Here is a 72,089-nt window from a genome sequence, read left to right on the forward strand (position 1 = left end):
CCCGTGGGACCCAATTAGTGAGTCACACATGAGAGACCCACAATCGGCTACTACGTGGAGCCAAGGGTAATCACCCAACGCAGGGGGCCAAGGAACCCACCATCATCGCTCAGGCCAAGAAGACCCACCCATCACATGGCAACACAAGGCCGTTCTCTGGCTCTGATATCATTGTCAAATTATTAGAGAGATGAGCCAAAGGCTCACTTCCAACAACACCGATATTGTCCCTAATTTCTTAATTACCATCTGCACAGTCCAACAAGTGTGAGGTTTATCACAAGAGGCCTCAGTGATTTTAGGGACAGGAAACTGCCATAAATAATTGTGTATTATTTTGTTATATGACCGATGTGAGATTCTATTCTCAACATTGGCCACTAAGTCAATTGAGAAGAAACTACTTAATCTTGAGGAGCCAAGTATTTTAATTTAATTCATAGCTTAGATCACATTCAATCACTAAAAAACTTATTGTGTCATAGATTTTACAATTCAATACTAAGGTTAAACCACACACCCAGAACCAGCATATGTAGATGGTGCTACCACACAGAATTCCGAAAATTCATTTGGTGCATGTATATATTATATCAGTAGTATACTACTTATCCAATTAGCGGGTACAAAATAACAACTTGATAGTTTCCTTTTTTCTCTCAGAAACTTATTTTGTTGTCAGTGAATATTATGCACTAATAGAAGAGAATTTAGTATAACAAGTAGCTGGTTTGATTGGTTTAGTTGTTTTAATTTGCACCACAGCCATATTATTTTGTATGCTTGTTTTCTTTCATTATTTGTTTTCCAAAACATCAAAAAAATTTCAAATGTCATGTTGAACTATACTTTATATGTAAAGATAATAAACTTCTAATTTGTTAACTGATTAAAGTTTGATTTTTATGTTTTCATATTTATGACCATGTCTTCCAATGATTGACAAAACTAAATTTTTTTTTCATTTCATGCTTATATGTAGCCATTTTTTATCTTCACACACATCTAAAACTCAGGACCGGTCCTGCATGCACATATATTGTTCTCAAATTAACCGTAAACCTCATATGTGAGGTTTTATCTTAAAACACTTATGGAAAATTAGTGAATAATTAAAATTGTGAATTATTGTTGTGCAAATTGGATTTTGGATCATGCGCAATATTCCTTATGGATTGCATTGAGCCAAACTTCACCAGCAAAGGTTGCATCAAATTCAAAACAGTTCCGAAAACAAAAGGAAAAAGAAAAAGGAATCAAGAACTCATAATGTCATTAGCTATTTCTTTAATCCCAATAATATCACCAAACTTATCCAAAGCATCGAATTATATCAGCAAACTTAGAATGTATACGTGAAAAAGATAATACCAAAACCCCCACTTGATAGCCTTGTAATTATAAACAAGAAAATCGTGCAGAAAAAGGTCAAGTTAATTGGGCAATATATATACATCAACCTTTCATTGCTGAGGCATTGAAGGAGAAAGAAAAGAAGACATGGATTTCTTAGGCAGCAAAAGGGTTTTGATCGTTCTTGTAATCCTTGTATCTGCTGCTGTTCTGGTACAGAGTATGCAACCTCCAAACGGTAAGCAACCTCCGAAACCTCCAAACGGTCAGCAACCTCCGAAACCTCCAAACGGTAAGCAACCTTTGAAACCTCCACACGGTGAGCATCCTCTGAAACCTCCATATGGTGAGCATCCTCCGCAACCACCAAACAGTAAGCAACCTCTGAAACCTCCAAACGGTGAGCATCCTACGAAACCTCCAAATGGTGAGCATCCTCCGCAACCACCAAACAGTAAGCAACCTCTGAAACCTCCAGGCGGCAACCAACCTCCAAAACCTCCAAATGGTAAGCAACCTCTGGAACCTCCAAACGGTAAGCAACCTCCAAAGCCTCCAAATGGCAAGCAACCTCCAAATATTAAAGTTTGCTATTCCAAGAAAAGCCCGTGCTTTGGGAAGCAGGTACAATGCCCACAGGAATGTCCATCCGCTTCACCGACAGACAAAATGTTTAAAATGTGCTATCTCAACTGTGACTCTCCTATATGCAAAGCTGAGTGCAAAAGTAAGGCTACTAGACTTTGTTTTTACAATGTTTTCACTCTTTGTTTTCTTTTTATTTCAAACGTACCTAGGTAACTAAAAATCCTTGCTGACAATGTTCTTTTATTGTTGATGGTAATCGTAGGCCCCAAGCCTAATTGTAATGGCCCTGGATCAGCATGCCAGGACCCTCGTTTCATTGGTGGAGACGGCATTGTCTTTTACTTCCACGGCAAGAAAAATGAGTACTTCAGCTTAGTTTCTGATCCCAACCTCCAAATCAATGCCCGCTTCATTGGTGTCCGCCCTGAAGGCCGAACCAAGGACAACACTTGGATTCAGGCCCTTGGACTCCTCTTTGACTCCAAAAGCTTTTCACTTGAGGCCAGCAAAGCATCAACATGGGTTGATGAAATCAACCACTTGAAATTCACTTACAACGGAGAGGAGCTAATCATCCCTGAATCTCATCTCTCCACATGGGAATCTCCGGACAATGCCATTATAGTGGAAAGAACATCGAACAAGAACAGTGTCTTGGTAACTCTACTGGGAGTTGTTGAAATTTCAGTAAATGTGGTGCCTGTGACAAAGGAAGATGATAGGATCCACAATTATCAGTTGCCATCAGATGACTGTTTTGCTCACCTGGAAGTACAGTTCAGATTCTTCGACTTATCCTCAAACGTTGAAGGAGTGCTCGGAAGGACTTACCAGCCAGATTTCAAGAACCCGGCAAAGCCAGGAATAGCTATGCCAGTGTTGGGAGGTGAACACAAGTACAGAACAACATCACTCTTCTCTGCGGATTGCACTGCTTGTGTGTTCACTCAACCCAGTAAGCTGGATCAGACAGATTCAAGCGTGATGGATTACGGAATGCTTGACTGCACTGGTCATTCCTTCGGAGGGAATGGAATAGTTTGCAGGAAATAACTGATAAGTCACAAGCTCATGGAATAAGTGAAGGTTTTAAACTTCTCAGATGATAATTTAAAGTTGTGTGGTAAAGAGGTTTGGGACATAATCCACCTCTTAGTGTTTTTCGTTTTCGTTTGTATGAATTGTGAATTTCCAGAATTTCTTTCTTCAGACAATTTGGCTTAAATGTAGCCGTTTATTTTAAATTTTGTACTCATGTAAAAAATAAAAGTACGCAGTTTATTGAAAAGTACGCAGTTTATTTAAATTTTGTATTCATGCCTATCACTAGGAACTACCTGCAGAAAGCAAAAAACTCACTTGCAATCTCATATCATGTATGCTAACTCAGATGCAGCAATGCAGATAACTCTAATTGTTTGGTTTAGAGTTATCAAGGCCTAAAAACTAAATAAACAAAGTCCTGCATGTCAAGGCCTAAAACAAAATTGTTTGATTTGTTTTCTTCCCCTTTTTAGATCTGCTCAGCAAACCCAACAAACAAATTCTTGTCCATTATTACATAACTAGAAGAATTTAACCAAATTTCCCAAAAGTTTTATGAGAGTATTCCAGATCGTTTTGTAGCCATTTCATAGATAATCTTTGAGGATGGTTTCAGTGTTTTCTCCAGGAACAAAACTCCGATAACAATGTGGAAATAAGCAACTGTATCAGAAATATTAATCGAAGGAAAGGAAATATTTACGAGGTTAAATAGCCAAAATGGTCCTTGAGATTTGCATAACTCATCACTTTGGTCATTGAGATTGAAAATCAATAGAAATGGTCGCTGAGATTGTCCACCATCCATCATTTTGGTCCTTTTGTTAAAAAACTCTTTGGGCAATTTTCAAAGCTTCGTAACTCAATCGTTTCTTAACCAAATTCGACCCATAATATATTAAAATGAAGATAGGAAAGTGTAGAACAAGATTATACCATTTGGAAGCCCAATGGTTTCCGGAGATGGCCGGAAAATAGCCTCAAAGGTGACTGGTCCATGAGAAAACTGAAAAACTCACCGGAAACTGGGTAAACTTTAAACGTTCATAACTTCTTCAATACTCAACAAAATCGAGCGATTCCAAAATGAAAATCATACTTCTCAACGAGATGAAGAGAATGGTACCTTTCTTGACTGCTAATTCACTGTGGTTTGTCCGGAAAACGGCTCGAAAGTGGCTAACCATTTTCGAATTAGCCACTTTCAAGCCGTTGTCCGGCCAAACCACGGCAAGTTAGCAGTCGAGAAAGATATCATTCTCTTTGTCTCATCGAGAAGTATAATTTTGTTGATTATTGAAGAAGTTATGAACGTTTAAAGTTTACCCAGTTTCCGGAGTGTTTTTAAGTTTCCCCGCGGATCAGTCACCTTTGAGGCTATTTTCCGGCCATCTCCAGAAACCATTGGGCTTCATATAATATTGTTCTAAACTTTCCTATCTTCATTTTGATATATTATAGGTTGAATTTGGTTAAGAAATGATTGAGCTACGAAGCTTTGAAAATTGTCCAAAGAGTTTTTAACGGAATGACCAAAATGATGGATGGTGGACAATCTCAGGGAGTATTTCTATTGATTTTCAATCTCAATGACAAAGTGATGAGTTATGCAAATCACAGGGACCATTTTGGCTATTTAGCCTATTTTCGAGGGTTGTAACTTGTAACTTGCAAGTAAGAAATACGCAACAGATGTCACAAACTCTGCTTATTTTTCCATTTCTTATGAACAATGAGATTATATGTAAATACAATGACATCAATTATACTTTAGAAGCATGGGAAACTCTGAAACCCAGATGCATTTATATATCAAGACAACAACCAAATCCTTTGGCACCTTACCTGCAACTTTGACGGATTTTGATTGGCACCCACCATAACTATATTACAAATAAATCGTGATACGAAAAATTGAGGTAATAAACTAGAATAATGAACTATGAAAAACCTTTTCTCTCGCTGCGGCCAGGATGACCAATATCTTTTAAGGGGGCATTAGGGAACAAGATTCAGATAGGCAAAGCCTCAAAAGGATCTGTCACCTCATCTTCCGCGAGGATTAACAAGCTGAGAAAACACAGCACTTGTGGCAGCATCTTCTGCGTCATCATCTGTGCCGGAGCGTCCCCCATCGATCATGCTCACACTGTTATCAAATGGCTCTCCTTGGGTTAATTGGATACCTGGTATGTGGTTTGTGCTGTTATCGTCGGGTTCCATGAGTGCAGATGATGTCTCCTCGAGCTGAAAAGCATATTCAAGATTCCACAAGACATCTCCCATTGATGGCCTGTCAACACCATACTCCGCGAGGCACTTCTCAGCTGTCTCCCCGAACTTCTTAAGAGAAGCTGGATTTACCTTCCCCACCAGATTTGGGTCCATGATTTGGTCTAGCATGCCCTTCTTCTGCCATGTCATTGCCCATTCTGCTATGTTGACCTGTTCCCTTGGAAGAACAGGATTTAAAGCAGGTCTTGTGCACAGAACTTCCATTAGAACTACCCCGAACGAATACACATCAGATTTCTCGGTGAGTTGTTGCCTTCGGAAGTATTCAGGATCAAGGTAACCGAAACTACCCTTAACAGCTGTACTCACATGGGTCTGATCAAGAGCTGGTCCTGCTTTTGAGAGGCCAAAATCAGCAACTTTGGCTACAAAGTTCTCATCCAAGAGAATGTTGGTTGTCTTCACATCTCGGTGAATTATGCTTTGAGCTGCACCAGTGTGGAGATAATGGAGCCCTCTTGCAGCCCCAATGCAAATTTCAAGGCGTAGCTTCCACGAGAGCGTTGGCAGGTCTGTTCCATACAAATGGCTCCTGAGGGGTCCGTTGGCCATGTACTCATAGACAAGAATCATTTCTGATCTTTCATCACAGTAGCCAATAAGAGACACAAGGTGGCGGTGGCGAAGCTTGGATAACATTTCAATCTCAGTTCGGAATTCAGCCAGACCTTGTTCGGATCTGGGATTTCCCCTTTTGACAGCTACTTTAGTCCCATCTTCAAGTGTTCCCTTGTAAACCCTGCCAAAACCACCGACGCCAAGAAGTAGGCTCTCATCAAACTTGTTGGTTGCATCCAGGATTTCCTGGAACATGAAGAATTTGCCAAGATTGGAGGAAGCTAATGAAATGCAGCTAGCTGTTCCACTTTTTTGTGAAGTTGTCGACATTTTTGTCATGGTCTGAGAATTTCCATACAAGGGCAAGGGCAGCCATGTCGCTTGGTTAGTTGTCTTCGACTTGTGGGATGCCAAGCAGCAATAAAGGAAACCAATAATTGCCACAACAGCAACAGATCCCACAACAGAGCCAACTATGATTCCTATATTATTCTTCTTTGAGGATGAACTAGGAAGAAAATTCCCCACGGATAGAGACCCGTCCAAACTCCCCAACTCATTGCTGATCTTCATAATCTCCAACCCATTCAGAATTGCATTGGTGATATCAGCCATTGAATCTGGACCAACACTGACAGTCAAAGTATCCACACCTTCTGTGGAGTTGGAAACAAAGTCCTTGTAATAAGGCACACCCAAGTCACCAGTAATGGAAGAGAGGTCGAGACTCCCAAGCACATTGTCAGAATTTATGAAAACATTGAAAACGAGACTATTCAGAGCTTTGCTGACAATATCACAGAAATGTACCCGAACAAGATACATGAAATTTGGATCTACTGTAAAGACCCAAGTTATGTTGAAGTTCACATTGGGCACGTTTGCATTTCCCATGGCTTCAGCAGTGGCATAGACCCAGTTTGGGGCAATTTCGGGTGTGACGGCCTGTGGATATTTTATGTTTGCAGGGTTCACCGATACATTCACTGCAGAACTGTCCACATGGAGGTACTTCATGTCATTCTCCCAAGTTCTTCCAAGGGTATCATTTTGAGATGTGAGCAAAGGACCCCCCATGTTTAACCTGTAAACTGTTTGAAGGGCAAGCTCAGAAAGTCCACTAAAAGGAGCAGATGGATGCACAGCATATGCCTGGTCAGGAAGCAGTGCATCCGGGATAGAAACTACTTCAATTGCATTAACAAAAGCAACTGAATTGTTTGAAGGAATGAAGTTAAGAGTCAAGGTATCCGAAGTTACATTAATTGCATACTCCTTGAACAGATAAGAACCATTATAGTTCTTGAAGGTGAAGTTGTTCAAGAGTACAAAATTATCAGTAACTACAGTTATTTGAGCAGACTCCAAGTTTTGGCCAGGGCTTGTAAGAGGGAAAAAATAAAGGCGGACCCAATGCCGGCCTTCTTGCTGGATTTTGAATTTGTAAGAAGCTGCTGCCTTGAAAACTCGAGCAGATTGGTAAAGTGGAGAAGGGGCATTAGCATTGGGACTAGCAACTAAGGAATTTGCACTTTTTAGTACAAGGGAAGATTGTTGTGTATCAGGAACAAAGGTTCGACCTTGGAATGTGACATTTTTCGAAGAACCGCAGACAATTAGGTAATTATCGACAGCCGTGAATGAAGCAGATGACCTATAACTCAGGAACACAACAACAGCAAGAATCAAAGCTACCCAATTTACTAGTTTCATCTTCACCATACCTAACAAACCAGATCTTCAATGCCAAGTAAGACTAAAACAATCAACTCAAGATTTTAAAACACCAATCCCACAAAACCAAATTCACCAAAAACAAGTTCTTGTCAAAACCCAAAACCCCAATCCTCTAACGAAACAAAACCCACAACCCAAAATTTCAACTACCCCAGATCTATCCAACTCAATAAACAAAAACCCAATTGAAAACCAAGTAGTACAATCCCAGCATTATCAAACTAGGCAAAAACATAAACATTGCTCATATCATATGCAGAACAAAGTACCACTTTCCCCACCAACTTCACCAACACAAAAATACACAAAGATTTGAGCTTTTACCTCAATGGAAGTGAAAAATGGGAACAATATGCAGCAGAGTGAATTGGGTCAGCGCCAAAGAGAAAACCCAGTTGAGAGAGATACTACGTGAACCCCACCATGAAAACCCATCAAGCTTCTGCCCTTTTAGTGCGGTTGTAACCATTAACCACCCTTTCCAGGCTGTTGATTAGGCTGTCAAATGCAGTACCCAAATACAAAGAGGAAAAAGAATTGGATGTGAAAACTTGAAATTTTCAAAACTTTATGTCCGAAACCAGCTGTTTTAATAGATATTGTGGTTTGATATGATGCTCAGAACCCTAGGAAAGTTTGGAATATAATGTAATAGAAAAAGCCATGGAAGTTCTGTAACTGAGGGTGAGAGGAGGCTTGTTATTATTATTATTGTTCTTTTTTTGTTTTTGTAGGGTTCATGAATATGGAAGGGATTTCATACCTATTTTCTATTTTGTTTTTTTATTAACATAATATTCAATAAGATTTGAACAGAATGGTTGATGTGCTGGGACCAACAGGCTCTGGGACCACCATTCTACGCGGCTTTGAGATGGAAGAGGTAGCGGTGTGTACTGTGTAGTGTTGATACAAGTCCACTCGACTGTTTGGAAAGCCTGCTTTTAAGGTATTTTTTACAACGATTTGAGTTTCGATTTAGTAGAGAGATTGGTAGTTTCGATTTAATTGAGCTATCGACGGTTCAAATTCAGTGAAATATTTGGTGAAAGTTTTGAGTGCAAAGTATAAAATGATTGTGGTAATTTTTATCACTAATGGTATAAAGACACATTTGTTTGGAGAAGTCATTTTTGACGGACTTAATGTATGAATCTTCAAACAAAAATATGCGTGGTTTAGTCCACATGAAGCCTCGATGTAATAGGGTGGAAGCCTCATCTATCAAGCTTTCATATCATTCACGCCAAGCATGGCTAAAAAACTATTAACCCCTGTTTGAGATTGCTTGAAATGGCTAAAGGTATTTTCAAACCACATTTGACAGAAAAATTTAGAAATATATTTGAGATTGCTTATCAAATGCTTTTTTAAGAAGTACTTTTAAGTATTTTTTACGAAGCACATAGATCCCAAAGAAGTGAATAGCCTAACCATGCCAATTAAGGTTTAGGCTTGGCAATTTCTTGTGTGATTCGTAAACCGGACACAAAATGACACAAAAATAACAGATTTTGGGTCAACCCGTTAACGAATTGGGTTGTCATTGGGTGACCTGTTAACGAGTATAGTCTTTATCGGGCCACCCATTAAGAAAACGAGTATGACACGAAAAACAACTTGTTTGCAAGGGTTTTTGCATGACTCGTTAATCCGATAGAAAACAACACGAAAATAACAGGTTCTGAATCAACATATTAACGAATCGGACCGTTATCAAGCCACCTGTTAAGATAACAGGTTTGACATGACACAATCTGTTAAGATAACTGGTACAACAAGAAAACAACACGAATACAACAAACACAACTTATTTGCCAGATGTAGGTTAAATTATGCAGATAGCTAAATAATCCATGTTTCATGGTCCATGGCTTGATCATGATACACAATCTAGTTACGGACCCAAAACAATGACTTTTAATTACCTCAATAACCACGTCTTCCGAAATCAAACGACTGATGTGATCAGTCGAAATATTTATAGTTAATATTAGAATCCTAACTTCTGATTGATAATGGTTAACAACTCAATAAACTATCATCCTGGTTATTGCTGCCATGATAAAAGGAGATTACCTTCTACCATGGGAAGTAATTCTTCCTCTACCAGAAAACTTTAGCTATTGAATTCTCATTTTACTTGTCTTTTTTTCTTGATTGCAGATTACAAGACATTCTAAAGCTTTTGTGAAATTCATTAATTCTCCACAATGACGAAAATTATATATAAAAGGTAACAGATTCAGGAGATTTTAATTACCACAAATACTTCAACAGTTGGAGAAATTTTTCAGTGTGCTGTGAACATAACATCAAGTATAATAATACAATGGTTTGAAACTTAAAAATAAAAAAATAAAAAAAATTCTAGCTAATTGTATTTTGACATTTGGTGTATCAGGCCGTGTTGCCGGCCCACTGAAAAAGTTCTCTAACAGTTCAACTCAATGCCCCTTTAAACCAAACTCAACATACCACCCAAGAATTAGCCCAGAAAGGCGTGGACTTGCCCAAACCCAACCCACTCTCGACCCAATCACGCGCCCAACTCGCCCCACTCAGGCTGCGGCCTTCGACGCTCGACAGGATGGGACCCACTGTCAGGGCTGCTGTCGGCCACCATCATGAGCCCAACAACTCTTTTTATCATCCGACGGCTGAGATTTTTGGACAGTTGGTTGATCCAACGGTCCAAATTCAAATTTTGTTTTTAAAAAATATGTAATTTTAAAATACATTAAATCCAACGGCAAAGATCGAATATAATCAAATCTAACGGTTAAAAAAAGATCTAATGGCCCAAATTTAAATCCAACGGCTAAAATAATTTTAAAAAAAATATTTAACTCAAAATTCATCCAAAAACTCTATAAATACCTATGTATTTGTTCAAACATCCACACAAAACTCACTTTTCTCCTACAATTCTTCCAATTTTTCTTTCTACCATTTCTTCCCATTTCCAAATTTTTCAAGATGGCAAGAGAGCATATTAAAGGTCGTAAATGGACCTGTGAGGAAGATGTTGCTTTATGCTTGGCATAGGTTTCTGTTAGCGAAGATGGTGTAGTTGGCACGAATCAAAATAAAAAGGTGTTGTGGGATAAAATCATTGAAAAGTTCCATGAAAATTGTAATGGCGGCGGGAGGGAAGGTGGTGGTGTTTACGATCGGTGGAAGACTATCAACAAAGCATGCATTTTATGGAAGGGAAGCTTGGAGAGAGCCGTGGTTAGCATGGCTAGTGGAAAGAGCTCCGCAGAAATTGTGAGTTTTATTGTTGATATTTTATTTGTCATGTACATAATATTATTTTGCAACTAATTATTTTTATGTATTTTTTGCATAAGGTGACAAAGCAATGAAATTTACAAGACAAGAGTAACACCAAAAAATCAACCTTTTAAGTTGCATCATGCTTGAGATGTTCTCAAGGATTGTCCGAGGTAGGGAACCAATGCGGACTAACAATGGGGAAGATTATTTCAACGTGAAGCTGCATCGACAACTAATGGAGATAAAGGTGTCAATGAAGGTGTCGATGAAATGACCCTAACTCCTTCTTTTGCAAGGCCCCCAAGAAGAGATAAGTAAAAGGCAAAGAGAAAAGGGAAGTCCCAAGATCCGATAAGTGCACACATTGCTATCAAATTTGCAAGATTGAGTGAAATCCATAGTGTTCACCAAGAAAAAGCGGCCTGAATGCGTTTGCAAACGAAGGAAAAAGGGGATAGGTAGCAAGATAGGTTCGAAATTAATTTCATGATGGAGGACCTCAACAAATACACAGGTAGAACTTCTTACATGGTAAGCCAAAGGAAATTTTACGAAAGTATGCCACAAGGAGAATATTTTACACAAAAGCCTCTTTAAGTCTTCACGATTTGGCTTGCAGAGGTATGTGGCTCCATATATGGCTTCAATTGCCTTACAGAAGCGCTTCAGTTTCTCAATAGCAGTAGTCTCTGCAAGTCGGCAAAACTCGTCAGTTGAGTCTGTAGAGCACTCATTAGCTAGAATCCAAAATGCAGATGTGAGCTTCTGATGAGGTGATAGACTTTGTCGGCCTACGGTATCTATCTTCCTTGTAAAGTAGTGGTCATGATTGACAATTGTGTTCAAGATGCTTTCAAAAAGCTATCTCCTCATCCGAAATCGCCTTCGAAAATCATGAGTAGGACGCTCGATGAAATAATCTTTTATCATTTGGTTATGATAGTTTTCTCTATCATGCTGTACAAATGAACGCCCTGTGATAAAACCACAATAGCTAGATTAGGCATGGTGCTCATATTGCATAAGCGAGTTTGCAAATTCAACTTCTACGTTGATCATTTTTGCATCCTCAATATTAAGTCTTGCTTGGTATTGTGCCATCTGCATTGTCCTGCTACGCCTTCTTTTATCACTCATTGATGAGATATTGAGGATTTTTAGGAAACAGAAACACTTTGAAAGTTGAAAGATTGGTGAATATGTTGTGTGATGGTTTGATATTCAACCTGTGTTTATATAGAGGATGATTGAAGGTTTCAGTTTCATGTGTGTAGGTTTGTGTTTCATGTGTTTTGTATGTATTTTGTATGTGTTTCATGTGTGTCATGTGTTTCACATGCGTTCTGTGTGTGCTTCATATCTATCATGTGTTTTGTATGTCTTTTGTATGTGTTTCATGTGTGTCATGTGTTTCACATGTGTTCTGTGTGTGCTTCATCTCTGTCATATGTTTTGTATGTCCTTCACATGTGTTTTGTATGTGCTTCATATGTGTTATGTGTGTCTTATGTGTTTTATGTATTTTGTGTTTATACATCTCTATCATGATTTTCATATTCTTCCATAGTGTTTCATGAGTTTTATGTATTGATTTAGTGATTTTTCAATATTTATCGGAATTTCAATATTTTTAGATTAAAATGTTCATAAAATTAATTTACGATAGTCTACATAATTTTTTTAAAAGTAAATTTAAGAAAAAAATTAGCCTAAATTCATTCTTTAATAATCTGGAGATAAAATTTTAGGCCAAAAGGGTTGAAGCAGAAAAGCTATTTATGGGCTTAAAAAATTGGCTTTTAGCCCAAGGGTTGGAGATGGTCTTAACCACCATGGGATAGCCCAATGGTTAGAAACGAATTTTAGGCCTATATTTCACACACTACGTCATAAGTTCGATTCTTGGTGCTAGCGAATAACATGATGATGGCCGGAGAAAGGCTGAAATACCTTGTGAGTCTTTTTGACCCTTAAAACGATGAACTACCGTAATAAAACCACAAGCTGGTTGCGTTAGGAAAAAAAAATATATCTCAAATGTCCCTTTGTCCAGTTTTGCTCCTCTTTGACAATTTTTGGACTTCAAACTTTGTGTTTTTCTAGTCCAGTTATGTCACAGTTTTTATACGGTTATGTTCCCAATTTACTTGATAGTCGTCTTTCATTTTGATCTGTTAGTAGATTCAAATTTCAACTGCATGTAACATCATGGGTATTGCTCTTAAACTTTGCAATTTCAGTTAAATTTAAACTTTGTTTGAATACAAGTTTTTTGTTCTCCTTTTTTTTTTTTTTTTTTTTTGTCAAGTATTTAGATTAGCGGTCTAGACAAGCAGACGTTATTGTTGAGGGTGAATCTCAGATTGATGGAAGAAGAGACCTTACATGGGCTTATAAATAAGTTGAGTTACTTCTCATATTCCCAATTAGTTTTATAATGGAACCTCAACTACTTTCTTTATAATATCAGAGTAGGTTGTCTCATATGTGAAGTCCAACGGCCACAAATGTTCCATATTACCCAATTTGTGTTGTCCATGTGCTAGGTTTAAAAATTCACCATAGGTGAAGGGCATGTTGGAAGTGAATCTCATATTGATAAGAAGAGGGCACTTGCATGTGTTTATACGTAAGTTATGTTGTTAATTGGTTTTACAGTGGAACCTTAATTTTTTTTATTAGGAACCTTGCATGTCCTTATATGTAAATTAAATTCCTTTGCATATTGCTAATTAATTTTACAGTAAAACTTCAAACTTCGTTATCTGCTTGTCATGCAATTGTCTATTAGAAGTTGGTTCAATTCCTCTTACATAGGGAAATATAAAAGTGGCCAAATGAAGAATATAAACATGGCGAGTCGCTGGCAAACCGTGTCATATAAAGAATTTCAATCTTTTACGTGACTATGGTTTTGTGTCTTGTTTCTGTCTTTTACAACTGCATCACATGCATGATGGGCCTCACCGTGAATAATAGTGACAATGAAATAATTCATTTAGTCATTTTAATCACAGAATCTTGACTTTTGTAACATTCCACCTAAAACTTGAATAAATTATGTTGTGGGAGTATAGTTTATTAGCTATCTTAATGACCATATGGTCCATATCCCTTTGTAATCTGAGTGGCAAGTAATTATAATTATTAAGAGTATCAATTTCTCATCGGGGAAAGGAGGAGCATTATATGTGTTTATAAGTAATTGTGCTATTATGCATATTACAATTGGTTTTATAATAGAATCTTAACTTTTTTTCATGGTATAAAAGCATGTTGTTACACATGTTAAGTCCAATAATCACACATGTTAAATAGTTAGATTATTTGTTATATTGTCAATTGATTTTATAATAGAATTTCAACTTTCTTCAAAAATAGTATGCCCAGATTTGGTTGAATGAGCTTTGGGTGTTTGAGAGAGTTATATATAACAGTTTTTTTTTTAATAAAATGATCTTTCCACAAATAGACCACCATATATGTGTTAAAATCTCGTATATAAAATTAATTTAGAACTTTCTCCAATTAGCTAAAGAGTTTCGGCCAAATCATCTTTTCTACTCAATTTGGAATGCAAAAAATGACTACAAGACGTGCATCATAAGATTCCAAGGCTTTGTTTGCGCAAGGAAGTTTCAAATCTTAACAATTTAGGCCAAGTAAGGAAGAAATACATCACAAAATATTAGATGGAAGAATTAGAATGCCCTACAATATCTCAAAGGTATGTTTGTAATGCATATAGTGCACATGTAATGTATTTTTAATCCCCTCACGTCAATATGTTGTGATCAATTTCTTACTAACTTAGCATGTATCCCTTGAGATCTGAAAATCACTTACCCATACATAAGGTTCTAAAAGACGCTAGGTGCAAGTTGGGGGTGGGTTGGGGCCTAACGCTTAGGCGGACTAGGCGGATTTAAGTAAATTTATTGATTTCGTGTAAATAAGTGTTTGTTTATACTTAATATATATATATAATTTCATCAGAAGCTAGAAAATAGAATGAAATATATATTATGAAGTATTGGAACATAATGAAAATATGGGGAGCAAACAAATAATGTATGTTTATTTAAGTATTCAATAAGTCTCTTACAATTTATTGGAAACAATAAAATGCAAAAGGAAAGTGATCTATTTTCTATCTAAGTGAGTTGCAATCTAAGCAAGTGTCTAGGCGGTCTAGGCGGGTGCCTCAGCAAGTCTAGACGTCATTTCTTAATTTTTAAATTTCTAAACATTAATCGAAATGGTAACCACCCACCTAACTCCTAGGCGAAGATTTTTAGAACATTGCCCATACATAGTCCAAAGGATTGCCAACAAAAAGTTTGGGAACGTGCATATTTGGATATGTTTGGTGAATTCCTGACACTTTTTTTGTAAATTTAAATTTATTATTTTTAAACTAAAATAATATTACAGAAAAGATGTTTGACGAATTCTAGAACCATATTAATCAAACTTTAACTTAAGTAAGATTAGATGCGAAAATTATTAAACCAAATACCAGAGTGATCGTATATATAACCTAAAGAAACAAATTCATTTACCATCATAGAAATATGATTAAGGGTACAATTTAAAATTTGTTAAAAAAATTGCCAAATATCTAGTGAAACAAATATTGATGTAAATCTCAGATTCGAAGTATCTAATATACGAATACGATTATGATTTAAAGCAAGGAAGGGAAAGTAAAGGAAAGGAAACAAGGGCAGGTTTGGATCCGTTTTTTGAAAGGAACTTTAATGAAAAGCTCCTGATACTATTTATTTTAACGAAAAATTATATTTTTACTCTAAAAAGTCAATCATAATACTATTCACTTTATCCTTATTTTGTTCTTATCGTTAAAATTTAAAGTTTTCAAGCCAATTTCATTAGTTTTTTTTTTTTTTTTTTTTTTTTTTAAATATTGTGGACGACATCGTTTGAGTGTTATGTCTATGATAAACGACACCTGCAGTAAGTAGTGTAGATAGTGCAGAATCCGGACTTGATGTTAACGGAGGAGAATTCTCTCTCCTCATAATCTCTTTCCCCTTTCCTCTTCTCTTATTTAAACAGTTACGGTTTAGCTACATTAACATCTAATATTGATTTTTTTTTTTTTTTTAGAGACAATATGACAAAAAACAATATGTGAGAGAATGGAAAAGAAGATGACGAGAATAGAAGAAGAGAGAATCCTACTTCGATGTTAACATGGTGTTGATTTAGGCTTTTAAATATAATCCGCCGCATTCAAGCACATGGCCATGATCAGTGGTGTCCCCATCTGTTTTATCTTTAATAACAACTTTTTTTAATGGACTTTAGTACCAACGTTCCCATTTTTTATCTGGTAATTGGTATATAGTTATTATTATTTAACTTCTTACTCTTAGGATAGATGAAGGGATTAGCAATATAACACGTATTATCTGTTGGCCCTCACTCAAGAAAATAACATATAATCATGGCATAAACTTTTAAATCTTTTCCTTACCTACGGAAAATTTTTAAAAAGAAAGAAAAAACTTTCTCAAATGTTTTATCAAGTACAAGTTTAAAAGTTCTAAGGATGAGAAATTTGTTATTGTGTTCAAAATACACCCGTATATCACGTGTCATAATAAAAGTTGAGGAATATTGAAAAGTAAAGTATATTTTTTCTACACTTATATTATGACACATAATATATCAACTTATGTTCTGAGTACATGAAAAAAATCTCTCCAAATAAACGACACCCCTCTAGTGAGTAGTGCAGTTTCATTGGACGACATAGAGAACACGGGACTACAATCTTACAATATGGGGTGGGGGCTGGGCCACACTGGAATGGATGGTACAAAGTCCTAAAACCTCCAGCTTTCATACCTTCAAGGAAATCGTGAAGTAAATGCAGAAAAGGTAAATGACTCCTACTAAGAATCTAACAGAACAAGTCTTTTCTTGGTTGGACCAGCCTAACTGGCAACTTCTGTCTTTCTGAATGGGAGAGCAAGAACAAGTCTCTCTTTTCTTTTTCTTTTTTTCTTATTACAGGTGACCTGTTTCCTCTTTTTACATTTTTTTAGTGGGTTTTTACCTTTTGTAGGAACTTTTAAAATTCTTCATACTGAATGGGAGCTACTAGATTTTTATTTGAATCTCCCTTACCGAGACCCCAAATGTGTCAATACCACGATGCTCAGTAGTCACCTGTTGAGCACAATTCCACCTTCTAGTCGTTTATGCAACTAGAATTCTCCGTATCCATCCAGGAAATGATGATTTCTCTATTCAAAACCATTTTCTTCAGGTGGGAGGACCCCCTTTTGTTTATTCTAGCGAAGGATCTAGAATAGCTACTTTGTGTAGCTCTTGAGAGTGTGGAGTTCGACTAGAAAGTGCTTTCCGAGATTTTTGAAAGCCTTTGTAACGGCCAACACGAATCACCTTCCTACTCTAGCGTTATGGAATCAAAAGGCAATGCCTTTTCTCAGTTATTGGAACAACATCGAAATGACCAGTTGGCTAAGTGTCGGTGTAAGGAGCATGTTGAGGTCCATCGATTACAAGAGTAGATTTATGAACTTAAAAAAGGCACAAGTCTCTTTTGTGACAAATCGAGTACTATCACCCTAAAGATTTTTTTTTAAAAAAAATTGTTGTTGTATTTATTTAACATCAAAATGACAACATTGTTATTTTTTACCCTCTAGTAATTAAAAAGGATAATGGTTGGCTACCAAATATATTGACTTTGCAATGTGGTTTAATCAAAAGATGTTAAGTGCGTATTTTCTGTTTTTAAAGTTTGAAAAAAAATTAAAGAATATCTCTATTATTATTTTGAACAATAAAATATGTGATAAATATCATCGAACCAATTCACAATGCCGATATACAGGGTATTGACCCAATTATTATCTAATTAAAAAAATGAGGATCTCTTAATAGATTGTAGAAGATAATTTAGCTATTTCATCAAAAGAAGAGTTTGTATTCGGAACACAATAGATTGAAAAAGATCCTAATCACCTACAATCCACCACTTGACATATGTACTTAACTTTAAAACACCACATATAGCACCATTGACCACGACCCGTCTTTTTAGGGTTGCAATTTTCTTTTTCTTGTCTTTTAAATTTATGGTTTAGGGTTTAGGATAAAACTCCAATTATTAATGTAAATCGAGGGAAAGCTCGATCGTACAAATATTTTCATATTATATTGATATAAAGTGTTTGACCAATCAATGATGAACATAATTAGCGTTTGTGATCACCATGCTCAATCCCAAAAGTAGTTTGAAGTGTAATTTTCGTGAATGTGGTGGGAAGGAGCCTAAGACGACTTAATGATTAATAAACAGTGGGCAGTCTTAAACGTGTTTTCAATTGAAAAGACACTTAGACACCGACAGTCACGTTAGGGGGGGTTTGAATAGAGGCCAACGGTGCGTAATGGCCAGTTTCTCGTTGAATTCATGGAAAAGACATTGATCAAGTATCAAGCAAACGAACGACACTCTGCCTTCTGAATTTGTCAATGTCAATGTCAAGCCAATAACTTGGGCCACGTTTACTGGTTAAGATAAGTATGTGTAGCATTGGACGCATCAACCCTAATGTAATTTATTCAATCCTACCTCCTAAATCCTAATGCGATTCCCAATGCCGATTTGACCCCCATACCAACAACAGCAGACGAAATAAATAAAAATCTTTAATTAATATGTACACATTTTAACTGGCACAAGACTAAAATGAAAAGACTGAACACGCTAACTTTTCTTTGTCAAACACGCACACGCACAAGGTCTTCTAGTTCTCCTCTGCGACTCCCCAGGCACCATATCCTCAATCAAAATTCTATGCTTTTGTGTTGTTCAAGTTCAATCAGGCACCTCCACCGCAATTGGTTTTGCTATCTGGGAATCCCAAATTTATTGTAGTTTTTAGGTTCTCACTCAATTCCAGTTTTGAATGGAGGAAAATAAGAGATCAGATGAGGAAACAAAACTTAGAAATAGAAGGTCTGAGCATCGTCTCCATTTTATATTATCGGGCATGAAAAAATTTATTGTGTAGTATAATTTAGTCAAACTTAGGTATTTTGGTGCATATGGTTATTTCATGATATTGATAATCCCGATATGAATGATATCTTTGTAGCTCATGGGAGATCACGGCATAGACGTTGAAAATTTGACATACCTTCATTACTACTGTGTTGATATCTTTTTTGATGTTATTGATAAGCAACTTAAGAATTATATTACTGACATGCATTTGCATAATGATTTTCTGTGTTCAAAGGAATTAGTGGTTAATGATTTTTTGTATTCAAAGGAATTAGTGATCATACACAAAAGTTGGTGGAGACAAAGAGGGATAGACAATACATCTTGGTGTACTTGCTAGTGAAATTAGTATTAATTTTACCAGTTGTGATCGCTTTTGTTAAAAGAGATTTTTCGGTGATGAATATTGTGAAGAATCCACATCATAATACGATGGGAGATCAATGATTGAATGATAGTTTGATTGGCTGATTGAGAAAGATGTATTTGATTATGTTGATAATAATGTTGTAATATGATGTTTCCAAACAATGAAAATACTTTGTAAACAATTATAAATTAAAGTATGATCTACGTTTGAAAGTTATTTTTTGACTCCATTGTTGTAAATTCCACTCCACTGATTCCAGTCATCAAACATGGTCCTAGATATAGTGGATATATGTACGGGAATGACTTGCGCGTCAGACCCTTGTGTTTTGGCAAATTCTTGCCCCTTAACAACTCTTAACGATTTTCTTATCGAAATTTTTCTTGGAGGGTGCATCACGCATGCAGATGCAGCAGAGTAACAAAACGACGAAAGGTGTGTGGGTTGCATGAATCTCTTCTCCAATCTCCAGTCTCCACTGTCATGCAAAACCACGTGGTTGACGTCACCCTTCACCTTTCTCATCCCGCATCTCTGAGACACTTTTGGAGTTTGGTACATGTCCAAATTCCCAATTAGGGTTTCTGTTCTGTGGGCTCCTAATTCCCTTATGATTCTCTCCCACTGAACAACCGCTGCCAATTGGCAAGTGGGCTGATTTATAAGCTTTTTTTCCTCTGCAAGTTGGGTTTAGGGTTTCCTCTCACCAAGCCCACCTTTGGAAAATCGATCTTATTGTATATGTTGACACATCAACGACTTTTAGTTTGTGCTTTGTTTGTTTTAAAATTAGAAACGGTCACTCAACACCCTTCAAGCCGTGCTTGAGCTCCTCTCGTGCGATTATCATACAAGGTGTCGCTAGTAGTTAATTTGTAAACAGTATTAATCAGTTTTAATTAGTAGTTGTGCATTTGGAAAGGAAGCCATGCTATTAGCCTATTACAGCTGTTTTAGTTCGACCACTTTAACCACAATTCAATAGGCTCATTTCTTTTTCTTTTTTCTTTATCAACCAGTGGGGAGATTCGAGGTTAAAACCTATTCAACTTTGAAAGAAAATGTACTATTAACCCTTGGACAATGGTAACAGTCCAATGGTAAATGTGAAAATGTGACAACGGTCAACAGTCTCATGATTTATTTTCTTTCTTCAGAAAAAAAAAAAAAAAAAAAAAAGAAAAAGTCTCCTATTTGTGTAGGCAAACATTGTGCAAACGGTATAAATGATGAATAAACAGTGCTCAAACAATTGATCATAAGAGAACTACGAATACAACATGAAAAAGCATGCAATACTTGGTCCTAATTGCAAGTGTTTAATAGCAAAATTTGTGGTACATTTCCAAAATAAGTGAAAATGGGTTACATTTTTATTTATGCTACTATACACCCTAACCTTTTTGTGAACATTTTAAAGACTTTTAGCCTTTTTGTTTCAAGATTTAAATATATTCATTCGAGACTTTCTCTTTCTCAAGGAACCATCTAACCCCTCTCGAGTGATGCTCGAAAAGTAGTAGAGCCAGAATTTTATCGCATTGAGAGCCTATGAAGGAAGCTCCCAAATGTTGTTGGTTCTCAGCATTTCCAACAATCATTAGAAGTTTGTCTTTACCGGTCTCAGTTGCTCCACCTCCCCTTATTTGGGGGTAATTTAATACAATTTTTTCTTGGGTGGTGCTAACTACACTCTGTTTTTATCTTCTACACACCCCTCTCAATTGTCGGCCGTTAAAACGAATGAATTGAAGAATATCAAGTAGCAGAAATTAACAACAAATGTGTAGGAGATAAAAATGAGTGTGTGAATAGCACCATTAAAAAAAAAAAAAAAAAAACTGAAACAGTAGCAATTTCAATAAAATAAATTATGCATGGTTTAGAAAAGGGAACAAAAAAAAAATTGGAAACTCTGATTTAAGCATGGTTTAGAAAAGGACTAAGTCACCACACCAGAGATTATTATTCACCACAATAGACTGGAAAAAGCATAAAAAGGAAGTGGAGGGGGAGGAGGAAATAGCAAATGTGTCTCTCCTTTCTCCTCCCTTTAGATGATTTTTGCCCTTAGTTCTCTCTGGAGGCTAAGATTTTAAAATAATAGAAAACGTCCTTCAGATTTTAAGTTTTATTATACATGTTTAATTACCAGCAAAAGAACAAAAATCTGACTAATAAAAAACCAACCAATACCCTTGGGTTTATTCTAAGTAGTGAGAGAGAGTAGAGGACTATTGATTTAGGTTTATAATAAGTTCTAGTTCATTTTCCTAATATAAGAAAGAAAAAAAAAATACAACAACCCATCACCAGAAAGAATTAAACAAGAATTGGTTTTATAGAAAGAGAAATGCTAAGGACACTCTTAAAAATGGAACTCTCCATACATTCTCTGCGACTTCATGTTTTTGGCATAATATTTTATAATATTGGCACGAGAAAAAAACGTAAAACTATAAAGTGGTAGATAGTAAGAAATCTTCATTATTGGGCACAACATCATATTCCCCAGGAGACTGTTGGTGAACCTTAATAGTTGTTTTGTCAAGACAGTACGACGCGTTTGCAATGTTTGTGTGGTTGACACTAATGCATTCGCGCTCCTGATTTCCTAAAAATAGCTTGGTAACCACTGCCATCTACATTTAATCGCCAACGCCCATCTAAATTCTATGTGGAACAATGCTACCGATGTTGATAGAATGATGGCATAAACTGGTGTGAAAGAGTCCACGTTGATCAAATTGTAAGAGTTTATCAATCAATGCAGGATGGGCAGGATAATATAGATGACTATAGCTCCTTGTTGAATTCCTTGGTCAGAATTATTAGGTAATGTTAGCACAGGCGGAGTCACAGTTTCATGTTAGGAGGGTCTTTAGGAAAGAAAATAAAAGGGGTAAATGAATTTTAATCCTTGTATTAGATTAATTTTTCATCAAAACCTGGTGTAGGATTGGATATCTCATCTGAGTCCTACATGTCATCATGATTATTATAACTCATATTTTGTTATTTTTAAACTCTTTAATGGCTCTTTTTGTTCCCATTGTGCCCCTGTAATTAATTATTCGACCTTCTTGGTATGTTCCAAATTATTAGGAACTAATTTTTACTTTGATTAATTTATGCTTGATTTCTTCCATGATTATGGTGCCTGAAAAGATTTTTCATATCATCATGCCTAAATTACAAGATGAAACAAAGTTAAGGTATCACATGTATAATACACCAAAAAAGTGTATGTATCTAAATATTAGTACCTAGCTAAACACACCTAAATTATAGTACCTAGTTGAACGCACCTAAATCATAGTACCTAGTTGAACGCACCTAAATCATAGCATCTAACCGAATGCATCTACATTATAGTACATAATCGAATGCATCTACATTATAGTACCTAATCAAATGTGCCTAACTTATCGTACCTAATCGAGTATAGATGCAATAGATCACACCCAACTCCAAAATCAACAATTCATAAATTGACAAAATGATCAAAACCCGATAATAAAATCAACCAACACAAAATAACAACAAAAACTAATAAAATAAGAAATATCACAAGCACAATGCCACAAAAAAAATTACTGAACCCATTCTCTTCGTTCCAAATCGTTGGAATCCACATACATACACAAGCCATATAACATTCAAAACCAACAGAAAGAAAATAGAGAGAGACCTACTACAAATGATGAGAAAAAGGGGAAATCGAAATTAGAAGATGTGTGTGAAGAAATCAGTCAATACATGGATGGTTTACCTAATCCCGTTTTCAATTGCAAAAGCCTAATCTTTTTGTTTTCAAAGAAGCCTGATCTCTAATTCCTTTGATGTTGCATCTTTAAATGCCGGATGCTCATTTTGAATTAAAAAAAAAAAATTCATTCAATTGTGAACCATTTAATAGCAATATTTAGGGGTAAGAGAGGAAGACAAAACATAGTAAAATTATGTAAAAGAAATTAATTATGACGTGGAATATAAATGCTGATTTGGACATGAGTCAAAGGACTAAAATTAGTTTTTAATCTTCCTTACGGTATTTGCCTAAAATAATCATTTTTAAGGACTAAAATCTAGTTTTCTAAAAATAAAGTCCTTGCAAACTCAAGGACCGGCCAACTCAAAGATAAAACAAAGATATCCAAAATAATAGCTCATTTAATAACCATTTTATTTTTAGTTTTCAGTTTTAACTCTCATTGAGATAGGAGGATTGTATGAGGGAAATGATGGGTGAAAAAATGTGGTTAAAAAGAGAGGAAGAAACAAAGAATAATGAACGAAAATAATATCTATAAAGTAAAAAACATTCAAAATAGTGTTTGCTTTTTTATTTTTAGCTTCATATTTGTACCATTCTTATTCATTCCTCCTACGATCTCTAACTATTATTCCACCTACTCTTTTAAATAAAAATGAACTGGTTATCAAACAAGCCTTCTTAAATATATAATAAGGACATATATTTAGAAATACTAAAAGGACCTATATATTTCAGAGTGGCTATGAAGGCAGAGCTCATAAAACGATTTTGCTAAGAGTGTTTTGTCAGAAGTACGTCGAAATCTTCTCTAAAAGCTCAAATCATTCATTGCTAATTAAGATTTAAGTGTTTTGTTATACAACTCTAAGATCTTAAGTCTAACATTCTAACTTTTTAAATTGTGTTCCATCTTCGTAATATATAAGTTAATTAAGCTATCAATATTCTGTGTAGATCAATATACTGAATGAAAAGAGACCCGATTGGCAATTTTTTTTTATCTGTTTTCTTTGCTTTTCTTTGTAATTATAGAACAGGAGAACTGGGGAAGGAGGGTAAGTGTTAAAGTAGAGTCCTAACCAATCTTACCTTCCTTTGTTATGTGATAAACTCCAAGTATTAATGCTGCTGTATTATCAGGTTGTATTTGGAGAAATATAATCCCGTTAGGACTCTTGTATAGCTGAACCATTTGTGTGTATTTGTACAACAACTCAAACAACGAATGAATATAACTTTCACAAATATTCTAGACTTTTGTTATTGGTTTTATTCTTTACCGTGCCTCTGCAGCTGTGTTTCTACATGGTATCATCCCTCCTTCTGGCTTAACAACCTTCGATCCTGCTTCCTGCCTCGCTATGTCTTCCTCCTCTTCACTTCCCTGACCTAATGTGCTAATGTGGCGCAGTTCCTGAAACTAACCGACTCCAACTTCCTCATGTGGCTTCGTCAAATCAAGCCATTCCTAGTTGGCCATGATTTCTGGAAATTTGTTGACGGCTCACATATCCCACCGGCGGCCACCCTTACTGTTACTACCACTCCTATTCCCGTCTCCTCCGACTCTTAAATTAACAGTTGTTAAATTACAAACTAAAACTTTTAACAAGCAGTTTTGAGTAATCGGAGTTAATTAAAACTAATTATCCACTTCTTCTTAATACTCCTCAACAGAGAAAATTTTCCTTCATAACTGTATACTCCAGCATTAACAAACATCAAGCTGCTTATATATACAGCTCTACACACTTTTTCTCACACCAAACAATATTATGCAAAATACTTAAAAGTAAAAATGAAAATTAAAAAAAAAAAAAAAAAAAAAACAGTCGAGAGCTCAACCTAATATACGGAAGGGTCAGAGAAATAAAGATAAAGAAGCAAGAGCCAGTCTGCAGAAATTTTATCTGTAAGATTTGAGAATGGATCCACAAAAAGTGCACATGATGGCCTTCCAAGATTTCCAGTAAAACGGAATATAGCAAAACCTAGTCGAAGTCTTTATGTCAGCCACGCTTGCTCCGCTCCCACATCTTGAACATGTTCCAGCCACCGGCTTGGTCCGCCACACCTTCCTCCTCTGGTCTACCAGAAAACAAAAGCAAACCATTTCAGAGGCTTAAGACTTTTCTTTATCTGAATATTTTTAATCCTATGTTGTATATGTTGTACCAATAAATAAGAGACAGTATCATGGTACTTATATGAATGAAAATTAGGTGAAAGACCAAGGGGTCGAGAAGTGTGATGAGCTGTATATATATACACACTAGTATTAGTTTTGAAAATCAACGATGGAGATTTGTTTGATAAGTTTTTTTTCAAATAATATATTTTGTTATATTAGATGTTTACCCACCGACAAGATTCGAACTCACGCTGTAATATAAAGACTCAACACCTTTCCACAACTATTGTAAAAGACCACTTGCAAGTGATGTTATTAATTCATTTGGCATAATATGCATTGATAGATTTATAATTTATAATATAGTATTAATCGATTAATACACATATGTTAATGTAGTTTAAGTGATAACTGTTGAAATATTCCCTCATCGATCGTATTTTTCAGAAAATAAGAGTTTAAATATCACAACCTCACTCCAACTAGTACCTAGGTTTTTTGTGATAAAATCTTACATCTGTTAAACTATGCAAGTTATAATTAACAAATTGATGATAATAACAATATTATTAAAAGTGAACATCTAGCCCATCTTTTTATAATTTGACAATTGAAAACTTGCTTTGTAGCTGAGAAATCATGTAATAATCGTATGGATGACCGATGGCTGCCGTGATGAGGGGCGGTTCGGGGGTGTACGTAAGTGTGATAGTTACGGTTCCTAGATGGTGGTGTAAAAAATTTTACTGTAAAATTGTACTTTGCATTTGTCCGTCCAACTGCATACTTAATGGTCATGTATACTAATGATGATGTCTATTTTTTTTTTCTTTTCATTTTAATGATAAACTGGGCCGCCCCACTTTAATTTGACAGCTTTTATTGGCAAAGGGAAATTTTCTTTGAACTTTTTCTCAGCAACTTATTATCCCATAAATATGGTTGTCCAATTTAGGGCTAGGCATTTAACCGGTCAAACTAGGGCTGCCGCTTTATTTCGTGAATTTTATAGGCTTGGTAACCGACTTTTAAGATAAATTTTTTAATATGCGTGAAATATAATTCGATACAACAAATGTAATAATACAATTGGTTAAAAATTAAAAATTATTATAACCAATTATATATATTATGAAATTTACTATACCAAGCTATGTTCCTGGCACATTAATTTTTTTTCAATTTTTACAATCCAAAAGGAAAAATGCTAGGATGCCACATTTTTTAGACTACGTCCAAATCATTTTTATAATAGAGGTGAGATTTGCTCAAATTATGGATTCAAATTATGTTAAAGAGATGATTTAGATGTGGACTATAAAATGTAATCTCTAGATTGAAAAAAAAAAAATCATCAAATTAAAACAAAATGGTTTAGTCTTGATATGCGCACCAAGGAATTTTGACGTTCTTCGACTACCAACAAAAAAAAAAAATAAATCAAATTACCGAATTACATTCTTACTAAAAATGTGTGTACTTGATCATACTAAAGTAGACGCCTATATTATGAATGATGATATTTGTCACAAGATAGACGTCCATAGAGGACATGGAATCCTCTTTAGTGGTTGCATGGTGGAAATAGAGTTTTTTTTTTTTTTGGATAATAGGTAAACTTTCATACCAGAAACTTACATACATAACAAAAACCCATAACTAAACGCAAACAAAAAATGGGCCATCACAACAACAACCCAACCCAAGGGTTGAGCTCGAAAAAGAAAGATAGAAAAAAACTGAAAACCCTAGCCGCTTAGATCCCTTGCCGCCGTTACAGCAAGCTCCGACAACCATGAACCAGCAACCCAACAAACACCAAAGGTGAAGACCAACCAAGCCCCAACAATAAAAAGAGAAGCAAATGTTGACGTCCTCCATTGAACTCCGCACAGAACCAATCTGCTGTCACCAATGGTATAAAATCGGGAAGGAAGTCAGTGGAACCACTGACAACAATGTTGAGACCGACACACAGATGGAAGGTGGAGAGGCTCTATGCACGCTGTTGAATACGACGGAATAAAGTGGGAGCAAATCGGATTCAAAGTGAAATTGATAGAAAGCGATCACAAGTGGGAGGGAAAGAAGATGAAAAGAGTGGATACATGGAGGGGAAGATAAAGTGGAGAGAAGAAAAGGGAGACAATGAAACGAAGTTTTCCGATCAGGGCAAGAAGCGGTTCCCACCAAAGTCAGTGTGTTATTTATCGACACCTATCAGAAGGGTATTATGTAGCTAGAAGTGTTGTGGTGTTATTGGAAGAAAATATAAAACCTACATATAATTTTATGGGGTTACCAAGGGCAGAGCCAGGATTTTTTTTTTTGGTGGGCTAACTGAAATTAGTACTGTAAAATCATATGTTTATTTTTTTTGGCTTATATAAAATTATATAATAATTAATATAAAAGAACAATAATAGAATATAAATTATTCTCAAAATCATAACCTAGTCGATAAATTCAAGGACCATATAAATAATTAACCTACTAATTAAATCAAGAATAAGTAAATAAAGTGATTAAGAACGTACCAAATATGACTTCATTGGAACATTGCAACGGAAAGTAAGGAATTGTGGAGATATGGATCTAATTGTGGATTTAAAAAAAAAAAAATTTCTTTTCTTAAGTAAGAAGCACAGAGCTAAATCGCATAGGGTAAATGGTCTTTTTCTTTTACAAATATGATAAAAGGGGACAAGAGATAGAACTAATTTATAATTTTTAGCATAAAACTTATTATTATTACCTATCCTCTCCTATATATACATTAAATACTAATCTGTATTGAGATTGAGTGGGCTATAAGCATGAGTTTACAAAAGAACGGTGTTATTCATACCCTCATTTTTACCTCCAACACACCCTTATTAATTTTTTTCCATTGAACATCTTCAATTCATTCTATCCGAAACTGAAAATTGAGAGAAATGTGTGAGAAGCAAAAATGAGTGATGAATAGCACTACCCTTATAAAAAATTTCCCTAGACTACAACCCACCTTAGCCATGTGGGGGGCTCTATGTTTAATACAAGGCTTCCATATTTGTTAGTATATTGTAGTACACTAATGTGCACTCAAACAACGAAGAATGAAATTATATTTATGATGGTGTTATTTTTGCAACCTTAAAATACTAATTCGGATAGTATATATAACAAAATGGAAAATTGTCCAATAATACGTATTATTGAATGATATGGAAAATGAACGGTTAAGGTTGGAGAGATAAAATTTAATAATTGTGAAACTCAAATCTAACAACTAAAATGCTTATAACATTCAATGCTACATAGCATTAAAGTAGGACCCCTACAAAATATATTGTAGTATTTTTGTTTTTTTTTTCTAACAAACGATAGGATAATTTATATTAAACGATGGGGAATGAGATTTGAGACTGAAACTCAAGTGCAAAGACGAATGCTCTTAAATGTGTTTTTAAGTTTCTAGAATGGAAAGGCAAATTTAATTTAATGTGGTCATTAAACATGGACGCCACTATAATTTTGTATTGGTGTCATTCCAATTCCTCTCAACAAGGCTGTCAACGTATGTAAAGGCAAATTTAATTTAATGTGGTCGACGATATATGTTTACGAGTTCTACTTGAACACTCTTCCTCGAATGGAAATTAAGTAGACGGCAGTTCCTGTGTACATCTCTCTCTCATTCTTCTTCTTTGCTGAAGCTTTTTTCTCTTTCTTTTGTTACCATACATGTCAAACTTTAATCTGAATAGACCTGTTGTTATTATACACGTCAATTTTTAATCTAATGAACTAGGAAAAATTAAATAAGATACAAGATTGATAATAAGAATATATAGTCAATATTAACGAATCCATCAGCAGTAGTACTTCCTTCTCGAAATAGTTTGTCATGGTATTTCAAGCTTCGATCTTAAGTGTATGAAACATTTTCTAACTATTACAAATCCGTATGAAATGTATGAGTTGATAATTCTTTCAACAACTTAAACTACAGACCTTCAATACAGTTTTTGCTACAATTTCTTAGCTGCTTGATATTGATTTGTCCTAATATATAAATCATCTAAACACAAGAGTTTCCAAAAAAAAAAAAAAATATTACATTTAGATATACAAATTAAGAAAGAAAAATAGACTGATCGATGTCTGATAGGAGACCAAAAGAACTTTCAAAGTGTCTGGATGTAAATAGAATATATGATGACTGCGAGTCCACGATTTAGAATATTAGGTGGCAGCACAAATGCATGCACATGCAGAAGGATTACATTTGTTTCCAGGTGAAATAAATTGGGCAATGAGTATATATTGTCTTTTGCCAAGGTGAAATAAATTCGGCAATGAGTATATATTGTCTTTTTGTCAAAGAAGATTATATTCACATATCTCAAATTATTTTTCTCATATTTTTTTAATTTTTTAATATTTTTCTATCAAGTGTTAATGGTGTATAGAAAATATTAAAAAATTAAAAAAGTATGAAATAAGTAAAGTGAGATGTGTGAATATAATCTCTCTTTGCTAATTACCATAAAAGTTGTCGGTCTTGGTTGTTTGTTTCATATTTTTAAGTTGGAAGTTATTGTCAATCAATCTACCCTCTCCAAAAGTTTAAACCCTATGTGATGATGTTGTTGGGAGTATTAGTTACGCACATCAATATGGTCTCTGTAGAGGGACAACTTGTAATTTGCAACAACAGATGAAATATAGAAGAGAAAAAAAAGCATGGGATATATCATATATGTAAAACACGTAAGCATGCAATCTAGAGAAAAAAAAGCATGGGATATATCATATATGTAAAACACGTAAGCATGCAATCTTTTTTTTATGGTACATACTGTAGAATTATCAGAGAGACAGACTAATTAAAGACCCACTTCCAAGAACATCGATATTGTCCCTAACTTGATAATTACCACCAGCATAATCTGTCATGTGTGGGGTTTTATCATAAAACGCCTCGTATTAATTGAAGTCGAGTTAGGATATTGAAACTATTATTTCTCTTTTTCTATGGCCGATGTGGGAATCAACACGCCCCTTCATGCGGAACCCAATTAGTGGGTCATACATGGGAGTTCCACACATCGACAATCACGTGGAGCCAAGGGGACTCATCCCTACATGCGGTGCCAAGGGACCCATCATCATCCTGACCAAGGGCACCCACCTATCAGGTGGTAGTACGATACGAGGCCGCTCCCTGGCTCTAATACCATGTAGAATTATCAGAGAGACGGGCCAAGGGTTCACTTCCAACAACACTAATATTGTCTCCAACTTGGTAATTATCACATGCATAATCCGTCAGGTGTGGGTCACAATCTGACAGGTGTGGGTTTTATCACAAAAGGCCTCAGTATTAGTTGAAGTAAGTTTAGGATATTTAAACTCTTATTTTCTTAGAGATATGGTCAATTTGGGACATTTCAACACGCCCCCTCACGTGGGACCCAATTAGTAGGTCACACGTAGGAGTTCCACACATCGACAATCACATGGAGCCAAGAACAATTAGTGGGTCACACGTAGGAGTTCCACACATCGACAATCACGTGGAGCCAAGAGAACTCACCCTGTACGTAGGGTCAAGGGACTCACCATCATCGCGTGGGGCCAGGAGGATCCACCCATCATGTGGCAGTACGATACGGGCCCGCTCCCTAGCTTTGATACCATGTAGAATTATCAGAGAGAGGGGCCAAAGGCCCACTTCCAAGAACACCGATAATGTCCCCAACTCGGTAATTACAACCTGCACAATCCGTTAGGTGTGAGGTTTTATCACAAAAAGCCTCGATATTAATTGAAGTAGGGTTAGGATATTTATACTATTATTTCACTTTTTCTATGGCCAAGGTGGGATTCAACACAAACCACTGAGTGATCCGGATAAATCAACTATCAAATCTTGTATATTGGAATCTAGTAAATTTTTGCAACGGTGAGATCTTGCATAAAATATGTATCACTAAGAGTGTTTTACAATCCAGACGAATAATCATGACCTCTAATTTATAAGTTACATGGAAGCATAAGACGGGAAAAAAAAAAGTAAAAGAAGAATAAGAAGAAAAACATGAGATATATTTAAAACATGGAAGCATGACCTACAAGTGCAACAGGTTTTTAATTGGCATCATCGTAAATGTTGATAGAGATAGATTTGATATATAGCGTGGAAATGGTAGTATTCGGAGGGTGTAATATTTCACTGGTAAATTAGTAAATGTATGCACGGGGATGCAGTTATTCTTGGACAATAGAGGAAAATGTAGCGAGAGAAAACACTGGTAAACGATAGGTGTACAAAGATCCGAACCGAGGTTCTAGGCACCATCCCGTCCACAAGCAAAAATTTTCTTATGAAAAATTCGCTTTTCAGATGGGCGACGGGTTCATGGACTGGATCTGGTCTCCAACATGACGGAGAGGATATAGGTGCGGAAATATAGGATGTGGAGGACGAGAAGAGAAAATGGAGGGTGAGAAAAAAGGGCCTATTGGAATCACACGTTGAAAGAAAAGGGAAAAACATCCCGAAGAAAGAAGTGGGAGGAGAGGAAGGGTTGCCACCGATCCTAGGCCATAGCTAGCCTGATGGCTAGGGTTGGAATTTTGGTTTTGTCTTGAGAGAAACAGGGAAGGGAAAACACATAAGGAAGATTGTTTATCCCATACTCAATCCTCCACATTCTCATTCCTTCTAATCCCCATCCATTTTGCCCCTTAAAATCCTTATTTTGGATAGAAGTTTTAAAGGCGTTAGCAAAAAGGATCATTGCTCCACATTATAACTGATTTAGTGATCAATACTCACGGATTTTTAGTTCATAAACCAATGCTTCAATTGGAACAAAGTTCAAGGACTATTGCTCAAATTTTCTATATATAATAACTAAACAAAGGACTTATAGCTCAATTATTAAGGGTATTCACTTTTGCACTTTTTTTTAGTATATTGATATTTTTATACTAAGGGAAGGGGAAGTTTGGCTGAGCCACACAATCAACAGCTTAATTTGGTATCAAATTCGTCATTCACGAGATTCGAACCTAATACCTCTGATCACTTCTAAGCAAAGAAAAATACTATCAAACCATAGTACTGAGTGACATTCACTTTTGCACTTAAAAGTATCAAATTTGATTTCATTGTTCCTATTGTTGGTATAAAAAAATAAAAAAAAACAATAATAATAACAAGCTAATGCAATTCGGTTTGATGGAAAAATAGGTATATTGCAAAATTACTAGAGAAATGCTAAGGAGACTATCAAAGGTGGGAATCTCTACCACCTCATGCTTTTAACACAATATTTTATAATGTTAGCATACAAATTAACATTAAACTGTGAAGTAACATAAAGCTCACGAAAAGTCTTCTTTGCATTTTTCTCAAATTATGAATTCACCTTTAATAGGTATAGTGACTAGCCTTTTTTAACGACAAAGAGGATTTTTTTTTTTTTTTTTTTTTGTTTTTTTGTTTTTGGGGATAAAACATCGATAGATTCAATTAATCAAAAGAGGGGTAACAAAGTAGTCTGTTACAAGGACCCCTCCAAAATCATATCTGAGATGAGGTCATGGGGTTGCTCAAACCAGTTACAATCAGATCTCGAAATAAGATCAAAACGTGCTAGACGATGTGCCACACTGTTAGCTTGACGACGGACATGGGTAGAATAAACTCCAATGTTCGAAGCCATAAGTACCTTCAAGTCTTCAATAATAATCCCAACATCAGAGAGACGGGGAGAAGTATCTCGAAGGGCAGCAACAATTTCGAGCGAATCACACTCAAGAATGAAATTTTGAAAACCCATTTGCATCGCCAGTAACAAGCCCATCCTAGCTGCCTTGGCCTCCACAAGAAGAGAGGATACGAAATCTACCTCTGCAGCAGCCGCAGCCGCAGCCACAAAACGTCCCCTATCATTCCGAATAATGACACCCATACCTCCCTGCTTTGTGGTTTCGTTCCAAGCACCATCAACATTTGACATGGACAGATGCAGGACCATTAGACCCCGCAGGCAAAAAAGTCACTCGATTGAACTCCTGCTGCCACGAAGAAATGCGGCGGGAATTGATAATGTCAGGAGGTTCATTCGAGTCATTCCAAAGGCGATTGTTTCTTGCCCCCCAAATAGCCCATAAGATCATCAAACAAATAGAAAAGTTTGGGGTCCCCATGCAGCGACAAAGAGGCTTTTGGTAATAATAGTTGCATCTTTTCATCTTCGGATTCTTGAGGTCCCCATTGTACAAGTAGAGCGGCAAAAACCTCCAGGTTTTAACTCTACCGGCCTTATGTTTATGATGATGCTTACTGCTCAAAGCAATTACTTCGACGGTGGTTAGCATAATCCTTCATATGAGATTATGTGATATGATCATAAAAAAAATTACCAAAACTGTGGTCAATGATGTGAAACATCTTAACCATATACAAGTTCATGCATCTACAAGTACACGTATATAACATCAATTACAAAATTGTATCAGATTATTCGATATGTACACCTGCAAGAAATCATCTGACCCTTTCTTTCTGAGAGCGGGAAGCGTGAGCCTCTTCGATATATCGTGTGAGAAGTGAAATCCCGTAATGTGAGGCACTTGAGGTAGCATAATAGGATGTCACGGTGAGTTGAGCAAACTTTGGAAGTGCATAACCTGCAACATCCAATATAAACAGAGAATTGAAAAACATGCATCCAAGATTTTAAAGAAACGCTTAATTGCAACATCCCTTTTTCCGCATTCTTAACTACCCTCAAATTACACATGCATCGTGGTCTATGTAGAAAATGTCACATACTGATTTTTACAATATCCTAAGAACACCAAATGCGAATGAAACTAAGAACATCGGGTAAAAACTTCAGCTGAGTCTCAGATATTGAGGGAACATGGCTTAGTCTACTCTACATACACTTGGTACAACCAAACAAATCGAGAATCACATCTATTTTTAACATAAATTAGTCATTCCATGGCTGCTAAACAAGTGATCTGATTAATCAAAATAAAAACAGAAGAGCAACAACAAACAGAAATGCAAAAGCATTTATCATGTTCCAAAAATAGACTTCTTTTAACCTAGTGGAGAAAGGCCGGATTTTTACCTCCAAATGCAGCACTGGCACCCGAAAACAGTAGCAGTGGAGGAAGCTATGATTTAGAAGAAAATAACAAATGTGAGCTTAATTGTTGAACATAAAAATATAAATCTCTAATGACAAATGCCAATAAGTGCATTGCAGGATAAAAGGTGAATAACAAGAAGAAGAGATGTACCCCAACTAAGAAAGGAAGCCACTTTGGTCCCTTCAAGCGACTCTGAAGGTACGGGATCCCTGCAATCAAGTAACTCTAAGAAATCTGCACATGAAAGCATATACTTTGTAAAGACAATGGGAAACATATATACCTGTATTAAAGCTATGGATTGCACTAAGCATTCCTCCAATACCTGAGCCAGCCTATTCATACAAACAATAATGGAGAGGTTTAATCACTCATATAACAAGCTACGTCCAAATCACTATCATAAACATACACTCAAACATGATCTTTGTACAGCTCGACCCTAACAACACAACTGATATTGAGTTATATAATCTATCATATGAATCAACAATTAACAGGGGATGTATACCCAATCTTCAAGTTTGACAGCATTTTGTGATGCAGATTATATGATACAAATTCGGAGCTAACAACAACCAATTACATAATAACTAACAAAGAATCATTGTTAAGATCAAACAGTTCAATACCGAAATGATGTAAACATACACGCAAACATGATCCTCATACATAAACCTAGACCATTGATGCTAAGAACGCAACTGAAGTTGGGTTCTACTTCTACCCGATGAACCAACTATAAGCAAGTGGATTCATGCCCAATTCTTCAAGAATTTTGGCCCCTCACAGAGAGATTAAGTCGATATCAACAATATTTTGTAATGCAGATTATTATACGATTTCGGAGCTACCAACAACCAAGAACACATTAACTAACAAAAGATCATACTTATGATCTAAGACTTCAATACACAAATGATACAAATCTTAAATGTTCATAACTCATCGCTACACACATACACAAAAAATTAAAAAAAATAAATTAAAAAAACCTATGAAAAGAATCCTACTCCAAGTTCCCATATCAAAACAACGAAAATTCACAACGAAACCCAATTGCTACACAAAGAAATAAACTTTAGCTCAAATAGGTAGCTGAAAAAAAGAGAAACTTACAACAGCAGTGGCATCGTGAAGAACAGGAGTGATGGTCCATTCTCCTTTTTCCTGAACAGCAAACAAAACAGATTCAAATCAATTTCCAACTGTAAAATCCATTATATCAAATCACCAAACGAGTTAGGTTATGGGGGTTTGTACGGAATCGTGGTCAAGGAGAGAGAGGCAACGAGGGCAGCGAGGGGTGCCGAGGCCCGGATTCATGGTGGGATCGTGGTGCAGGTTCCCGCTCCTCAGCTTCTGTTCGTATACCTCTCGAGTCCCCATCGTCGGATTTTGATAAAAATGCTACCAATTTCAGAGAAATCGGCTGACGGAGGCGATGGTAACTCAATTGGCGGAGATGACGGCAGCCATGGAGGAGATGAATCACCGGAGAGGGGGGATGTGAAAAGATCGGGTGGGAGCGATGGAGGAGAAGAAGACGATGATGATGCGTGTGCCCTAACCTTGCTATTGAAAATTTTAGGTGCGACGGCAGCGTTTTAGTCGATGGGCTACGGTTGTCATCGTTGAGTGGGCAAATATCACAAGGGTTGGGCTCGGTTATAATTTTGGGCCACGCAAAAACCGTTATCACCTAGTGACCAAAAAAATTATGGTCAGTTATCGTTAAGTTTTTGGGAGTTTTAACGAAACACTTCTGGTACTGTTTACTTTAACTCTAGAAAGTCACTCCTGATATCATTCACTTACAACACTTTTTTGTCCTTTTCATTAAAACTCAAAGTGTTTAAGTCATTTTCATGAATTTTCCTTAAGTTTTAATATTAAAAGTTAGGGTCCAAATGGTGTCTGTGTAGTGCATCATTTTTACTCACTCTCTTTTTCGGGCCCCTTTGTGAACATAGGAATTGGATGGATGACTCACTCTCTCTTGAATGAGATGTCATCAGTCGGTTCAGACCTCCACTTAGTTTCACCCAAGCTTCATCTTGGTCATGGACAGATCATCTAGGTTCAGGTCCATAAGCAGTGACAATTGCCCTATGAAGACTCGCTTTCACTACGGCTCCAATGGGTTCCCTTAACCAAGCATCTACCTGTGAGTCGCCGACTCATTCTTCAACAGGCACGTGGTCAGAGCCCTGGGCTTCTTCCACTGCTTGGGAGCCTATGGTTTCATGTTCTATTTCACTCCCTAATGGGGGTTCTTTTCACCCTTCCTTCACGGTACTATTTCACTATCGGTCACCCAGGAGTATTTAGCCTTGCAAGGTGGTCCTTGCTAATTCACACAGGATTCCATGTGTCCTATGTTACTTGGGTTAGAGCGTAGGCTAGTGATGCTTTTGGCTACTGGACTCTCGCCATCTAGGGTGCGTCACTCCATCGCTTCACCTAGCAGCACGACGCTTGTATTACTCTCCCATACCTCGTTTTCACAGTTTAGGCTACTCCTATTTCGTTCGCCGCTACTACGAGAATCGCTTCTGCTTTCTTTTCCTCTGGCTACTAAGATGTTTCAATTCTCCAGGTTGTCTCTTGCCTGCCCATGGATTAAGCAACAGTTCGAAAGGTTAACCTATTTGGGAATCTTCGGATCTACGCTTATTTTCAACTCACTAAGCATTTCGTCGCTTACTACGCCCTTCCTCGTCTCTAGGTGCCTAGGTATCCACCATATGCCTTTCCTCATTTGAACCTCGCCCTTAACTTTATTTAAGGCTATACCATCCTCTAAGGTGCTACTAAATAGAAGGATCTTATCAACGTCCATGAATGATAAATCATAGCATAGATCGAACTGCCGAATCAGAAAAATTAGGCACTATCATATAGCTTTGTATCAGCTAAATTCGTGAGTTGGAGATAAGCGGACTCGAACCACTGACATCCGCCACATGGTAAACTACCACCTCTCAGTCCCCCGACTGATTCTACAATAGAGAATAACGATAGATAATAACTCCCCCATCCCCCCGAACACAGCTTACAACTTTCATCGTACTGTGCTCTCCAAAGAGCAACTCTTTTAAAAATCTCAAAAGGAAATGTGCTGAGTTGGAATCTCATTCTAACTAAGGATTCTTGTGGTTCCGGAGGATCTAGCCATAGGAGAACCAGGAATGGAGAGCTTTCCCCCCTTTTCCACCCAACTCTTTGGTCTTAAGAATGCTGGTTTTAAGAATGAGTGATTGGCCTTCTCCATCCCTTACTGCCCAACCAAAAAGCAGACAGCTAATGCGGTCCACTTATTGAACAAGGTTCTATGGTCGGTCCACGACCAACATACCATAAACCAAATATTGTATCTTAGATTCAATGGGATTCAAGAATCTATTCTTCGAAACATGGACAAGAGTTGTCTTATAGCGATTAGATTACATACACCTAGTTTGACCCCCTTTTTTTCTCTCCGCTAACCAATCTTTATTTTATGAATCTCGTTTTTTGTAAATCCTTAATCTACCATTTTTATTATCCCACAAGGATTGGTACAATCAATTTAAATGGAAGAATTTGTTAGGCCGAATCATTACATAGAAATACAGTATTTGATTGATTTAAATAATCTAAGGAACATGACATGTATAGGAACTACTGAAGGTACTAAAGAAACAAGAACAACCACTACTAATTCATCAACTAAAATATTTCTGAAAAGTCGAAAACTAAGCGATAAGGGTTTTGTGAAATCTTCTAAGATGTTAATGGGTAAAAGGATTGGAGTTGATTGAATGTATTAATTACCGAAATAACCTAATCCCTTTTTTGTAAGCCCCGCATAGAAATATGCTACTGAAGTGAGTAAACCTAAAGCAACTGTAGTATTTATACCATTTGTGGGTGCGGTTAACTCCCCATGAGGTAACTGTATGATTTTCCAAGGTAAAAGAGCCCCTGACCAATTCGAAACAAAAATAAATAGAAACATAGTTCCAATAAAGGGAACCCATGGACCATATTCTTCTCCGATCTGAGTTTTGCTCACGTCCCGAATGAATTCAAGGACATATTCAACGAAATTCTGATCGTCAATAGGAATGGTTTATGGATTACGAACGGCTATAATGGATGACCCTAATAAAATAGCAATTACGACCCAAGAAGTAATAAGTACTTGGGAATGGACTTGGAAACTTCCTATTTGCCAATAGAAATGTTGGCCTACCTCCACACCGGATATATCGTACAACCCTTTTAGTGTTTTGATCGAACATAATAGAACATTCATATTACCTTCTAAAAGAAATAGAACTTTTAAAGGAATTATTTTGATTCAACCATCGTGGTATACCAATTCGTTAACATACCACCAAGCCATTTTTTATTAACATAATGACACCAAGCCTTTATTGCAGCCTGTGCTACTGAATCAGCTGTTTTATTTTTGGTACCAACAATTGAGAATTGTTTTCCCTACTTGCTACATCAAAAACTAAATCACAAGCTTCTAATAAAAACTGAGCAATTCTAGTAAGATTTATAATATGAATAATACCTTTACGCTTTGCAGTGATATAAGGTGCCATTCTAGGATTCCATTCCCAAGTACCATGACCAAAATGAACTCCTGCTTCTATCATCTCTTCCAAATTGATGTTCCAATATCTTCTTGTCATTTCTGCCCACACTTCTTTTCTTCTCTTCTTTTTTTTTTTTTTTCCTTAAAAAAAAAAATAGATGAAGTACCCTGAAAATAGAAATAAATAATTGTTCCAATGGAACCTTCTCTTCTAACGGAAATTGGCCGTTGATACAGATCCAAACCATTCATTTCTTTTCATTCAGTATTATCTTTATTACTATAACCAAATCAAATGACCGTAAAAGGATGAATTCTCTCTTTCGAATCATTAAATCCCATAAAGGATAAATTCACTCTTAGGAATCCTAAAAATGATTGTTCTTATGTATCATGTAAATTCTTTTAAATGCAAAAGTAAAATAATTCTCTGTGGCGGAACAAAATATCTCTCATTTCCCAATCGAATAAATTCTTCTTTTTGGTTTCCAAATGAATGTTGTTATGTTGCCTTGAACGGTGCACTAATCCTTTGAATGCGGTACCAACATGTATCATCCCCCCTAGAACAACGTTTTCTTTCAAATCTTTCAACCAATCGATACGACCCAGAAGAGCGGCTTCTGCTAAAATTTGAGCAGTTTCTTGAAAACTCACTTCGGATATGAAACTTTGAGTATTTAGAGATGCTTTTGTTATTCCTAATAATATGGCTCGATAACAAATCGCTTCTTCCAAAGCGCGCCCCGTTCATTGAACTCGCGGCAATCCAATTAGTTCTTCGGGTGAAAAAACATTAGACATTCCAACTTCTGAAGCCAACACTTTTGATGTTATTTGACGTACAATAATTTCTATATGTCTATTATGGATCTGCACCCCCTGGGATCTATAAACCTTTTGGATCTTATTAACCAAAGAGATACGACTTTGCACTATAGTTAGCTCAGCGCCAATCATAAATCCCCAAGGAATTCCGAGAATTCTTGTTATACACTCGTTCCAACCCTCAACCCTCAACTCTCTTTTCTAGGTTCATCGATATTGAATCAATCAAACGCACCTCTAAAACATGTTCAACTTTTGGAAGACCCTGCGTTATATCACCAGATCTAGATTTTTCATATATAAATGTAACGAATGTATCTCCTTCGGAAAGGATTTCTCCTTAATGTCCATGAACAGTTGCTTCTGGAGTGACTAAATAGGGATTCACCAATCTTATTACTACAAAGTCAATTTGAACAATTATAACTTGCCCCAATTTTAGGTGTGATCCTTTTTTTTTGCTATACATAGATTTTCACAAATAAATTGCTCGAGGCTATTTATTGTGGATGTTCATCACAATAATTATGATTATAATTATGATGGAGAAAATGCCGATTCAAATTGAATGAATTCAAAAGTATGTTCGTATCGGAATTAGAAATTCTTTCGTTTTCATCCATTAAATAATATTGAAATGCTTGAGAAGTCTGTTTTAAATTGGCGAGTTGCAAATATTTAGTTAACGAAATCTGATTATGAGTTATTAAATGGTAAAATGAATAAAAATTATCAATTTGAGAGGTTGTTTCGAAAGGGCCTAACGAATTCGTAATTGGAATTAGAAGATCTTTTTAATTGATTCTTTTATCCATTGTAATATTTTAGATCGTTGAATGGACTCATTTGAAAACAATTGTATGATGACAAAATTATCAAAGATTAGGATTCTTTACTTCTATTCAACAACGTACGAAAAGTTCCTTGATTTTGGCTATGGCTAAATGGTTGTTGAATCCTTGCCTTGGAATAAATAGAATCAAATGGATTGATATTGGTATGATCCGACTTATTATCAGAGGTTAATCCTGAACCTACGGATCATTCCTTTTTCGGATATGCGAAGTATGAAATTTCACTAAGTTAATTCTTAGGAAATCTTGAATCAAACCATTTGCACTTACTTCAATAAAGGAAGAATGGGCCTCCTCAATAGAAGAATTTTTTTTTTCTTGGTCCCAGTTCAATAGTAAACAGGTCCGAACTAATTGAATACTTGTGCCAGAAATTCCCAGAATTGGTTTACCATTTCCATAAAGTATATAATTTACAACTCTAAGTTCTAGATTATCCCTTTCCCGCAATGGATCCTGGGGGAAAAGTGTTTCTAAATTTATACCATCCGCTATTTCATATATGATTAAGGGTCGAACCAAAACAAAATACTTTTTTCTTGGTGGGTGTGATCCATTGGACATAAATCCAATTTTTCAATTTTTTTTATTCCATAGATTTTTTTTATCGTTCCCTGGTGGTATCAAGATGTCGTTGTGCCGGAATATCTTATCCTTCTCTCCAGGAAAATGGATATCTCTAGAAAATATTTTTAGTTCAATCCTTTTTTTTTCTCTCCATTCGAACCAATATGCCTACTCGATTTCTTGTATTTAAAGTGATTCGTGTATCTATCCCAATGATACTATTGTTCCGTATCATTATGGATGAAGACTCGGGTAAAATATGCATTTCCTCGGGAATGAAAAAATATCGATCTACTTTCGTTTGATATTTTGGCTTAAATTCTTTAACTCCCTGATACTTAGTTAAATCCTCTTTTTTGAGGATTGAATGCAACCATATGGTTCCATATTTAGTAATTCCCGAACTCTTTCTTATGTATTAAGGATCATCGAAATAAGCAAGAATACTATTTCTACAAAAAATACCATTTATGGGTATTTCAATCGAAATACCGGGACGGGGCATTAGTTCTTTCTCTCGTTCTTGAATTGATTGGAATGGAATGATGAATCTATTTATTCACCTCTTTGTCAATGAAAAAAAAACATCATAATTATCATGGAGAATAGTAGGAAGTATGAGATTACAAAGACCTGTATATATGATCGATTAAATTCTGAATAATCATGAATATTACTTTCCTTTTTACTAGAAAGATTTAACTGTTGTGTTTCACTTGATCATTATTTATTGTATTTACTGAAAGGCTAGAAATATATCTTCCTTCAGTGGAAAGAGAATGAACATTCGTTTGATCTTGATCCTTGTGGAGTGAAAAAAGGGACTGCACTAGATCTGCACGAACCTCCTGATAATATCCACAAATTACTTGTTTTTGATAAAAGATGTACATCACTATACGTAAATTCCGGTGCATGGTATACATCAGTACTCCAGTACATTTCTCCCTCTGAATCATAATAAATATGTTTTCGAACCCTCAATTTAAAATTTAAAGTATATGCTCCTGTGCAAATTTTAGCTATCACTTGTTCTGATTCTATGTATTGATCATTTTGAACTAAAATCAAACTTTTGGGTAGAATAGTCACGTTATGTATAAGATTTTCACTCTCAATAGTTACATACAATTTTATATAACATAGAAAAGTAGGGTGCCTATGACGTGTACACGTGGGATGAACCAAATCCTCATTGAATTTTATTTTTCCTTTAGAAGGGGCTCGTACATGTTCTGCAGTACCTCATGTGAACACTCCACTGATATGAAAAGTTCTTAATGTTAGTTGAGTGCTCCGTTCTCCAACAGATTGACTTGCAATAATACCTACAGCTTCTCCCAATTCGACTAGGTTGCCATTAGTGGGGCTCTTGCCATAACATAAGTGGCAGATCCAAAATGTACTCTTACAAGTAAAGGGGGTTTGGATAGATATTTGTTGTGTTTGAAAGGTTATGAATCCAGTGACAAGTCCAATCCCAATATCTTGATTTCGAACGGCAATGTATCGTGGGCCTATATATATATATATATATATATATATATATATATATATATATATATATATATATATCGTCTGCTAATACACGACCAATCTATGTTTGTATAAAAATTCTATCTGGAATCATCCCATTTTAAGGACTCACATAAATGTCTCGTATGGTGCCGTAATCTGTTCTACGTACAACAAGGTGTTGAACTACTTCAACAAGTCTGCCTGTAAGATATCCAGCATCCGATGTTCGTGCAGCAGTATCCACAACCTTTTTTCGGGCTCCGTAACAAGAAATGATATATTTTGTTAAAGATAGTCCTTCACGTAAATTACTTTGAATAGGTAAATCAATCATTTGTCCTTGTGGATCTGACATTAACCCTCTCATACCTACTAATTGGTGTACTTGGGATGCATTCCCTCTAGCTCCTCGAAAAGGACATCATATGAACTGGATTAAAGGGGTTAGTCATCCTAAATTAGGATTCATTTCTTGTAGCATACCATATCTCGATAGATTGGCGTAATTTTTCTACCGTGTGTACATTTCCATAATGATGGTGTTTTTGCAAAATAAAACTTTGTTGTTCAGCGTCTTGGACTAGCCACCCCTTAGAAAGTATTGTTAAAAGATCATCAATTCCAAATGACATGGATGTAGCAATGGCTGGTCGGAACCTTATAGTTTTTACTTGATCCAGGATGTGTGATGTATATGCCATTCCAAAGTGATCTATTAATTTACTAATAAGTCGTTTAATAGTAGTTCCATCTATCACTTTATTGCGAAAGACCAGATTGGCCCGTTCTGCCATAAGTACCTCCCTATTCCGCTGAGTGGGGTTTGACAAGGGGTTTGAGTTAATGATTAGAAAACTTCCTTTTCTCGATCTTGATTCACATAGAAATTCATGAACTATAGTCCTAGTGAACTGGAGAGTCCCAAAATGACACAGGTGTCATAAAATTACTTAGTTTAGATACCATATGATTAGGTACCATATGAGTAGGCTCAGTAAAACCCTTGGATAGCTTCTTCAATTTCTTGATAAAGAGAAATATGACCAACTATGGTTCGAACGTATATATGAATATTTCTTTTATACTTCTTACTATTAGATTCATAGTGAACTTCGATGGGAGTTCCTCTTGAAGTAATAACACGTTGATCTAGTTGCCACCAGAGCCACAAAGGGCTATCTAAATTGATTATTTTCTACCAATTAGCTACAATTGTATCACTCCACCTTTGTCATATATTCCATACATCACATTGAATAAGTATCATATTTATGGAATACGATTCACTTTCAAGATGCCTTGGTGGTGAAATGGTAGACACGCGAGACTCAAAATCTCGTGCTAAAAAACGTGGAGGTTCGACTCCTCTTCAAGGCATAATATTGAATATTGAGAATGCTCATTGACTTGGAATAAGTTCGACAACTCTTGGTGATCTTCTCTATCTAATGAACGGGGAGTCTGCTTTGAAATCGTCTGCCCTGCACCCACCCCTCGAGTATATGCTTCAACAAGAATCACACAAGGGTAGATTGATACAATAGAAACCTCCGGTAAAATGCCCACTTGTAATCAAGCAGATAAAGTACATTACATAGTCCGGTATAGGGATTGGCGACTTACCCATTTAGCGACTTTGGCACTGGACGTTCCAAAAAATATGTACTATTAGGTTGGGTGAATTGAATTCAATAATAAACGTATGTTAGCATTCCAACTTTCCTTCTCCTTTCAGGGCCTATTCGAAAGAGAATCCAGTACTTCTTGGTCGTGAATATCTGAATAGGACGAACCGCCCCGTGGATACCTTTGCTTTGGAACAAAACAATTCGAATTAGACGATCAACTGGAATGTGTATTATCCATATAGGGAATCTTTGAATTGAGAAGATTCGTCGACTTGAGACGAAGAGAAATGTCTATCTATTTTATTTAGTTATTCAGTTAAACCAATGAGTAGTTATTGTAGCAGATAAAAACAATCATTTCGTCCGACATGCGTATTTTTTATTTTCCAATGGATTTACATCCTTTATTAATGGAATTTTTTTGATGTAGTGAGTAATAGCTCTGGTGTTTCGTTGTTCAAGAATTCTTATTTAGGCAGTTCATACCATCTAAACATAATGTTGTGATCTAAGATTTCAATTCTTCCATGTTTCAGCAGTAGTTAGTATATTGTTCCATAGAGCTAAGTTCCAAAATATGGAAGAAACAGTTGTTTCCATGACTCTACCGCCCAGTCAATTTTGTTCCACATAATCCCTGTTTCATGGCCACATATTTTTTCGGCCAAGGAATGGGAAACCTTTCTCTAGTTACATGAATCCAATTTTCATTTCATCCAAGAAAAGCTATATTTTTCTCAACAATGTCTTTGTCATTTGATCCAATAGCATTCTGTTAGATAGGAACATCTTTGATAAATACTGATAACTCTCAGATGGAGTATTAGAACGAAAAAAATCCATTAGATAATGAACTACTGGTTCTAAGCCATCTCTGGCAATGAATTAACAATTCGAAGTACCTTTCTTGCGTATTCTTGATAAACCAGCGTTTATATATAGATGTAGGAAAATCCGTTTGGGAAGTAAGAAGCCCCTTTGACATCTCTTCATCTGCAAAGAATTCTCGATGTGAAAATACAGGCTGATCTTTGAATAGGAAAAAGAGTGGATCTGCATGGTCTCAAATGAATTAGCTTATTCGAAAAAAGCCTTGTTCTTTGAAAGATCTATCTTATGTCTGGTACTACATGGTTCCACTCTGCAATAACTCCAAATCATTCTCTTAAAGCCCATCCTCTTCATCATAAATGATCCGTTTGCCTCGAAATAACCTGACCCAATAGGGAAATCCCAATTCATTGGGCCTTTCGATACAATCAAATAGAAAGCCCTAAGGGCGCCATATTCTAAAAGCCCAAACTATGTGATTGAATAAATCATCCTCTATCCGTTACGGGTCAAGGACTTATTCCCCTTCTTCAAACTCCGATTCATATTGTTCATAGAGAAATCTCTGATCAACGATAGAACAAGATCTATTTTGCATCATATCTAAGGGATTCCTTGGTTCGGGCCAAAGAAGCAAGGTCACTCGATCATTATCAAACTGACTGCAATATTTTTCTATCCGTGAGGATCCCACCAGAGTGTCTACTACTTCTAATAGGCCATAAGCTAGATTATAATCATTCTCAATGAGTCTATAAGAAGAGATTCCATTTTTTTCATCGGGTTGGGGTAGAGACCAAAGGTCTTGAGCGACCGATCCGGCAGAACAATTCAAAAGATAAAGAAGTATCGTTAATTTGTTCATGCTCGTTCCAAGTTCAAAGTACCATTTGTACAAATAAGAATCCCCTTCGTTACATGATTTCTTCTTCATATAAATAGATATAGGATCTATGGAGCAATTACTTAGAAGTACATTTTGTGCAACAACCCTTCCTATTTGATAGAAAAAGATCCCATGATCTTGAACTGAACTTACTTGGGATCACAAATCCTAAGTTTGTCTATGAAGAGCAGATCTAATTATATTAGTGTCTCTAATTGATTTCTTCTGTGTAATATTAATCGATAGGGCCTCATTGGTAAGTGCCACAAGATCTCGTACATTGGAAGCCATGGTTATGGACCCGAATCCATTAATATGGAACATTTTATTTTCCAAGTGAAATCCCCTAGTATATGAAAGAGCGAAAAAGTGCTTTTGTTGTTGTGAAATAAGAAGCCTTTGTATCTTAGTGCATGTATTTAATGTATTCGAAGCTATTAAAGTTGGATCCACTTTTGGGGAATATGAGTCGAAGCAATAACATGATTATTTCTAGTGGAACATCTTTCACAATCCCTGGAGATATAGTTCACTAATAGACCGAGGGATAAGTAATTCGACTCATTCACATCCATATCATGAATGTTTGGAATCCATATTATGCAAGGATACATTGCTTTTGCTAATTCGAATTGAAGGGTGATATAAAATCGGTCTATTTTTTGCATCATATCCATAGTTAGCACATTTATCATAGTTAGAAGAGCCAACTCCGTATCAAAGTCACGGTTGTCACTATCATCAATATCGTCACTATCATTAACAAGAAAACCCTTGGGTTTGTTAGCTAGGAACTTGTTCAGAAATACTGTAATGAAATGAACATAGGAGTTTGTCGCTAGGTATTTGACCAAATAGGATCGTCCAGTTCCTATAGAACCTATCACTAAAATACCCTTAGAGAGAGATAGGGCTAAGCGGAGAGACAAGGGTTTTCCATGAGATGGGAAATGAAAACTATTATCCCTACATGAGGTTTGTGAATAAGTGATTGTCTGATAATGTGCAAGGAATATTCGTCTTTTTGCTAAACATGATGTATTGAACTCATAATTCATTAGATATTTTTTATGAATGTCAACTAAGTATCTTAAGTAAATTACTTCCGGTTATTTAATCATTTGATAACCAGAATCATTTTTTGATAAATGATCACTATGAGTCAGACTCAATAGAATTTGATCAATTCTTTTTTATATCGTTAAGATGGAAAACTGAACCAAGAATTCTCTTTCTTTATCATCAATTGAATCACTGTTCGAGACCCAGGATTCTATTTTATCATCAATCCAATCACTGTTCACGTTTTTTTCTTTTTCTTATCAATGAATGGATCTCTTTACTTGTATGACTTAGATGTCTCGTATTTCTCGAAAAAGTGATTCGATTGATGAGATTTGATATGATACTTATGAAATCGATAATATTCATGAGATTGATATTCAAATATTTCTTCTTAGAATGTTTGATTTGACCATATAAGCGGGACCACCACCCCATAGCATGTTGCCGCCAGAAGCCCATATTTCTTCTAGAGAATCTCTTAATTGTTCCCGAGCAACTAGAAAGAGATTCTTTAACCAAAAATAATTCAGTTCAGATGTAGGATACCTATCTAGAAGTTTTCGTAACTCAATCATGTATAATGGAATCATCAAAGATTTGACCCTTTCGAACTTTGTCTGTAACTCACTATAGGCTCAAGAAACAAAGAGAAGATGTATACGAACGAGATATCCAACAACAAGAAGAAGGAAAAGGATTGAATAGAGGAACTCTCAAACATTTGGTGATCTCAGATGTGTTGATATCAATGGTGACTCATTATTTCAATGAATCATTTCTTCAGACAAAAGAAGATTATGTAAATCGAAATATCACTTATCAAATTCCATTGTGGAAGACACAATTTTTTCTGAAGAATTCACCATGATATGTCTGATCCATCCATAATATCATGAAAAATGGATACAAATTTTTGGCTGCTACTTAGTATCAGCAATAGGTTTGAAAAAAGTATCTAAAAATATCAAATTTAAATATTTGTATCCTGTCGAGGTAAGGAACCATGTCATATATGTTTGGAATATATTCCATTTTGAGAGAGTTGAGAAAGCACTATCTCGTTGAGAGGGTTTTATACATCCGCCATTTCTTAAGGCATTTCTCTTTTGACAAAGACCCTGTTTTTTCCTCTTTTCGAATGGTAAATATTTCTGTTTTTGATATAATAATATATATTTTTGATATAATATATATAAGGCATCCTTCATATAATTCAAATTGAAGCAATTGGATGTCCAACTTGGGCCTATATAACATGACTAATCAATAGAAATACTCTAAAGAGATTCTATTCAGAACTATTATATGTCCAAGGTCCAATGTTGAAATAATTTCAGAGGTTTTCCTTGATTTTGTCTGTGTCAACAAACAATTTGAAATGCCTCAACTTTTTTAGAATAGGCCCGAGTCAAATAGTAATGATTCAAAGCACTTCTTTATTTTATACACTATTTTGGAAACTCAAGGACTCAATTGTATGGATATGTAAAATACAGGATTTCGAATCCTCGCAGGCAAAGGAGGGAAATGGCTACTCAATTTAAAGTGAGTAAATAAAATTCCATATTTGATCTCATAGATACATATTGAATTATGTGGAAATCCATATTCAATGAAAGTCGTATGTACGACTTGGAGGGAGATCTTTCATATCTTTCGAGATCCACCCAACAATATGGGGTCAAAAAGCCAAAATAAATGATTTTAGCCCTTATAAAAAGAAAGTTGGTTCTTGAACCCCTTTACGCTCATGTCACGCTGAGGTACTCCAGAAGAAAAAACTTTGCGACCCGATCCGAGTCTGTGCTTAGTGCAACACCCCATAGAACAATGAAGTAATGTATCCATACGAGCTCCGGCCCTCAGCAGCTCAAAAATAAAAAAATAAAAAACTTGTTCATTTATGTTACCTGTTGAGGACCTTCAACGTTTCACCTTTCATAGATCTGGGAAAGGGTTTGGGAAGTGACATTGAGGCTGGGCACGTGCAGGATCCCGGTCTTTTTTGGAGCAATTTTTTGTCAGACCTTCTAGACCAAACAATTTTAAACCGTTCATGTAAAATTGTGCGGTTCAAAGTGAATCCCTCACCCATGCTGTCGTGGTGTCCCTCTCCCATAGCGCTTTGGGCTCGCTCACCCTTCTGCTCTCCCCCTTGTCTTAGAAAGCCTCCATGAAAATCTTTCAGGTTTTCTTTGCTTTCCCAATATATGGAGAACTGGATTTTGTTCAGAAGAAAAAAAAGAGATGAGTAGAGGCCTAAAGCTTCATACAAATTCATGGTCGCGTTCACCATAGAGATGCAGATCCGATAAAGGTGGTGAGAGGAGAAGGAGATAGCGGCGAAGGGAGAGAATAGCTGTTGTGAAATTTTGACATGTTTCTTTTGCTCCAGAGGATCGGAGAAAACTGCTCCAGAGAGGATATGCATTCTTCAAAGTTTATATTAAATGAATGTGTTTTTATATTTTAATATTAATCTTTGATATTAAATATATCTATAGATGACAATGCATCATTGGTTATTAAGTGACAAGAAAACATGACTCATGCAGAAAATACATGCTCATAATGCAAGCCGCTTCAACTTTTAATACTATTTCATAACCGAAGAAAATTGAAGTTCCATCATAAAATCAATTGGCAATATGGACAGTAACTCAATTACTTACTTATAAAAACACATGCAAGATCCTTTTCCCAATGTCAGATTAACTCTCAACACGACCCTAGCATATGGTCAATCGAGTAATGTGGAGCATATGTAGTTGTTGGGCTTCACACATGATATAACATGCTCCAATACCATGGAGAAAATTGAGGTTTCACCATAAAATCAATTGACAATATGAGAAGTAACTCAACTTATAATTAAGATTCCTTATTTCTTCAACATGGGATTAACTCTCAACAATAACTTTTAATTATAACAAAAAGGCTCAAAAGACTTGCACCTCATTCCACATTTTCGCTTCTAAATGTATTTCTTTTACAAAGGCGATATTCTATTTTTGAACTACAATGTGAGAGATTTAAATTTAGATCTACAAGTACACTAGCTAAACCAACTAACTTTTTTTTTTGTCGAAAGTTGAATCAACTAAAGCCCACCACCTAAGAGGAAACAACTCAGATTTCTTAAAGTAGCTTTGAGATATCGGTGCACTCGTTTCATACAAGTTTTCCGCATCGCCTCACACACAGTTCGCCACATACACATAAGTATGAAAGAAAAAGAAGTAAAGCTTGTGAAAGAAAGAGACAGGTGTGGTCATATTAAGGCCTCCAGAATGGACCCTAACAATAAAAACGTAACCCTTTGCGACACTATCATTCTCCATGCGCTTTTTTCCAACTTTCCTTCCACCCAAACACACAAATCCCACAAAACACAAATGCCACCAGCGAAAATTCCACAGCACAAACAAAAGAACCCCAAGTTTTTGACTTACCAAAAGGTACTGCATCTCTGAATGCCATTGCCATTGCAGAACACGGAAAAAAACCTCAAAAATTACCAACCCAAGAACATAGGAACCTTAATTTGCACGAATCCCCAGGTTGTTACCTCAAAGATTGATACTTTCTCCTCGTTTTTGAATTATCTCCATCTGGGTGTTGTCGGAAGTTGTTGGAATTGAGGTATGGAGGGCGAGAAATACGGGGAGGAGCTGGATGTGGCGGTGAGAGTGGTTCACATGGCGTGTGCTCTGTGTCAGAGGCTGCAGGAGGGTTTGGTGTCAGGTGGCAGTAGCCTCGTTAAGTCCAAGGACGATGATTCTCCTGTGACTGTCGCAGGTACTATGAATTGAAAGTTCGTTATTTGGTTATCTTTCCTTTGATTTCGGAGGTTTTTGGTGGTGGGATTGTTAAAGTTTTTGGCGTCGAGAGAAATGGATTTGAGAAATGTTCTGCTGTTTGTCTGTTTGTGTGTTCCTTAATTTTGGCAAACTAGTGCAATGTAGTACCTTTGCTAGATAGTGTTAAGGTTGAATCTCACTGCGGGTTCCGCGATACAGCGTCATGTATTTATAGCTCTTGAATTGGTTTGCCTTTTAGTTAAGTTGATAATGATACTCTATCTATGTTTACAAGTTACGATGAACAAATTTTCGAAATATCTGGACAACGCAAGTTTAATTTTTAAGGACTATATATATAGGTCCTTGATGTATTTAGGTACTTGATATTAGGTGCATTGTCTTAGAGGTTTTTTTGCATCGTTATGGAGTAGGTTTTTCGCTTAGTGTGGGACGGACCAGAATCTTCTTATTCAAGTACAATTTAAGTATGAGGGATTGACCACTAGATGAACTTTGCTGGGGAAGAGTCTGATGGTATGTTCTTGAAATGTAAAATGATATTTATAAGAGCATTTAGTACATGGAGCATGATTTCTGTCGGCTAATTAGTACACATTTGTCTTTTAAAGTTGATACGGGGATGGGGGTGGAGTATTTTTCAAGTACAACTTATAGATTGTGTAAGAGCATTATGTGAAAACACAATTATCATCAGTTTATAGAAATGCAGGGAACACCTGTTTAGTTTCTATTGTGTCTTGCATAAAATTTGAAATATCTTGTTTCATTGTCCGAAGAATGGTTACATTCTTCTAGTAGATGATAGTACTAATTTGAGGCTAAGATAACCTTTTAGCTGCTACCACACTATCAAGAAAATTAAGGCCTACAACATAGTTTGTTGGTGGGCGATATGTTGCTTATCATTGTGAAGCTTGATAAAACACAAATGAGCCACAGAAGTTTGTCTTTCGTTATGTGATCATAGTTGGAGAATGTGTAAGCTTTAGATAAGAAGGGATTTTGTTTTTATCTTTACCCTTTATATTGATGATTTTCTTTGTTTACTGTAAGTTGGTTTAATATCCTTACAAGAACTTTTACGCGCCAGAAATAGCTTGGTGCTCTTCTACGAAGTTGCGCTAATTTGATTGACATTGTGCATGAACAGATTGGAGTGTGCAAGCAACCGTTAGCTGGATGCTGTCTGAATTCTTTGGAAGTCAGAATGTATCCATTATTGCTGAAGAAGATGTACAAACTCTCTCTCAGGCTGACTCAGCAGGTTTGCTGGAAGCTGTTGTGAACACTGTTAATGAATGCTTAGCTGGAGCCCCCAAGTATGGTCTTAAAAGTCCACCAAAATCCCTCAACACCTCTCAAGTTCTTGAGGCTATCAGCCAATGCAACTCAGCGGGAGGCCCCAAAGGAAAACATTGGGTACTTGATCCTGTTGACGGAACACTAGGGTTTGTGCGTGGTGATCAATACGCTGTAGCTTTAGCATTGATTGAGGATGGAAAAGTTGTTATTGGAGTACTTGGGTGCCCTAATTACCCAATGAATAAAGAATTGCTCAGTTATCATTATCAGTACCATGAAGTCATGTCAAAGTTGTCTCCCCCTTCTGAGGATATGTGGGAAAGAGGTTGTGTGATGTATGCAAGGAGAGGCAGTGGTAAGGCATGGATGCAGCCACCAATCCGTGGGGATAAGAAGTTTGTGTGGCCAAATTCTGCAAGACTTATTCAGGTTTCTTCCATTGATGACCCCGCGCTGGCTACTTGTTGTGAACCTGTTGAGAGAGCAAATTCAGACCACTCCTTCACAGCAGGACTTGCTCACAGCGTAGGGCTTAGGTACATTTATTTACTTATTTATTTCTATGCACCCACTTGGATGGTCATTGTTCTAACAAATGAAACCAGGACTTAATGAAAAAGGTGAAGAGTAATGGGAGGAGAAAACTGCAAACAGAAGAGTGAAATGAGTTATCAAGTATAGGAGCACTTCCCTTTTCTAGTTTCTTTTTAATTACATATAAGAGGTATAATAAAGAGATATTTCCAGGTTGACGACATTTTGTTATAAAAACCTAGCATAGTGTTTTAATGATATGAGTGATTTTTCATCACAAGTATCGCCTAGGTTGTTGTCCTGCTGTTGTTTGTTTCTTCTGTTTCATGGTCCTATTTTCAAGTTCTGAGAAATTAGATAGGGAGTAAGAGATTATAAGAACAAGTATGTGTATTGCCTGTTATTTGGAATTTTTTAATAGTTACCTTGCTTTTCTTCGAGGCAATTGCTTAATGATATGTTTTTTAAGTACGAGGCAATGTGATCGATGGTCAATTAAGATTAAAAGTGAGTCACTGGAAATCCTAATTTTAATTCCTTTTCGTTGTTATCAATGGTACCTTCTCCTTTGAGTTTCTTATCTTTCTCTGGTTGGTAAATGATGTGAATCTCAAAGCCACCTTGCCACCTTGCACGCCTTTTTTACCGGGGTAGGAAGATACTGGCAACTATAGTTTTACTTGTGCTCTAATTTGATATTTTCCTTTCATATCATATGGTAGAAATCAGCCCCTGCGTGTCTATAGCATGGTGAAATATGCAGCCATAGCTCGAGGAGATGCTGAGCTATTCATGAAGTTTGCAAGGACTGGATACAAGGAGAAGATATGGGATCACGCTGCTGGTCTTGTCATTGTAGAAGAGGCCGGAGGTGTCATAACTGATGCTGGAGGGCGTCCCCTGGACTTCTCAAAGGGACCGTACTTAGAAGGACTTGACAGGGGCATAGTTGTTTGTTCCGGGGCCACACTACATGAGAAAATCATTGATGCTGTGTATGCCAGCTGGGACTCTTCTAATTTATGAGGCTTTTCTGTTCCATGCCAATGGACCACAGTGGCAGTAAATTTTGCAATTTTGTTGAGGTTAGGCCATCTAGTAATATTTTTTTTACATTGCAAAAGAACTTCAACACAGCTTTATCCACCTTCCAATATAACTTACCGAGTCGTTGGATGAAGTAATTCTACCCTGTTTGCTTGATGGATGGAAACAGAAGGAAGTGAATAATTCCAGACCTCTTTTAACAAATGTAGTGGGGGTCTTAGAAAACTTATGAAATCGAGAACTCTGTTTTGCTTCTACTTATCCATCGCATGAGAGAATCTTGCCAGATTAGTTTCATTCATCTCATTTCCATCTCTCACGTATTTCAACACCCTCCAATTTTCCAATATTTCTCTGTTCTTAATAAACTTGAGACTCAAATCTCCTGCTTCAGATGTCATGTACCTTTCTTTCCCCAGTTGGACGGTTGTTTGGTTAACTTAATAAATAGTTATTTGTAAATGCTGGAACTCAAACGTCCCAACAGTTTGGATACCAAAGAGGAAGCCTTGTAATTTGAAAAAGGTTCAGTATTGCACTGCACACACTCACTAACCTGGTTTCTCATTTGTATCCTTTACTGAGCTTTGTGCAAAGAAATATTTACGCATCTTTGAACTATTTCAGGGCAAGCGATTTGCTGAGAAGGATTTGTGATGACATTCATATGCTATCGCCAAGGTTAAGTTTATAGAAGGAAGTATTTCGTCTGGTGGCGTGTTCAACTGAGTTCAAAATGGCACTGTTATACTGCTACTCAATAGTGAAATATTTATCAGTAAGATCTTCAAAGTAAATATTATGCAATCGCAGTTGCGTTTCAAGATTTTTCTGGTGTTCATGGATCACTATTCACTGGAATCATTGGATAGATGCACCCAGTCGATGGCTACTAGGGGTGGCATGACAGCAATTTAGGTTCACAGTTTTGTCTAGCAATCAGTCTACAGAAATCAGGTGATGACCATTTTCTTTTGGCATTGCCTTCAACCGATGTTTCAGCAACAATTTTGCTTATTCAATGAACCCGTGAGGTCTTTTGTTCATATTTAGTCAACTTAGTTGTTCAGATCAACTAAACTACGACATCTCCGACCGGGATTTTCTTAAACTAGTAATATAAGTTGAATATCAGTTAGCTCCGAGTGTTAAATTGATTTAGCTTCTCTGATATCCTTGGTGGAACAAGAATTAGAAGACAGGCACCCTCCAGAATTCATTGAATGCTGTAACTGGATGCTCATGCATGCTAATGGATCCTCTAGAGGGGTTCTTTGTTTTATTTGTTGGACCGTTGCTAAAGAAACAAGTTTGCTTTTCCGCTCCTCAGCATGCAACTTACATGTTTTTTTTTTTTTTTTGAACAAACGGTATTATTTACACTAAGGGAAAGGGAGTGAGCTAAATCTCACAATGAGCTAGCAATATTATGGTTCAAATTTGCTTTTGGCGAGAATCGAACTTAAGACCTCTTACTTACAAGTGAAGAGAAATATCACTGGACCGTTACAGTGCATGAAACTAATATGTTAGTCCAAAACACAATCATGAAACTATTTCCTTTACTTCTTTTGCAATTTATTTGTCACCCTTATCACAATACTAATGGAAAATTGGGAAAGGTATACTATAAATTAATTGGAAGTTGTTTTTTCCTTACAAGCTTATGTTACTTTCAACTAATTTAAATTATAGAGAGCAAAGCTATAAAATAAGTGCATAGCGGGATTATGTTCGCTCTAACCAATATGATGGAATTGAATAATTGACTATCAGTACATCGGTAGTCATTCTTAAGCACTTGAGTTAAAATTTACTTACCCATTAATTTAAGTTTTGGCACAATGCTATTTTATACTAAGGGGTAGTAAAATAACTGGAAGTAAGGAAGGTAAAAAGGCAAGGAACACAGTCATGCCAATCCCTTACGACCAACAAAACGCTAACTAGGAGGGCAAGGTAGTCCGTCTTTGTTCAGGACCCGCATAAACGAAGATGGGGTTCGAATGACCCAAATGTTCCAACAAGTGAACGCAATCAAAGCCATAGAGTGCATCCAGTCCTCTCTACTCCCATAGACCCATTCATACATGTGTACAAGCCAAACATGGAATAAGGTTACAGAATTCCGAGTGACACGATAACCTAATCTGCCAATGAAATCCTGCGGCAATGACCTCTCTTCCTGCCAAGAAATTTGCCTCCAAGAACGAGCAATTAGGAAAATATCTTCCCTTGAGCACTTGAGTCCAGAGCAAGTTGGGCTCACTGATAAGTCTCCAGCAATGGATCTTCTGCTCCCCTACTTTTTGGCCCCACTAGAACTGCGCCATGGAAGAGTCAATCTCCCGGCAAAGAGTATCTGGAAATCTAAAAACGTTCATAAGGTATGCCGGGATAGCTTGTACAACTACTTTGATAAGAACTTCACGCCCCGCTTGTGAGAGAAATGTTTGCTTCCAACCCTGGATCCTTGCCAATACATGCTCCTTAACGAAGGCAAGCGCAGCTAGTTTGGAGTGACCCCACACCGTTGGGATCTCGAGGTATTGACCAAGATCCGTGACCTGTGCCATACCCAGAATTGTGCACGTCTCTCTCTGGACATGCTTCGGCGTATTAGCTCTGAAAAGAAAAAAAAAATCGATGACTTTTGTGCACTAACGTCCTGACCCAACGCCCTATAGTAGGCCTTGAGTAGAAGATCAATACTGTGGCAGTTTTGTGGTGTGGCCTTTATAAAAATTAATGTGTCATCGGCAAAAGGAGATGAGTGAGAGGAAGCCCGATATCATTGAGCTTAATGGCATATAAGAAGCCACGATCAGAAACCCCTTTTAGGAGCTTGTCAAGCACCTCACTCACAAAGAGGAATAAGTATGGTGATAACGGGTCTTCTTGCTGCAGCCCTCGAGACGGTTTGAATTTCTTTCCAGGTTGACCATTAACAAGCATAGAGAAATTCACCATTGATTAAATTCACCGTTGTAACACACCCCATCACCATATCAATTCACCGCTGCAAGAAAATCCCACTTTATACGATTATATGCCTTGTCCATATCAATCTTCATGACAAATTCAAAACTCTTTTTCACCTTCTTGAGTTGAAGGCATTCTGAGTCGGAGAGATAAATATTTGGCAGCCATGGTTTAAAGCGATTTGCAAAGATCTTAGAGAAGAGTTTATATAAGTAGTTACATAGACTTATAGGGTGAAACTGCCCTACAGATTCCGAGCTTGGAGTCTTTGGAATTAAAACAATATGGGTGGCGTTCAAATTTCTGGTACTCCCAATCCCACTCGCAAACTTAAGAACAAAGCCTCGAATATCCTCGGCAATGGTTTCCCATAAGGAATGGAAGAATACCCCATGGAAACCATCAGGCCTAGGGGTCCTTTGATCATCTCATCTGAAAGACAGCTTCACGAATCTCCTCCATCTCAATGGGCCTTGCTAGATGGGAATTCATATCCACCGAAATCATCGGTTCGAGGCAGTCAAGAACCGACCCCCAATCTTGATCCCCACTAAGGGTGGGCACTTGGAACTGAAAACCGAAACCGAAACACAAATCGAATCGGACCGCACTGAACGGTTTGATTTTGCGATTTTGAAACGGTTGTGGTTTCAAAACCGAACTGCAGCAAAGAAAATGGTTTGGTTTCGGTTTTGGGTTTTCAAAACTGCATCGAAACCGAAACCGAAATCGCACCATATATTGAATGTTATGTTTTAATTAGTTCAACTAGACTAGTCGTAAAATTTTGCACCACTATTCGACATCAATGCCCTGAACTCACTATTTGCATCTGTTTGTCTCTCTCTTTCTTAAAAATCATCTTCATCTCTCTCAAAACTCATCTTTATCTCTTCCACAATCGACATTAGTGTCCTGAACTCACTGCTTGCATCTCTGTGTGCGACCTAGCTGTTTGCATCTTTGCGGCCTCACTGACCTTTTAATCCATAGCTGTAGTGTGGTGCTTGCCATCGCAGGGCTTTAGTGGCCTTGGTGGGACCATTATATCCATCCCATGGCTTCTAGCATAATATACATTATTTAACTGTACAAATCCTTTTACCTGTAGAACCAAATTAAATGAGAAAATTCTTTTATGTGCAACACAGTGTTTGTTGATGAATATTTCAAATTTTCTCGAGATTATAATGATGACTTAATCATTACCTTATCTTTACTCCTTCCACTAATTACTATTGTTGGAAAATAGTTGGCAAGAATTGTCATAAGATCACCAACTAAGTCCAAATGGCTAGAAGTAGAACGTACCACCCAGGAATTATAAGCTAAATCTGAGGAGAGTGTCTATTAAGGGTAGAGATGTCATGCAGGTTTGATGGTCATATGCATAAATATGAGCTTGTCATTGAAGTGGCATAATGCCTTCATGATGGAAATCGGCATGATGTTGACTGTAGTTCCACAGTCGACAAACACCTTGGAAATGGGGTATCCTTCAATATAAACCATGACGTATAACGGCTTTAGATGTTGGAGATTAACAGAAGGAAAACGGGGAAACAATTCGACCAGGGTTACCTTAAGTTTGTCGTCTTTACTGATTTCCTCATCTTCCTCAGTAGTGATGAAATCTACTTGTGTCGCTTCTTTGGCAGCCACTTCCCTATCCAAAAAATTTGACTGGTGGGTTCTCGGTTGAAATTCACCCTGAAAGACATGGACCATGCTGATTTCCATGTGCTCGAAGACCGAAGGGCCCATCGGGTCTTGGTCGTCGACTTCCAGATTAGTAGATGTGGTATCAGTCTTTGGAGTGTCTTCAACCGGATTATTTATCGCCTCGGTATGTACCTACTCTTAGGGCGCGACTGAACCTATTTCATTATGGTCATCGTCATCGAGCCTGTTTATTGCCGAAGAGTGATTTTGTTCTTGTAGTGCTTTACGGGCTCGTTCTTCCTAAGCGATTTGAACGTTCCTTGTGTCCAGGTATGCATCTAAACGCGCCACACAATTTTCCTTATCGGCCATAAGGTTCAAAAGAGACACGATCGAGAAGACTTCGATGTGATATCGCAGGTGTTGAAGGTCTTCGAGTGAAAAATGTAGCTCGGCGGTGTCTATATCTGTGTATGGATTGACTTCAAAGCCAAGGACTCGAGCCTCACGTATATGCTGGAACCTAGCTTTTATTGCCAGATCGGTGGTTTTCTGAATAATTTGTTTAGCATCAGGAAAAGTTAGTGCTAGGTCTAGGGTTTCTTGACATGCCTTGGGCAGTCCGTACAAGTCATTGGCGGAATATTTCTTATGAAATTCCCGCATGTACTCCAAGGATTCACCGAGGAATTAAGGGTGCAGATTGCGCCGTACTTTTATTAACAGTTTCTGCAGTGGTAATGGGGGAAGCTTACTTTCGGCTTCTTGTTTGAAATGCTCGAGACGAGCTTTCATTTCTCTGGGCCGAAGAAGGAGCTTGATGCGTTTCTCGGATTCTTCAATTGTGGTTTCAAAGTCGCGATCAATTGCCTTTTTCTCTTGAAGTAATTCGGCCATAATGGTTGGGGTAGGTCGATCGTCGCCGCTTCTTGTTGCCTCTTTTGGCTGCCATCGGGTAGTCGAATTAGTTTGTGATTCTTGTCGTCGAGCCATGCAAACTATCCACTGGCGACAACATTTTTTACACTTATATAATGCCGTATACAGGCCAGTTGGAGAATTGTAACTGTACCAATGTTGGTCACGTGGCCTAGGTGGCTTGAAGGTTTTTCGACCCACCAATGAACTTGAACTGCTGGAGTTACGCGAGTAATAATCCTCATTATAGAATGGCACGTCAAAGTCAACATGTCGTTTGACTGGGGTTGAATCTTTTGTTTGTACCTGTGGGCCAAGTCTCTCAAACACCTGCTGGCGTTGGCCGGCACTGAGTTCCTTCAGAGGTTTTGCTACGGCCGTGGACGGCTGATATGAAGTTGGAGCCGGAGATGTTCTCTCTTTACGTTCGGTTAGGGAAATTTGTGTTTTACAGCGGCCGCACAAAACCGTTGACTCATTAGTTTCTTCGGAACTAGAACCTGATATAGGTTCAATGATGACCGACCCTAAAGACTCCGTGGGTGGTGCATTTGAAAATAAATCAATTTTGAGTCTCGGCTGAACACCCTGCTTACAGACATGTTGTACTGGGACGAATTCGGCCTTCCCTTTTCCTTTGTTTTTAGGGAGATGAGCATCCACCATGCCAATTGTCGTCGAGGGGAAGGGATTGGCGTTAACCGCCATCTGTTTCTCAGGAAATTTTAACTTGCCCTTCTCAATCCAACTTTGAATCGCATCACGAAACACGACATAATTATTGGTAGCATGCTTGTTTGAATTATGGTACTTGCAATACGTTTTGCCTTTCAACTCTTCGACCTTAGGAATGTTGTGTCCTGGCCGAAGTTTTATGATCTTTGCTACCAACAACTGGTTGAAAATTGTATCGGCCTTGGTGATATCAAAAGTGTAAACTTTTGACGTTTTGATCATTTCTTCAGAGGCCGAGTGGGTTTTGGCATCATTGGGACTAATTTGAGCTAATGCCTTGCAACTGTATGGTTAGTCTATTACTATTTCAGCCGCGTCCACACTGGTGTATTGGGGATCCTCGCTTTCAGCCAATGTATAGCTAACCGTGGGATTCTTTTATATCGTTCCCCAAAGGACTTTGAGATTTTTTCCTCTAGGAGCAAATAATCATACTGCTCAACGTGCTGAGCCAGTTCGTACATATCTCAAATATTTGCCCCCAGAAATTTCTTTTTGTATTCCACTTCCAGGCCGTTTAGAGCGATTCTGACGAATTCAACTTCAGGGAGAGGTACTCGGCACCAATTCTTGGCCAACTTGAACCTTGTTAAGTATTCCATTGGTGATTTTTCTGAAGCTTGAGTCATCCTAGCTAATGATGAAACAGACATTTCCATCTTTGGTCGAAAGAATTATTCATGGAACTTCTCAACCAATTCCTCCCAACTTTGGATGGAGTTCGGTGGGAGGTTAATATACCAAGCAAAGGCTGAACCCGTTAGTGAGAAGTTGAATAGTTGTAGTTTATGGAAGTCGCTATTAATGTCTCCACATTGTGCAGTGAACTGGACTACATGTTCTAGCGAAGATAAGGACGATTCTCCGACGAAAAGACTGAAGTCCAGGATCTTGAAGCCTTTAGGATATTCGAACTTTTCTACATAAGCCGGGTACGGATGGATGAACTTTAGGAACTTCAGCCTTTTTTTTAAGGCCCAATTGATCATCCTTTGGACCTCGGTCATATTGACAGATGTTGCTTCCACTCCCTGGTCAGGTCCATCAGATCTACTGCTTGCTCCGCCTCTTTTTTCTAAGTCAATTGGTTGGAGCCGTGCGGATCCTTTCTCGGCTTGTAATGGAACATTCTTAAAAGGAGGTTGTCGAGGTTGGCCGACGTGGCCATCTTCGAAGGCTTTACTGACCAATAGTTCAAGCATCCTGGTCTGTGTATCAATATTGCTTCGTATTGTGTCAAGCAAATCATTCATTTTCTGGCTAATCAACTGCTCGACCTGCCGAGATTGTTCATCAAGTTGTCTTCGAAGAAATGACCTAGTCGGCAGATCAGAACCTTCCCTACTGTTTTCATCGCAATCTTCCATTATTCCTTCAACGAAAATGCCTGCTGTTTGGTTGGGAATTTCTGGGTTGCGAGGCTGTCCGTCGAGACAAATTTCCTTCTCTCGGCGTGTCGCACTTGTAGCCTCTGGTGGGACAACAATGAGGAGATTTTGTACCTGAGACAAATCTTGTCCAGGGCCTTGTACTGGTAATCGGTTGTTGACTTTCCCATGATTGTTTTCTTTTTTACAAACCGTGTCTTAATGGTCATGAACTTCGAAGGTCTAGCACAATGTCCTACTGGGAGTGCCAAAATGTTGACCCTAAAAATTAAAAAATCTACGTGACGCGCAGGCCTAGTAACTAATAAACTAACTATGTCATTCGGTTGAATGTAGGGCATGCCAACTCGTCGGCCAAGGAGTAAAATTTGTTGATATTGTGTTGAGCGCGTTGCTGACTTCTTTATCTTGCGACTACGGCCGAGAAAGGAACAAATCTCGGCCTTTGGATTCCCGAGCCTAAAGACAAGGCTGCTGGTTCTGCGAAGTTCACGAATCGTCGATGTCGAATTCGGTCACAGTTATTATATTCATGAGAGTATAAGCACGTCGAATAGACACCAGACTATATGGACACAAATATTCAAAGGTGATGTATGTCTTGATGGTAAATATGGTTCAGCTGTCAGAATGCCGAACTCTGAAACTCACTTGTGAGTATCCAATCATAAAATCACTCGGCATTCAATATGCCGAATGTCGTAACTCGCAACACCTTACTTCGCCGAGAAAGTTAATAAGATGACCTCTGCCAATAAGGATTCGGAAACCCTCCTCGACTAAGACTTGGATAGGTAATCAGTCGGCCTCGACGCAGTGCTGTTTATCCAAATTGAAGGTGCCTCGCGGTCGGCTGATTATACGGCGATAGTGCTGTTTATCCAAACTGAAGATATGTTGGTGGAAAAAAAAAATGAAAAATCTCAAGTTGTTTGAGAGCGTTGCTCAAGGCAATTGTGTGTTGAATTGGAGGTCCTCTAATTGCACACTTTGTTCTCTATTTATAGCAGCAAGAACAAAACCTAACCATACTCAAACTAGGACTCCTTACCCCAATCCATCCTTATCTGGTCGAGAATCCTTACTGCATCAGGACTTAACCACTTCATTCATCCGCTTCGAAATAGGGCCCACCTACTTCTTATTCGTCTGGAATATTCTTTTCCAAACAGGGCTTGGCCGACTTTAGTTATGCAGCCCATGAACTGGCTGGTTTGTAGAAATCCTGGAGCAGAGCTTCTGGCCCAAGAACAATTCCATACTCGGCCCAACCCAATAATTTCACAGTAATTAGGTATCAATATAAAACTCTTTATATTACCAATGGGCTAAATGATCCGTGTATATGTTTTTATATAGTGCGATGGCTCAATGGTCTCACGTTTTTATGATTTTTTTGCAGAGATGATATTTACAAAGTGATTTATTATATGAACAGTTTTGATTATGAGTACAAAATTTCGTGAATCAGACACTATGTATCTTAAGGAGGAACTCATCCTCCTCAATCTTAAGGAGCCAAGTTAGTTCATACGGCGTTGATCATTTGTTTACAATAAATTTTTATAGTTTAATCTCGTATGTGAATAGTCTTCATTCAAAGATTAACTTTACAAATTGAAAAGTCATTTGATTATTAAGGATTCCACTCCTAGGGTTTTAATGAAAAATAAATGTAGATTCTATAATTCCGGATAAATAGTAATATCACATGACCGTGTTTTACGTACACATAGTTATTACTCGTAAGTTTGAATTTCCATGAATTCCAAAGAAAAGAAAAACACTTTGAATTAACATGTAATTTCTAAGTGATTGCTTGTATTCAAACATCTGAAACAAAAGAAAATACAATTATTAATTTGAAGACTTCAACAGAAGACAAAACTTCCAACTCTAACCACAGAAAGAAGGAAGAACTAGCCTTGAGCGATATGAAAACCCTTTATATATATTACCAGTGGGCTGCCGGCAATGAGTGCAGTTGGCACCCAAACACCATGGGATGCATCAGTTTGCCGGAATTGACTTTTAACTTCCATTCCAAATCCACGACAGAGAGATACTTGTAATTCAATCAACGCTTGGCTGGATTCCATACATATGTTTTCATTATTTAATTACTTAATCCACATGGCAATATTCAATGGGACTTGTGGGATTAAGTTATGTGCCAAATCAGTATATAACAGAATTTTTTACAGAATTATGACGGAAATACCACATTGTGCGACACCCATATTTAGAATTTAAATTGATCGATTTTCAATTTCATGAACCATCTTAATAAGGTGGGTCAATTTCATGAACCATTTGTGATAAAAACTCTTATTTTCATTCTATACGGGCCTTCCTATATATGGTTTGTTGACGAATTCGTTCACTGATTAAATTAATCGAAAACTTAAAAATTGAAAAATGAAAACCTTGGATACAAAAATATAAAGAAATTAGTTAACACAAGTCAATGTTAGGTTGGATCTCTGATGAGTGTAATCTGTTAGGTAGCTGTAGTTCTTAACAAAGATACAAGCACATGACGGTCGCAATCTAATTATTCCTTATTAATTTGAAGTGTTTGACTATTGGTTGTGGACAAAAAAGTCAAACTACGTGCCTCATCATCGTCTTCATCTTGTTAAGGAGGAGATGAATAAGTACAATTTGGTGTTCGTGGATTCTGACTCTCTGAATACCAAATTAATTACATATTACGATGTAATGATATTTCTTTTTACTTGTAAGTAAAAAATTTTAGCTTTAATTCTCACAAAAGATAAATTTCAACCGTATTATTACTAAATCATTATAAGAGATCCACTTCTTCTTCATTAGTATAGATATATCATTTGTTAAAAAAATATAAAATTAATTACAAAGTAAAGTAAAACTATGTCGGTCGATCGTAACCTAAATTTGTTTTTTTATTACAACAGTATTACTACATACCCAACTAGCTTAATCTTCTCTACATAAGGTCTTTGACTATTGGTCGTGGGTGAAGTACAATTTGCGTGAAAAAAGAAATCAAAGTACAATTAAGTGGTTCTTCATTGAGATTCATCTAATTACTGCGGCCCTTGCATGCATGCAAAATATTAGCAAAAAAAAAAGCATAATATTGTTCGCATCTCTATTGAGATATTCCACATTGCCGTCTCTGTAAGAAAAGAAGATTTTAAATACCTAATTCGGTTACATAGGATTAGAATTTAGTGGTATTCCTCTTCATTTGTAAATAAGAGAAGAAAAATAAACTCATCATCTATCTACTTATAAGCCCGGGTTTTTTGGTTCCCTCGATTCAATACAAAATATATTAGGGCCTGTTTGGTATCCTTGAAAATTTTTATCATTTGTCAAAACATTTTTTAAGAACATTTATTGAAAACAATTTTCTTTAAGACTCAAAAACTTGATTGGTTTGCAATTTAAAATTTTTAAATCTTACGACTTAAACTGGAACAAAGAGATCTAAAAAGAAGGGGTTGCAAGAGAGGTAGAAAGAGGAGAGAGGATGAAAGAAAGTAAGAGATGATTGAAGGAAAAAGAAAGAAGAGCGAGGATCGGACAAGATAGAGAGAAAGATGAATAAGAAAAAGAACCTAAAGAATGAAGAGAGCGGATTGGAGGAGAGACGAAAAAGGTAAAGAAAAAAAAAGGGGAGAGAGAAAGAAGAAAAGAGAGATAGATTTGGGGTGAGAGGGGAGGAGGGAGAGAAAAGAAAGGAGTGAGTGACACACCCCGACCGAGATCAGGGCATGCTGGCCGTCACACAAAGGTGACGTAGCCATGTGCGCGTGCGGAAGCTATTAAGATAGTAATATAAAAGTACGAATAAATAAAAACCTAATAGCATACAAAGTACTAGTGTATGTGAGACACAATTCAGAGCAAGTCTACAACAGTCCAAAGGAAAAGATACGACATAATTACACCCGAAGGTGACCCTACAATGGTGAATGTCTGTCAGAAATGCCGGGACGCCCTCTGGGATAAACCACCGAACCTGCTAGACCACTAGAACCTGGAGGGGCGCAAAAACAAAAGCGTGAGTGGGCAAAAACAAAGTTCTTTGAAAACTCTTTAGCAAAATACATTCTAACCCCTCGCCGTAAAACCTGTATACTTCCCAGAAAATGAACATATATACGTATGTATAGATATGTCAATCATGCTTCACAATATGCCATTCATGCTCCATAATATGCCATTCATGCTTCATAATCAAATATAAATGCCCAAGCGTAATTCACATCAATAACATATAATCTGGCAGCCGGGAGTCACCTAACGTGACCTGTACGGCTGCATCTAGAGCTCCACTCTCAACTCAATAACTGAATCTGCACACGAGTCGGAACCACCTAACGTGGTCTGTACGACAAGCTGGGTGTATTATATATGTATGCTCTAGTGCTACGATCACGTGAAGCTGTGCGATAATCGCGGGTCACCTACAAGTCGGAACCACCTAATGTGGTCTGTACGACAGGCTTGCACCTAACTTGGATCCAAGGCGAGCATGCGGTGCTGGTGAACATACACGTGAAGGCTGTGCCCTGGCCCTGGGCGGGAGCACTAACACCGGGGGTGCAGATTATGAGCTCTCTAAGCATTTCAAACTACTATTGCATAATAAACAGGAATGCATAACCACATGAATACCGCTTACCTGGCACTTACCTGTGCGTCCACAGCACCAAATACACATATATATATATGTATGCCACTACTAATACATGCGATGATGAGTAAACAACATTCATATGATGCATGGCATAAAACAATTAACCTTTTCTATTTAATTTCTGGGAATTAATATGTATATAGGTATATACGGAAAACAAAAGCCCACTCACTGGTAATTAGAAGGGTCGTAGCCCCCCTGCCTCGAGTGTGTACGCTCGTCCTCGGAAAACGAATCACCTAAACGCGACAAAGTTACGAAAACGTTAATTTAAAAGCACCTAAGCAACTTCTCGTAATAACTTCTCATACATTGCTCAAATTGGACAAATGAATATACCAACGTGATCTACACAACCTCAGGATCACACCCATATTTTTAGAAAAATTTTTGAACCACGCACGCGCCCCCACGCGCCTGAACAGGCACGGACCTACGCACCCCCCACGCGCGGCCACGTGCACTGCACACTGACGGCGTCAGTTGACGCCGTCAGGAATATTCCGTCAACTAACGGAATATTCCGTTAAATCTAACCAGATTCCGTCCACTGCCGTTAGGAATATTCCGTTAGACTTAACGGAATATTCCCCTTTCTTCTCCGGCGAGCCTCCAGCGCCGGCGACGGCGCCGGAAAACTGGGTAATTTTCAAACTAAGTTTTCTCCTTCGTTTTTCAACCATTTTTCACGATCTTTATACCAAAATGAAGCTTAGAACTAGTAGAACAACGTTAGACTAGTTTTAAGGCCTAAAAATTAAGGAATCTCACCTGCAACAACGATCCAAGTTCGGCCAACTTTGCACAGGACGATCCCGACGTCCAAACTCACCCAACGAACCACTCCGAGGCTCCTTGGGACCTCACAAACACAACTACAAACTTCGAATCTCCTAAAACAAGCTAGATTAGGTTTGCATGAACAGTGCAATAATCGGACCTCGTCGAAACGACGTGAAAACATCTATATCCTTACCTGAAAATGGCACCTCTGAACTCCTCTCAGCTCCACGAACACGGTGGTGATCTTAGTTTCTCGATTGGTGAAGATTTGAATAGGTTTGTATGTATGGTCCGTGTGTTGAGAAGAGAAGAAGAAGAAGAAGAGAGGAAATGGACTCGGGGAGAGAGAGAGAGAAAGAAAGAGACAGAGTGAGGGAAAGAGGGAGGGAATCCCGGAAAAGTTATAGTGTGTGTGTGTGTGGGTGTGATCCAATACATTCCACACCACACCAACAACTAATAACGTGACAAAAACGATCTAGGGGTAAAATCGTAAATTCATACGTACGTTTTAATAAATCCCGGGACGGGATGTTACAGTGAGTTTAAGTTTAAAAACTCTAAAAACTCATTTTTTATGTTTTTAAAGAATAGACTATAGTTTTTAGTATAGACTACATTTTTTAGTTAATCTTGAGTTCAATTTTTGAAAATAGTCCTACCAAACAAGTTTTTAAGGCCTAAAACTTGAAAATTGTTTTTGAGTTTAAAAAGTAGATTCAAGTACACTACCAAACAGGCTCTTAGTTTTTCCGTGTTTCTGAATATTGTGAAATGTTTTTCTAAGTATAATTTTATCAAAGTTTTACGTGTGAAAATAAATAATTTTTCTTATATGAAGTTTGAACCAACCCTAGTTGATCGTAATATAATTTTGTTGTTTTTCTCATGTCAACAATATTACTAATTTGAGCTAGATTAAGGAGAAAAGACAATTTGAACTCAAGACACAATGAATCAAAATGAAATGTCTATTTAACCAAAGTAACCCACTGATTTTGTTTTCTTCTAATAACTAACTATCTAACTCATTAACATTACCTTTTTATTAAAAAAAAATAATCCTAGCGTGTAAAGAGAATTTTATACCATCTAGTGATTGACGCATGAGAATATAATACATAGTATTGGCTTTGAGACAAAATAAAAGAACACTATGGTGGATTGCTCCTTTTGATGCACAAACAGTCATGTTTATGGATTTGAGAGATGTGCCAAGTGCCCAAATCACCACTCCCAATCTAGGGAAGGGCATAACTCATATGGGTTGGCAGATTAGAAGGCTAATATGCACCGAGTATGTATATATATATATAAATATTAGTTTGAATCTCAAATTCCAACTCAATTAATTAATCGATGGAGTTGTGACAGCCTCAATTAAAAAAAATTGAGAAGAAACGATGTTGTGTTAAGAATAGGAGGATTACAAAATAAGTGAAGGGTTGATTACAAAATAAATGAAGGGTTGATTATAGCTTTAGGCGAGACAGACTACACATGAGAATAAACAATTGAACTAATCAAACAATTTATCTTCCCATCTCTTAGCGATTTGAGGCAATCTCAATTCAACTTTTAAGTTTTTTTATGAGTATGCTTAACTAAGCATAGTATAGGATATGCAGTTATCGAAGAAAGTTGGCGTTCCACTAGCAATAAGGGAGAAACTCAATTACTTATAAACATATGTAATGTCTATTTTTTGACCAACGTAGGATTCACTCTCAATATGTCCTTGCCAACGTAGGAGTCACTCTTAATACGTCATTTCACGTATGACAAATATTCAAGCCTAACACGTGAACAACACAAATCGAGTGGCGTGCAACACGTGTGGCCATGAGACGTCTTGCTTTGATACTATGAAGAAAATTAAAATTTCACTGTAAAATCAATTGGTAACATAAAAAATAGTCTAATTATATATAAGCACACGCAAGAACACGAAAATTCTTGTTAATTATCTCGTCAAAAGTAGGATATGAGTTAAGACTATGATTTGTACAGTGTTCAGAGTTCCATTTCCTCCAATGTAACCGAACAAAAAGAATCATGTTATGTCATGTACATGGAATACTAATCGATACAGCGTCATGAGCTTCAATGGCATCACCGATTCACCGTACGTGATGATGACTACAAAAGAACAAACCATGCTGATCTAGGTTTAGCATGCTTTGAAACTAAGTCATATCAAGTCTAATTTAACATACTAATCGAGGGAGTTGTCATTTAATTCGACCACTAACCATTTTTTATTAAACAGATAATTTTTTTATTGGATTAAGTACCCAAAACCCTTTAACTTTTTAATGTTCTTCTAAATTGGTCTTAATTTTTTTAAACATTCCAAACAAGCACCAAATTTATTGAAAATGTCACATCCGTTAAACCACAGTTAATTTTTCAAACATAAATTATATTCAAAATTCATGAACTAGTTATATCATGGTCAACATTAATAATAGTGGCCTCAAAATTTAAATTTCAAACATAAATTATAATATATGGAACCCAATAATCAAATGAGTATTGAACTGAAACGAAAATGTACCCAATTTGAAATTACATTAGAAGGTCAATCTCTTAACCAAGAAGAGGGTTAAGAATTCAGATAAGGTTTTAAGGAGCTTGTTTGTGCTCATGTGTTTTCTTCATTCGTCAGTTATTAGCTCGTAAAATTTTCAGTTCTTCTTTATGGGTGGTGAAGATGGTGGTGGCCGCATCATGGCAGTTCATACCATTTCAACAACCTCCATGATCTTCTTCTCGATGTTGTTGGCTTGAGTTCTAGGGTGGGGTTGGTGGTTTCACATTGGGTTTGGAGGTGATGACCTGATGTGGGTGGTGGTGACCGTTAGTTAGTGGAGGCAATGCTTCAATGAACTTCTATTGATTTTGTAGACAAAAAAAGCTTTAGTCAATTTAATAGATTTTTAACTGGGGCTTAACGAATGTGACATTTTCAATAGGTTGGGTACTTGTTTGGAATGTTTAAAAAGGTTGAGACCAATTTGTAATGACACTAAAAGGTTGAAGGATTTTAGGTACTTAATCCTTTTTTAATTTTTAAGGTTTTACTTGCTTTTAGGTACCTAAAGCCTAAATTCATCTAATTCAACCGAAGTAGAAATTAAATTTCAATAAAAAAAATAGAAACATACTGCTATAATCAACTTAAATAGTTAAGCTCATGCTGATGTTTTCTAATAATATATTTAACAACCAATACAGATTATGAAAAGAGTGATTTATTAAATAAAGGGTTTTTATCACAAATAGTTTATGAAATTAACTTATCCCATCAAGATGGTTTCTAAAATTGAAAATCGATCAATGTAGTCCTTAAAAATGGGTGTTGCAAATCATTGTGGTCTTTTCGTTAGAATTCCATTAAAAAATTTATTAAGTGCTGATGTGGTATATAAATAGGTTCCACAAATCTATTAAATGTGAATTAATATTTGAATAATAAAAAAACCTTTTATTTTTACAAAAAAAGAAAAAAGAGAAAAAAAAGACTGTTCACCATCTTCTTTCCTCTCCTATCGAGCAACCACTACAGACCCACACCACCATGTCGACTGCACCTCTGGGTCGAGCAATACTGGAGAGGTTTCAGTTCGATTATCAGAGCCAGAGAACAAGAGGACCACGAGAACAGGGGTGCGACCGATTGGACTGGCTGGAGCCGACGGTGCCGATACGGTTGCAGGACGAGAGATGTATGTTGGGGAGGGCATGTGATTGGGCATGGAGTGATCAGACAAGTGAGGGTGGAGGTAGTGGTGGTTTCATTGGATGGCGGGGAGAGGTTGGGAGAGGAGGAGGAGGAGGAGGAAGAGGAAGACATTGGTGGTGAGAGGGTGGTGGGTTTGGTGGTCAATACTGGGTGGATGTGGGGTATATGCATATGGCAATTGCAGTGTGGGTTTTTACAGGGCTTGGGTTAATGGCTGTGTCACTGTAAGAGTCGGGGTTGGGTTTTTGGGAAGGGGAAGAAGATGATGAACAGTCATCATCTTCTTTTTATTTTTAAGTTTTTAATTATATAAAAAAAATCTTATTTAAATATTTTCTAATTTACATGGTAATATTTAATTAGATTTGTGGGATTCAATTATATGCCACATTAGTACATAACAGAATTTTTGACACAACTGTGACAGAAGGACCACATTGATTTGTCACATACATTTTTAAGAATTACATTAATCGATTTTCAATTTTAGAAATCATCTTGATGTGATGAGTCAATTTCAAGAATTATTTATGATAAAAACCCTTAAATAAATGAAACATAGGTGGCACCAAAGAAACTCATACGTGTAAGAGAAAAAACAATAAGAATTAAATTGCACATGATTTGTAATAAATGTCCCCTGCATTATCTCCATTGATTATTACGATTCTTATTACTTGAGTACTACTCCCTGCATGCTCAAATTAATAAGGCCACCTCCTTATGTTATGTTAATTAGGAGACCTCTTAATTATGATTTGTTAAGAGGCTACCTGTTGTTCCCTCCCAAATTAATTTTCTCAGTTAGAAGGGACATTAACCATGGGATTGGGCAGTTGAGCAACTTGAGCTTATATAATTCCAAAGGTGCCAGGAAAGTGGGCTTCTCTTGTTGTAAGCAACATGCATCCTTCATTTCATCAACTAAAATTATTTCGTGGCATTTTAGTCAAAATGATCCGTGAGATTTGCATAACTCCTCATTTTGGTCATTGAGATTTGAAATCAATAGATGTGGTTCCTGAGTTTGTCCACCGTCAATTATTTTGGTCATTTTGTGAAGAAAAAAAATTATTAAATAAGGACCATAAAGACAAATATACCCTTAATTTAATAAACAATGGCCCAAAATTATTTGGCAAAAATAAGGGTATTTTTGTTATTTTATCCTTGTATAATGGAGAATTTTCACGAAATGACCAAAATGATTGATGGTGGACAACTCAGGGACCACTTCTATCAATTTCAAATCTCAGGAATCAAAGTGAGTAATTATGTTAATCTTAGAGACCATTTTAGTTAAAAAGCCTTTTTAAAACTATTTATGTTTTTTAATATATAACAAGCT

General features: G+C 36.8%; 5 protein-coding genes and 1 pseudogene across 6 annotated transcripts; 2 read left to right on the forward strand and 4 right to left on the reverse strand.

The window, feature by feature from the left end:
• Positions 1-1,409: 1,409 nt before the first annotated feature.
• LOC137741626 (uncharacterized) lies at positions 1,410-3,229 on the forward strand. Its single transcript, XM_068481321.2, has 2 exons — positions 1,410-2,080; positions 2,204-3,229. Exons 1-2 carry the CDS (start codon positions 1,501-1,503, stop codon positions 2,992-2,994), a joined length of 1,371 nt encoding a protein of 456 aa, XP_068337422.2. The 5' UTR covers positions 1,410-1,500; the 3' UTR covers positions 2,995-3,229.
• A 1,451-nt stretch (positions 3,230-4,680) lies between these two features.
• Positions 4,681-8,316, reverse strand: LOC137742077 (receptor-like protein kinase THESEUS 1 pseudogene; annotated as a pseudogene). Its single transcript, XR_015953320.1, has one exon. The product of XR_015953320.1 is annotated as a receptor-like protein kinase THESEUS 1 pseudogene (transcript).
• A 16,408-nt stretch (positions 8,317-24,724) lies between these two features.
• Positions 24,725-25,291, reverse strand: LOC137741318 (uncharacterized). The gene has a single exon (XM_068481038.2). It carries the CDS (start codon positions 25,181-25,183, stop codon positions 24,977-24,979), a length of 207 nt encoding a protein of 68 aa, XP_068337139.1. The 5' UTR covers positions 25,184-25,291; the 3' UTR covers positions 24,725-24,976.
• A 7,466-nt stretch (positions 25,292-32,757) lies between these two features.
• On the reverse strand, positions 32,758-33,234 carry LOC137742843 (uncharacterized). The gene has a single exon (XM_068482791.2). The coding sequence runs from the start codon at positions 33,232-33,234 to the stop codon at positions 32,758-32,760; it is 477 nt and encodes a 158-aa protein (XP_068338892.2).
• A 336-nt stretch (positions 33,235-33,570) lies between these two features.
• Positions 33,571-35,940, reverse strand: LOC137743370 (uncharacterized). Its single transcript, XM_068483254.2, has 6 exons — positions 35,627-35,940; positions 35,483-35,533; positions 34,647-34,698; positions 34,514-34,572; positions 34,342-34,387; positions 33,571-33,889 (listed from the first exon to the last, which is right to left on the reverse strand). Exons 1-6 carry the CDS (start codon positions 35,750-35,752, stop codon positions 33,747-33,749), a joined length of 477 nt encoding a protein of 158 aa, XP_068339355.1. The 5' UTR covers positions 35,753-35,940; the 3' UTR covers positions 33,571-33,746.
• Positions 35,941-50,434: 14,494 nt separating this feature from the next.
• LOC137743478 (3',5'-bisphosphate nucleotidase AHL) lies at positions 50,435-55,172 on the forward strand. The gene is made up of 4 exons (XM_068483378.2): positions 50,435-50,929; positions 52,106-52,793; positions 53,514-53,876; positions 54,466-55,172. Exons 1-3 carry the CDS (start codon positions 50,776-50,778, stop codon positions 53,815-53,817), a joined length of 1,146 nt encoding a protein of 381 aa, XP_068339479.2. The 5' UTR covers positions 50,435-50,775; the 3' UTR covers positions 53,818-53,876; positions 54,466-55,172.
• Positions 55,173-72,089: the final 16,917 nt, after the last annotated feature.

This window comes from Pyrus communis, chromosome 11 (genome assembly GCF_041283825.1).
Source record: "Pyrus communis isolate YQ-2024b chromosome 11, ASM4128382v1, whole genome shotgun sequence".
In the NCBI taxonomy this organism is placed as follows: Eukaryota; Viridiplantae; Streptophyta; class Magnoliopsida; order Rosales; family Rosaceae; genus Pyrus; species Pyrus communis.

What these genes read in the sequence shown, in the direction of transcription:
- LOC137741626 (XM_068481321.2), top strand. Translation starts at nt 1,501, where the DNA reads ATGGATTTCTTAGGCAGCAAAAGGGTTTTGATCGTTCTTGTAATCCTT. An exon ending in ATGCAAAGCTGAGTGCAAAA is followed by an intron (nt 2,081 to 2,203) that starts GTAAGGCTACTA and finishes TGGTAATCGTAG; the next exon opens with GCCCCAAGCCTAATTGTAAT.
- LOC137741318 (XM_068481038.2), bottom strand. Translation starts at nt 25,183, where the DNA reads ATGGTTTGCTTTTGTTTTCTGGTAGACCAGAGGAGGAAGGTGTGGCGG.
- LOC137742843 (XM_068482791.2), bottom strand. Translation starts at nt 33,234, where the DNA reads ATGGTCCTGCATCTGTCCATGTCAAATGTTGATGGTGCTTGGAACGAA.
- LOC137743370 (XM_068483254.2), bottom strand. Translation starts at nt 35,752, where the DNA reads ATGGGGACTCGAGAGGTATACGAACAGAAGCTGAGGAGCGGGAACCTG. An exon ending in CTCTCCTTGACCACGATTCC is followed by an intron (nt 35,534 to 35,626) that starts GTACAAACCCCC and finishes TTTGCTGTTCAG; the next exon opens with GAAAAAGGAGAATGGACCAT. An exon ending in AATCCATAGCTTTAATACAG is followed by an intron (nt 34,573 to 34,646) that starts GTATATATGTTT and finishes ACTTGATTGCAG; the next exon opens with GGATCCCGTACCTTCAGAGT.
- LOC137743478 (XM_068483378.2), top strand. Translation starts at nt 50,776, where the DNA reads ATGGAGGGCGAGAAATACGGGGAGGAGCTGGATGTGGCGGTGAGAGTG. An exon ending in TTCTCCTGTGACTGTCGCAG is followed by an intron (nt 50,930 to 52,105) that starts GTACTATGAATT and finishes GTGCATGAACAG; the next exon opens with ATTGGAGTGTGCAAGCAACC. An exon ending in GCTCACAGCGTAGGGCTTAG is followed by an intron (nt 52,794 to 53,513) that starts GTACATTTATTT and finishes ATCATATGGTAG; the next exon opens with AAATCAGCCCCTGCGTGTCT.